Source organism: Oryx dammah, unplaced genomic scaffold, assembly GCF_014754425.2.
Source record: "Oryx dammah isolate SB20612 unplaced genomic scaffold, SCBI_Odam_1.1 HiC_scaffold_2, whole genome shotgun sequence".
NCBI classification, from domain to species: domain Eukaryota; kingdom Metazoa; phylum Chordata; class Mammalia; order Artiodactyla; family Bovidae; genus Oryx; species Oryx dammah.
Genome location: NW_024070186.1, coordinates 139,304,665 through 139,376,753, shown reverse-complemented (window position 1 = coordinate 139,376,753; position 72,089 = coordinate 139,304,665).

The window sequence follows — 72,089 nt, the reverse complement described above, 5'->3', positions numbered from 1 at the left end:
GGAAGTATTCCTGAGTTCCAAGTCTGAGATCTGAGCCTTGTATGTTTAAAATCTCAATTCCTTGGTCTGCCATTTTGTTGTAACAGACCCAGTTAGAAGTAGCTGCAGAAAGGAAAACTGGAATTTTAAGAGACAAAATAAATCTCATTTCTTTTTAGAAGAATAGGTCCAAAACCCAGTCTGAACCTGATACTTTGGGGAGACTTGTAGCCAGGTAGCCAGTTGCCTAGTTTTATAAAAAGTAAGGTTGCAGTTACTAGCTTCCAGCAGACATTGTTTTGCGAATGGTGGCATCTAAGCTTAACACGACTCAGAAAACTCAAGTGTTTAGCAATACAATCTGATATTAAACCCATATATCACCTAGTTATTTTCCAGGATGTCTGAACCATAGCTAATCTATTTTGACTTTTAATTATAAAATTTTTCTTAATAGCCAAAGCAGATGTCACCATTAATGACGTCAGTGTTTCTCTAGGTATGAGAAGATGTAAGAATTGGAACTCATAAAATCTTCTCCTGAAAAGATCTAACTATCTAAAGGCCTGTTCTGCCAGTTTTTTCCAGAGAACAGAATGCCTCATTCCTGATTTTCACCCTGAACTCCTTTCATGGGCATTGAAAGTCAGCAGTTGCAGCGGCCATGATTTAATCTTTGTAGACGCAGATGGCAAGTGTCAGTTTTCAGTTGGCAGAGCCCCTTTTTGTTCATAAACTTGACCATGATTTTGAGGGGGGCATTTCATGACCATTTGATCCCATGGTGCTGAGAATGTCCATTCTCAGGTTTGGCAAAGATTTTGTTGATAGGCCACTCAATGTGCTGTTACTGGACTAAGCCATAAAACAGTATCCAAAATTCTCTGGACCACCTGTCATACTAGCCTCTTGGTCCAGGAAAATACTTCTTCTTGTTGCTTCTTCCCATATCTAGAGTTACACTGTTACCATTATCAATCTGATATGGGACTATATATTATTTTATTAGAGGCCTCAGACACACATTTGGCAGTGTAAGAAACAGCAATTTTGTAAAACAGGTGAAATACAGATAACATAGCCAGCAGTATTAGTAAAGTCACAAGTAAGACAAGAACTTTCATTATATGTAGCCCAGTTTATCGCAGGTCATCTGACTTAGTCTACTCTGTAGAATCTTTATCTTTCAGGGAAATTATATATTGGCACCACCATCTATAAGGCACATAGCCCAGTTTTTTAGTATTACTAGACCCATTATCCTTAGTATGATTTAATTGTTTCCAACACAGAGGAGACTTTACACCTAAATTACCACAGCTTTGCTTCAGTTCAGTTCAGTCGCTCAGTCGTGTCTGACTCTTTAGGACCCCATGAATCGCAGCACACCAGGCCTCCCTGTCCATCACCAACTCCCAGAGTTCACTCAGATTCAAATCCATCAAGTCGGTGATGCCATCTAGCCATCTCATCCTCTGTCATCACCTTCTCTTCCTGCCCCCAAGCCCTCCCAGCATCAGAGTCTTTTCCAATGAGTCAACTCTTCACATGAGGTGGCCAAAGTACTGGAGCTTCAGCTTTAGCATCATTCCTTTCAAAGAAATCCCAGGGTTGATCTCCTTCAGAATGGACTGGTTGGATCTCCTTGCAGTACAAGGGACTCTCAAGAGTCTTCTCCAACACCACAGTTCAAAAATATCAATTCTTTGGTGCTCAGCCTTCTTCACAGCCCAACTCTCACATCCATACATGACTACTGGAAAAACTATAGCCTTGACTAGACGGACCTTTGGTACTATCTATATAAATCCATCTCATAATTGTTGGAGATTTTTCCTCCTTTGTTAAAACTTTTCTTGTTGCTGTGATTGAGCTTGAGTAATAGAAAAAAAGCTCAATTGTATGGCCACAGTAAAAGCAGGTATTATTAATTGTCCTGGTGAGGGGATCTCATCTAGTAATACCACAGTGATCTGAATATGACAATAATTTTTTTAAAGTAAATTTTTTCAGGGTCAATCAGAGTCTTGTAGTAGAGAAATTTACCAAAGTAACCCAGAACTAGACACAGGTAATTAGCCACAAATCCAACAATTGTATTGATTTCTAAAACTAGCATAGGATCAGGCCTATGATAGAAAAGCATTTGTTTTATATGCAAAGGTCTAAGAAGTCAAGAAAACATTATAAATGATCATACGAATCAGGTCCAGCATCTTGGGCAAGCTGTCTACCTCTGATGTCGTCACCTTCTCATCCTGGTGTAGTGTAGTTTCTTCTGCTTGAGCATCATTTTAAGGTGACATCAGGTCAGCTGTCTTCTTTATAGACCAGTCCAGTGTAGGGGCCTTTGGAAGTGGGAACTAATCTATGAGTTAATTTCCCTTCAGTTTCATTGTACATGAGCTAGTTAAGAGTACCCAATAAAAAACTCCTTCCATCCAGGTTGGAGACAGTCCCTTATATTATGTCTTTTTCCAGTCCTGGTTGCAGGTCATGAGGCATCTGATCTTCATCCAAAGATAGATTACTGAGATGTTTCAGAAACAAACTTAGGGTGTTCTTTAAGAATTCAATTAAATTTTATATTAATATCACATAACAGCAAAGAGCTATCCAATAAATAATCTTACTACCTCCATTGGTAGACCTCCATTAACAAACTGGGATTTAACATTTATTGAAACATCTTTTTCTCCCTAAAATTACCCACATTTTTATAAAATATAACCAAATTAAGGCTAGCTAGTTTGCAAAATAGATCTGTTCTCAGTAATTTTGGTCTGATGATTTATATAACCCTAATTGATCATAGACTTTTTATTTTGCTGAAACATTTATAGAATCTCAGACTGAACTTTTAAAATAAAACAGGGCTGGGAAACTCACACCAAAGGCTTATCAAAGATTTTGCCTAACAACTCTAGGTGAATCTTTCCCTTTTTAAGGTCTCAAAAATTCCTTGAGATTTTTGTACCTGTTAATGAGATAACCTTCCTAATTCATTTGATAAACTTACTGGAAAACTAAGGTTTCCAATTTCTGGAGAAGTCAAAGAGAAAATGTAATTGTTTTGTTTATAATGTATAATTTTACAGAAGTATTTTCATAATTAGTTTGAGGGGAAGGTTTTCCCGGAAAACATAAGTTTCAAACCTGTAATTTTTCAGACAGAAACCATAAAAGTAATAAGCATATTCTCTGGTTCATTTAGTCCTCTTGTTAACTTTTGTGAAGTCATCAGGTTTTCCATTAAAATACCAGGACATATCAAAATGTTAAGAACTCCATATAATTTCCAAGATATCTGTATTAGTAATTTTACCATAAATTATAACATGAGCAGATTTATTACTCATTTGATACTCTTTTTCAAGTAATTTCACTAACCAAAGAAACACAGTTCAATATCTCTCTTTGGGATGTTTCAGGGGCCCTCTGAAGCACCCCAAAGTTAGCTAGAGGTCAAAAGAACTTCAAAAGAATTTGATTTAGGAAGTTTTATTGAAAAGATCAATTAAAAGGGTTTAGAACATTCGGTCAGATTTAGTTGATGGGTGTTATCATTCAGGTTGTTGATATGTCACAATGGGCCTAAATACCAAGGCTCAAGGTCTAGTGAAAGTCAGTTCCGCCATCTTGGACCCAATTGGCTCTAACCAGTTTTCTTATGGCTGTGTCATTCCTAACAAAATCCATTTATTTAACTAATTGTAATCAAATTTTAGAAAATCTTGATCATGCATAACTCTTTTTAGTATGTTTCATACTTTTTTTTTAAACTGAAAACATACTTCCTACTTCCCTTTAGCAACCAAGAACTAACTTTTATATTAGCATTTTATAGATTTGTGAGCATAAATACCAGTGATAATTTCTAAAACCCTTGCTTTCTTAGAACATTTTAGGATGGCGCCAAACATTATTCACTTATAGTCCCAAATCTCTTTGTTCCTCTGTAAAAGGAAATTAGTGTTTAGTAGTAAATGTTTCAAAACCTTATTTTATTTGGAAATAACCTAACTATTCAATAGACTTCTAACACTTAGCACAACCCTTAGAAATTCAAGTTATGCCAATATGGAGAGACTATTTTAGACAGATATTCCTAAAGAATAATTATTCTTAATAGAGCTTATCTAAAAGCTCATATCTCATTTACATTTTTTTTGAAAGTTTCTTCACTGGAGGTAATGTCTTTGTTGACAAACTTGTAACTGATACAATAATATTTAACATATTAAACCTAGGTACAATGAACATATTCTACTTAATGTTAATTACTCTAAGACATGTCTATATTAGATAGATCAACAAACAAACATTAGTATCAGGTATTTAATACTTTATATTTCCCAGTTCACATGAACCTGGAATTTATTGTTTAATTCAGAATTATTTGATTTGTAAGTGCTTACTTTTCTTTAAGCCAATTAAATAGAGCTCATTTACAAATTAACATCAAAAATATTACCTAGAGACAAAGACATACCAAGACATATTTAGATAGACACAGTCCAAGATCTAGCTTCATTTTTTAAGTTTAGTCATGAATTAGATATTACAATATAAAATTTACTAGTTCATTAAAAAAGAAAAAACAGTTGAAATAAATAAAAATTTTAAAGGACTTTTCCCCTTTTCCCTCAGTCTCAGGAGTTAGAGATGGTATAGATAAGTGTTTCTGAGAGCCCTGGTCTCAAGGTACAGGGAAAAAAAAAAAAAAAAATCAAGTTCTAACAAAATGGCGGCAGGTCTAAACCAAATGGTGGCAAGACAAAGCAAAATGGCCAACAAAAATCACAACACAGAACACAGAGTTAAAACACACACATATAGACCTGGATGTCCTCATCAGACACTCCCTTAAATACAAGAATATAGTCTCAAAGGGAGGAAACAAAGCCAGGTTGAAAGAAGAAGGGGGAGAAGGGGGTGAAAGGGGTGGCCTTACAGATGTCTCCTGCCACCTGCAGAAACCCAGGCATTATGGGACTTTACCCTGGCCTCCAGAGAAGGGAGGACTGGAACTCAGCCCTACCAGAACAGAACCAAAATTCGAGTTTTCTGCCAAGAGGAGATGATCAGTCTCCAATCCTCAGCTCAGGCTGAGGCCCTTTAACCAGATTCCTGCATCCAGGACTTGGGGGCTAGAAAAATGGGGAAGGATAGGAAGGATTAAGGAGAAGAAAGACAGAGATAAGGGGAGAGGTCAATAAAGTCTCTTATTCCTTATCAGTCAGGGCACTCTGGCCAGTTGTCCACATCAGAAAGAGACCAGGGACAAAGGGTCCCAGCTGTGGCTGCTGGGTCTGGTCTATCGGCAGGCAAGCTGGCCCCTGAGTACCCTGAGTGGTCAGGATGTCAGTCTCAGTGAAGAAAAGTCTCCACCAGAGTCGCCATTTGTTGCAGGAAGGGGACCCTTCTAGGGCCCAAAACTGGGCTCTTGTCTAACACTCAGAAATGAATTGTCCCAGCAGATGCATGTGCTAACAAAGCAAGAGATTTTATTGGGAAAGGGCACCTGGGTGGAGAGCAGTAAGGTAAGAGAACACAGGTGAACAGCTCTTTCATATGGCTTGCATTCTTGAGTTTTATGGTGATGGGATTAGCTTTCGGGTTATCTTTAGTCAATCATTCTGACTCAGAGTCCTTCCTGGTGGTGCAGGCCTTGTTCAGCCAAGATGGATGCCAGAGAGAAGGATTCTGGGATGTGGTCAGACAGGTGGTGTCTCCTTTTGACTTTTCCCGAACTCTTCTGGTTGGTGGAGGTTTATTAGTTCCCTGTTCCCTACCAGGACCTCCTGTCACAAAACAACTCATGAAAATGGTTACTATGGTGCCTGGCCAGGGTGGGCGGTTTCAATCAGTGTGCTTCCCCTAACATTTCTTGTTGTGTGAATCTTCTTTAATTTCTTTCAACAACATTTTCTACTTTTCAGTGTACAAGTCTTCTGCCTCCTGCCGTTTATTAATATATTCTATTTAGTCTATGCTGTAATCTTGTGTTAAAAATGAGCTATTGTAATAATCCATAAAAAGCTCACTTAGAATTATATACCTTAAATACCATAACCATACTTTAACTGAACATATAAAATTGTTTCTTAAGATTAAATTCCACTTACATTCTTTACTAATATAAAAATAATTTTGTAATATAGATTTCCAAATTCAGTTCAATTCAGTTCAGTCGTGTCTGACTCTTTGCGACCCCAGGAATCACAGCACACCAGGTCTCCCTGTCCATCACCAACTCCCAGGGTTCACTCAAACTCATGTCTATTGAGTTGGTGATGCCATCCAGCCATCTCATCCTCTGTCCTCCCCTTCTCCTCCTGCCCCCAATCCCTCCCAGCATCAATGTCTTTTCCAACGAGTCAACTCTTCACATGAGGTGGCCAAAGTATTGGAGTTTCAGCTTTAGCATCATTCCTTCCAATGAACACCCAGGACTGACCTCCTTTAGGATGGACTGGTTGGATCTCCTTGCAGTCCAAGGGACTCTCAAGAGTCTTCTTCAACACCACAGTTCAAAAGCATCAATTCTTTGGCGCTCAGCTTTCTTCACAGTCCAAACTCACACATCCATACATGACCACTGGAAAAACCATACCCTTGATTAGATGGACCTTTGTTGGCAAAGTAATATCTCTGCTTTTGAAAATGCTATCTAGGTTGATCATAACTTTCCTTCCAAGAAGTAAACGTCTTTTAATTTCATGGCTGCAATCACCATCTGCAGTGAGTTTGGAGCCCCCCAAAAATAAAGTCTGACATAGTCTCAACTCTTTCCTCATCTATTTGCCATGAAGTGATGGGACCAGATGCCATGATCTTGGTTTTCTGAATGTTGAGCCTGAAGCCAACTTTTTCACTCTCCTCTTTCACTTTCATCAAGAGGCTTTTAGTTCCTTTTCACTTTCTGCCATAAGGGTGGTGTCATCTGCGTAGCTGAAGTTATTGATATTTCTCCCGGCAGTCTTGATTGCAGCTTGTGCTTCTTCCAGCCCAGCATTTCTCATGATGTAGTCTGCATATAAGTTAAATAAGCAGGGTGACAATATACACCCTTGACGTACTCCTTTTTCTATTTGGAACCAATCTGTTGTTCCATGTCCAGTTCTAACTGTTGCTTCCTGACCTGCATATAGGTTTCTCAAGAGGCAGGTCAGGTGGTCTGATATTCCCGTCTCTTTCAGAATTTTCCACAGTTTATTGTGATCCACAGAGTCAAAGGCTTTGACATAGTCAATAAAGCAGAAATAGATGTTTTTCTGGAACTTTCTTGCTTTTTTGATGATCCTGCAGATGTTGGCAATTTAATCTCTGGTTCCTCTGCCTTTTGCAATTCAGCTTGTATATATAGTAGTTCTTGGTCCACAATGCTAAAGCCTAGCTTGGAGGATTTTGAGCATTACCTTGCTAATATGTAAAATGTGTGCAATTGTATGGTAATTTGAACATTCTTTGGCATTTCCCTTCTTTGAGATTAAAATGAAAACTGACCTTTTCAAGTCCTTTGGTCATTGTTGCATTTTCCAAATTTTTGACATTGAGTGCAATACTTGACCAGCCTCAAGTTTTAAAATTTTAAATAGCTCAGCTGGAATTCCATCATCTCCACTACTTTTGTTTGTAGTAATGCTTCCTAAGGCCCAGGTGACTTCACACTTCAGGGTGTCTGACTCTAGGTAAGTGACCATAACATCGAGGTTATCTGGGTCATTAAGATCTTTTTTTTATATAGTTCCTCTGTGTAATCTTGCCACCTCTTAATCTTTTCTGCTACTGGTATGTCCTTGCCACTTCTGTCCTTTATTGTGCCCATCTTTGCATAAAATATTCCCTTGGTTTTTCCAACTTTCCTAAAGAGATCTCTAGTCTTTCTCCTTCTACTTTTACTCTATTTCTTTGCATTGTTCACTTAAGAAGGCTTACTTTATCTCTCCTTGCTATTCTCTGGAGCTCTGCATTCAGTTGGATATATCTATCTTTCCCTTTTTCTTTTGCCTTTCATTTCTCTTCTTTTCCCTGCTATTAGTAAGGCCTCCTCAGATAATCACTTGCCTTCTCACATTTCTTTTTCTTGGAATTGATTTTTGTCACTGACTCCTGTTCAATGTTAGGAACTTCTGTCCATTATTCTCCAGGCATTGTAAAAACTACCAGATCTAATCCCTTGAATCTGTTTTTCACCTCAACTGCATAATCATAAGACATTTGATTTAGGTCATAACCTGAATGGTCTAGTGGTTTTCTCTACTTTCTTCAATATGAACCTGAATTTTGCAATAAGGAGCTCACAATCTAAGCTACAGTCAGCCCCCACTCTTGTTTTTGCTGATTGCACTGAGCTTCTCCATCTTCAGCTGCAAATAATATAATCAGTCTGGTTTTGTTATTGACTATTCGGTGACACCCATCTATAGAGTCATCTCTTGTGTTCTTGGAAGAGGATTTTTGCTATGAACAATGTGTTTTCTTGGAAAAACGCTGTTAGCCTTACCCCTGCTTCATATTGCACTCCAAGGACAAACTTGCCTGTTACTCTAGTATCTCTTGACTTCCTAGATTTTATTCCACTCCCCCCTATAATGAAAAGGAACTCTTACTTTGGTGTTAGTTCTAGAAGGTCTTGGAGGTCTTCATAGGACCGTTCAACTTCAGGTTCTTCAGCATTAGTGGTTGGAGCATAGACTTGGGTTTACTGTGATGGTGAAAAATTTGCCTTGGAAATGAACTGAGATCATTCTGTCATCTTTAAGACTGCACACAAGTACTACATTTTGTACTCTTCTGTTGATTGTGAGGGTTACTCCATTTATTCTAAGGGATCCTGCCCACGCGATAAAGATAAAACAGTCCTTTGAATTAAATTTGCCCATTCCCATTCACTGATTCTTAAAATGTTGATGTTCACTCTTGCCATCTCCTGTTTGACCATATCTAATTTACTTTGATTCATGGACCTAACATTCCAGGTTCCAATGCAATATTATTCTTAACAGGATTGGACTTTACTTTCACCACCAGATACATCTAAAATTGAGCATCATTTCTGCTTTGGTTCAATTTTTTGATTCTTTTTGCAGCTATTTCTCTGCTTTTCTCCAGTAGCATATTGGACACCTACTGAAGTGGGGGCTCATCTTCTGGTGTCGTATATTCTTGCTTTTTCATACTGTTCATGGTGTTCTCTAGGCAAGAATAATTAAGTTGTTTGTCATTCTCATCTCTAGCGGATCACGTTTTATCAGCACTCTCCACCATGACCCATCCGTTTTGCATGGCCCTGCATAGCATGGATCATAGCTTCATTGAGTTACACAAAGCTTTGATCCATGTGCTTATTTTGGTTAGCTTTCTGTGATTGTGGTTTCCATTCTGGAGGCTCTAAGATTGTAATTCTTGCTTCTTCTTTTTCCCTCTGATGATGAGGGTAAGAGGCTTGTGCAAGCTTCCTGGTAGGAAGTGGACTTGCTGTGGGGAAAATAGATCTTGCTCTGGTGGGCAGAGCCACTCTCTGTAAATCTTTAATTGAATTGTCTGCTGATGGGTGAGCCTGTGCTCCCTCTCTGTTAGTTTTTTTTTTTTTTTTTTTCTCCAAGGTGACCCAGTCCTGGAGTCTACAGGCTCAGTGGTAGGGTTAATGGCAACCTCCAAGAGGACTAAAGCCAACATGTGCATTCCAGCACTGGTGCCAACATGTCCCCATCCCCACAGCAGGCCACTGCCAACCCAGACCTCTGGAGGAGACTGTCAAACACTCACAGGCAGGTCTGGTTCAGTCTCCTTTGAGGTCACTGCTCCTTTTCCCCTGGGTCCTGATATGCACAAGGGTTTTTTGTGCCCTCCAAAAGTCTCTGTTTCCCCCAGTCCTTTGAAAGTTCTTCAGAGTCATTTCCTGGGGATTCCCAGTCCCTTTGCTGGATCCCCAGGTAGGGAAATCTGATGTGGTGCCTAGAACCTTCATATCAACGCAGAAACATTTGGTACTATTGTTCTCCCACTTGTGGGTTGCCCATCTGGCAGGTATGGGATTTGATTTTAACATGATTGCACCCCTCCTACTGCCTTGTGGTTTCTCCTTTGTCCTTGGATGGAGTATCTTTTTTTGGTGGGTTCTAATGTTCTCCTGTCAATGGCTGTGATTTTAGTGTTCTCCCAGGAAACAATGAGCCACGTTTTTCTACCCTGCCATCTTGGTAACTATGTAGCAGTTACCAGAGTGAATAACCTAGTTATGATCTAGATCCCAGTAAATTCGCTTCAACTGTTACCACACAAAATTGAACTCATTTCTCCCTGAACTCTCTTAATATACTTCTCCTGATGTCCATACCATTCTTTAACAAACGTACCCATCACTTCAAAATACTTTTAGCCACACAGTAATGTGGGACTAGTTTCAACTATGTCTGATAGATTTGGGTCTTAAGTGATCTGGGTTTCTAGTCTAGTTTTAACGTTCAGAATTTAGAAAGAAATAAATGAGATCATCATACAAAATTTTTATTGCTATATAACTAATTATCACAAACAAATAAGCTTAAACTAACTTCCACTTATTGTCTCAGAATACTTACAGTCAGGAGTCTAGGCATTTGTGTTAACTTGACTCTGGCTCAAGGGCTAATCAAGTTTGAAATCAAGGTTTTGGTTGGGATGCTTTCTTTATGGAACTTGGTGTCTTTTTTAGAGCTAATATGGATTTTGACCGAGTTCTGCCTTAGTGCTTCTAGTACTTAGGCGCTTGTTCTGTTCCTAGCTGTTGAAGATCCTGGAGGCTACCTTAAGCTCCTTACCATGTAGTCCTTCTCCATCTTCTTCACTAGCAATGAAGTTGAATTTCTCTTATACTTTAAATATCTCCTTTTTGAGGTCCTTACATGATCAATTCAGGCCCTCCCAGAAGATTCCCTTTCTATTAACTCACAGTCAACTGATTTGGTACCTTAATTACATCAGGAAAATCCTTTCATGTTTGTGATATAATGTAACCTAATTAAAGTTGTGAAATCTGTCAAATGCACAAACAGGAGTAAGGATTTATACAATTCATGTGTACCATAGTGTGGAAATTTGGGGCCTATCTTAGAATTCTGCATACAATAGTCAGGTATTAGATAATAAAACGGATACATCCTGGGAAAAGGTCAAAATATTTTGCAATATTCCAGTGTGTATGAAGGTAATGACTGCTGATTACAGAAGTGAATGCTTGTTAACATAGACATAGCCTGATAGTAATATTTCTATTGTTATGAAAAATAAGGTCATGGTGTTTTTCTAATACTGCTAATTAGATGACATTAATTTATCACAGTTTTATGCCAGATTTCATGTAAGTGAGTGTAATAATCAGAAAACAATTATAAACAATTATAATTACAAAGTCGAATTTGAAGACTATCTTTTCCTATGAAGTGAAATAAATTAAGTTTCTGATTTGTCAAATTCCAATAATTAGGAAATGACTATATGGTGTTAGGAAAAATAAATAATAACTATTCAAAGAAATTTCTGAGGGAGCCAGAAAGCGCATAACCTGACATTTACATAGCAAATAAATTACATTAGGCATTTCATCAAATGCTTTTTCTAAGAGAAACTTGCATCTTTTTTGCTTTTAATTTTTCTATCTAAGCCTTTTTGTTACCTGTCATGAAAAAAATATGAAATGTATATGAGTTAGCAGTGACCTAAATAAAATACTTACCTCATGAGTATTCATATTTAAACAGAAATGAATGGACTTTCAATATAATTTAAAATGCTTGAATGATACACTGTGAACATAGGAGTTCTGAGAATCTGGAATCATGACAGGTAGGTTTCTAACTGTGCCTGCTTTCCATTCAAAAGAATTTATCTTCGTGTATTACCTCTGCCCATCCCCACCAGTGTCACGATTTATTGTTGTGCTACTACTCATATATATTCTCTGAATGCTTTGTTTCCTTTCCATACATTCCAGGCCAATCTTAGTCTGTCATTCTGTTTCTTAATTTCTCTCAAGCACCACTGGTTTTGGACTGTCAGTTCTTAAAAATTCTACTCCTCACTTTGCATATATTATCTTTTCAAAATTTCCTCTGTCACTGTTTACTCTCTTCTTTTTAGTTCATAGCATGAGGAATACATTTAGTCATATAAGAGAAAATGTTAATCTCTCAGTTGTATCAGACTCTTTGCTGTCCCATGGGCTGTAGGCCACCAGGCCCCCCTGTTCATAGGATTCTCCAGGCAAGATTACTGGAGTGGGTAATCATTCCCTTCTCCAGGGGATCTTCTCGACCCTGAGATTGAACCCACGTCTCTTGCATTGCAGGCAGATTCTTTGTGATCCAAGTAACCAGGGAAGTCTGATGGGAAATATAGAATTATTGAACACAGTATTTACATGTCAGCCACATTTCTTTTCATTGATTTTGTTGTTCTCTACTCATCATCATAAGACAAATTTATAGAAATATTTGTGAGTTATGGATTTATGCTTATGTTTAGAGATTAGTTAGGGAATATATTGCTCATTAATATGAGTGTACTGCAAAATATACTCTGCATAATATACTCACAAAACACTTTCATGACTACATAAGTTTAAATGAAACACAGAAAGTGAGTAATAGATTTATCAAAAGTAATTTTCTGCATTCTCAACTTTGTTTTACTTTCAGTAGAATTAGGAAATTCTTCTTAGTTTATATAATGTTTTGAATTATTTCATACAATATTCTTGAAGAGTTCCTCCTTTTGATTTTTTTATTTCTTTTAATATCATCTGCTCTCTTCTTTCTTTTTTATCTAGTCTTCCCTGCCCTCTTTAATAATATTCTTATAGTACAGGAAGTTAACTTTAGTAAAATAAAATGTCAAGGTGCTAAATATTTGTCACTTTTATGTTTTAACAAAGATGTGCAGGACAAACTAATTCACATAGTTTGCCAAGTCACATCTCCAGAACATTCTGCAAATAGATCTACCTACTTCATCATTTTTGATTCCTCTTCTAATCTAAGCAAATATCATCTGTCTTTTTACACTTGCAGTCAACTTCCACATGATCTTCCAGATCTTTTTACCTCTATCCATTCTGCAAACGGAGAAGGCACTGGCAACTCATTGCAGTACTGTTGCCTGGAGAATCCCATGGCAGGAGGAGCCTGCTAGTCTACAGTCCATGGGGTCGCTAAGAGTCGGACACGACAGAGCGACTTCACTTTCACTTTTCACTTTTCACTTTCATGCATTGGAGAAGGAAATGGCAACCCACCCCAGTGTTCTTGCTTGGAGAATCCCAGGGATGGGGGAGCCTGGTGGGCTGCCATCTATGGGGTCGCACAGAGTCGAACACGACTGAAGCAAGTAGCAGCAGCAGCATTCTGCCAAAGCTTTCTTTAAAAATAAAATATATAGTTATCCCTTCTTAGCTTAATTTTTTTTTTCAATTCCTTACCATTATCCTTGCAATGATATCTACAATGTGCAATGTCCCTAAGAAATCTATCATTGTTTATCTCTCTAGTCTCCTTCCCCTTCAATGGGTAAAGTGCAGGGATACTGGCCTTCTTTTATCTCTCAAATCTTCTGAGTTACTCAATCTTTCTTAAAGTTTGAGTCCATCAGAGTTCTTCTCCCTAAAATTTTCTTCACACTTCTGATTGTTTTTTTCCTTCTAAAAAATGAAAAACATAACTTTTTATAGACGACTTCTCCATTAAGTTATATTCCATATTATTTTCAAAACTGTATGCTCTATCTTATTTTACATCCTAATATTCCATTGTAATTATTTCCATATTTATAGTTGGCTTATTTCCTGATGTTCTCATTCAACGCTAAGCATTGTATGGGTAGGCAAGTACCACATGTGCTTTCAGCAAGATATCTGAAAACTGGCAAATGTTTATTGAGTGAATGTAAGAATAAAGTTTTATTGACTGGTACCACTGTACTGAAGTATTTTAAATTGTAATAGTCCTAAATGTTCTTTTCCCAAATAAGGTAACATATCTTAAAACCATGGCCCTACACTCCCACCTAATATCCCATGTTTATGATGTACTTGTTTTCAAAGAGAGGGACCTGTGAGAAACTAACTTTGTTCCTAAGAACACAAGGTAGTGGAGGGATACTAGGATAGCTCAGTTCAAATCAGCAATTAAAACTGTTGCTGTGTACAGTAAGTACCATTTCTTCTTACCCATTCATCTGAGAATAGACATTTAGATAACTTTCATACCTTTGTAATTGTAAAACATGCTGCCATGAACATTGGAGTACATATATCTTTTTGAATTAATGTTTTGTTTCTCTCAGATATATACCCAGGAATGGAATTGCTAGAACATGTGGTAGTTCTATTTTTAGTTTTTTGAGAAACTTCCATACTGTTTTCCATACTGGTTGCACCAATCTACATTCCAACTAACAGTGTAGGAGGGTTCCCTTTACTTCACATCCTCACCAGCATTTGTTACTTGTGTTCTCTTTGATTATTGCCAGTCTTGCAGGTGTGATGTGGTATCTCACTGTGGTTTTGATTAAAAAGAATGCCATTTTGTCATTTTGCCATTTGTACAACATGGATGGACTTGAAAGTCTAAATGTGAAAGTCAGAGAAAAACAAATAAGTGTTATGCCACTTATATATGGAATGCAAAAAATATGCCAAACTAGTGAATAAAACAGGAAAAGAACAGATTCACAGATATACCAAATGGAGTAGTGCTTACTAGTGGGGAGAGAGAAGAGAGGGGGACTATATGGGTGAGGAGGGGAAAAAGTTATCATGGTTATCTGAAAGTGTGTGTATTAAACTTTTGAAAATTATAAAGTACTATAGAATTGAAAGAATATTTCATTCAATAAAAAGGGATTTAAAAAAGAAAGAAAACATCTGCCAAATTAAAAAAAAAATCTTGCTGCAGACAATTGCAAGTTCAAGCAATAAATTTGAGAACTAATTTTATTTTTTGTTTTTATTAACTCACCAAAGAATTAAAAACTAAGAAAAAAGAGTCCAGAAACAGGCAAATATTCGTCAAAAATATATCATTATGTAATACTTGCAAACACATTCTTCATGACTGAGAATATCTAGTAAGTTTCTGTCCTAAGATAAGAGGTGGAAAATTAAGAGAATGGGTAATTAATTCTTCTTTACCAGCTTTTCTGCCTCACCACTACCTCCAGCAAATACCTTTTGTATTTTATATACTAGCTCTTGCCTTCCTCTGCCTCTAGAAACTGGTATTTAAGCTATTTGTTTTCCCTGGACCAAGTATGTGGGATAAACTTTAAGTACTCCAGATGCCTGAGGATTCTTTCTGCAATGATAGTGATTGGAAAGTGGTATCAGTTCTAAATAGATTGTATTTTTTAACCTTAGTTTACAGAGGATAGAAGTTGAAAACTGAAAATTGTGAAAGCTCCATGATGTAGCAGAAAATAAATTATGAATTTTAACATTTTGATGACCTGGAAATTTCACATATTAATCATATAAAATGTCTTTTGGTTGTATTGAAATCATTTTAATCAGTTACAAATCATATCTTGAATGTAATGTTTTATAATTGATTTTAAACTTTCACATAGTAATAGAAATAATCAATGAGTAAATGAAAAAAATAACATATCTTTCTAGGTCTTCTTCATATATAGAATATTATTTTTTCTATGGTAATATGCAACACTGCACTGTTATTAGTATCATAACAATAGAGATATATCAGGTTGTTTAAGTAAAAGAATATTACCCACAATATTTAAAGCATTTGAGGTAAACATTTTTTGAGGATATGAAAGTACTTTATAGGCAAATTATAGGCATTTCATCAACTCTACTATAGAGCTTCTTGATGAGGGTAAAAGAGTAGTGTGGAAATGCTAGCTTGAAATTCAACATTTAAAAAGCTAAGACCATGGCATCTGATCCCATCAACTCATGGCAAATAGAAGAAAGGTTAAAAAGTGGAAACTGTGACAGATTTTATTTTCTTGGGCTCCAAAATCACTGTGGATAGTGACTGCAACCATGAAATTAAAGATGCTTGCTTCTTGGAAGGAAAACTATAACAAACCTAGGTGGTGGCGGTGGTTTAGCCCCTAAGTCGTTTCTGACTCTTGCAACTCCATGGACTGTAGCCTTCCAGGCTCCTCTGTCCATGGGATTCTCAAGGCAAGAATACTGGAGTGGGTTGTCATCTCCTTCTCCAAGGGATCTTCCTCACCCAGGAATCAAACCCGGGTCTCCTGCATTGCAAGCAAGTTATTTACTAACTGAGCTACAGTGACAAACCTAGACAGTGTGTTAAAAAGAAGAGACACTACTTTGTCCTTAAAGGTCCGTATTTTCAAAGCTATGATTTTTCCAGTAGTCATATATGGATGTGAGAATTAGACAGCAAAGAAGGCTGAACACTGAAGAATTGATGCTTTTGAACTGTGGTATTGGAGAAGACTCTTGAGAGTCTCTTGAACTGGAAGGAGATCAAACCAGTCAATCCTAAAGGAAATCAACCCTGTATATTGTTTGGAAGGACTCATGCTGCAGCTGAAGCTCTGATACTTTGGCCAGCAGATGTGAAGAACCAACTCATTGGGAAAAAACCCTTAATGCTAGAAAGATTTAGGGCATGGGGAGAAGAGGTCAATGGAGGATGAAATGGCTGGATGGCATCACCAGTTTAATGGACATGAGTTTGAGCAAACTCCAGGAGGTAGTAGACAACAGAGGAACCTGGCATACTGCAGTCCATAGGGTTGCAAAGAGTTATACACGGTTTAGTGACTAAAGAAGAACAACTTAATTTAAAGGTGTTAGTTGATCAAAATAAATGACTCTCATCTTTTTACAAATTTTATTACAACTTTTTTTGTGATTACCAAATAGAAAATGCCTTCTCCTACTCCCATGGAAATATGTTTTTTAAATAAATTCATAATTTTGAATATGTCAGTCAGTTCAGTCACTTATTCGTGTCATTGTGACCCTATGGACTGCAGCATGCCAGGCTACCGTGTCCATCACCAACTCTCAGACCCTAGTCAAACTCATGTCCATTTTATGGGTGATGCCATCCAACCATCTCATCCTCTGTTGTCCCATTCTCTTCTCGCCTTCAATTTTTCCTAGTATCAGGATCTTTTTAAATGAGTCAGTTCTTCACATCAAGTGGCCAAAATATTGGAGCTTCCACTTCAGCATCAGTCTTTCCATGAACATTCAGGACTGATTTCCTTTAGGATGGACTGGTTGGATCTCCTTGCAGTCCAAGGGACTCTCAAAAGTCTTCAACACCACAGTTCAAAAGCACCAATTCTCTGGTCCTCAGCTTTCTTTATAGTCCAACTCTCACATCCATACATGACTACTGGAAAAAATAAAGTTTTGACTAGACGAGCCTTTGTTGGTAAAGTAGTGTCTCTGCTTTTTAATATGCTGTCTAGGTTGGTCATAGCTTTTCTTCCAAGGAGCAGGCCTCTTTTTTCATGGCTGCAGTCACATACCTTTTACAATTAAGCTAATAAACATGAAATTCTACTTCTTAACAATTATGTCATTTACATTTTTCCCCTTCAGGGTTTTCCTGGATTGTTGTAAGTTCTCTTTGATTTAGTTTGTTAGAAAACATTACTATAATAAATCTCTGATAATATGAACATATAAATCACTTGATATACTTATTTCAGCACACATTTATTGGTTGCATAAAACAGAATTTATCATGTGTATAAGACATCACACCAGGATATTTGTGTATTGCAAACATGCTTTTAATACAAATCATCTCTACTAAAACCTTACACTCAGGTGACGGCAAAATGTTTCCTCTGTGGTAGAGTCTTACATTATGCTGTACTCCATAACTCATAAATTTGAATCATAGACTGTGAATTTTAAATAAATGCTCCTAGAGTAGATTGGCTTACTGTTGGTTTTGCAAAGCAGAGCTCAAGGCAAAGACTTCTCTGTGAGTAGTGTATTTGTGAATGTGATGTCAGAAAGCAGAAGTGAAAAACAGAAGTGAAACAGGGAATGAACTAGAACCCTGCAAAAATTATCACCTACAAACCACAGAATTCTCACATCCATGAGTGATCATCTAATGAGATAGTGCCAGAGTTACAGGGCAGTGTATTAACAAAATAATTGTTATTACTTTAAAATATGCTTCTTTAAGACAATGGCAAAATATTTTTTAGCAAAAGAAGCAAAATAATACCCTCACCAAGTCATATCCATAAATGTAGAGATTTAAAAGTAAATTTAAATATAGATGAAGATACAAATATAAAATCCATATGCATAAGAATTTCTATGCCAAAACCAATACAGAATTGTAAAGTAAAAATTAAAAATAAATAAATAAATTAAAAAAAAAATAAAAAAATAAAAAAAAAAATAATAAAAATAAAAAAAAATAAAAAAATAAACAATATCCAACAGTAAAAAAAAAAAAAAAAAAAAAGAAATTGAAAAATACAGTCCTTAGTTCATTGATAACTAATTTAAAATATCTATTGAACATTTGCTATGTATTTAAGCAATCTTAGAATTCTAAAAGGCTGGTTAACTTGCCCTTTAGCTCATATATTTATATTTAATATTACATAGTCATTGCAAATTTTTTTATTTGTAACTATCAATTGTTATTAGAGTAGTAGAGTCAGCATTGTACTTTTATATTCAAACATACTTGAATTTAACCTTGCAATTGACAGATCTCTCTGGGCCATATTTGGAAATAAATATTTTCTTTTCACAAGTATTTACCTTTTCAGTGATAACTGTTATGCTATGATTCATTCCTGACAAGCAAAGCTCTTGTGCGAAACATCTTGCTTTGCGTGTCACCCTGATGATATCTCACAAAGGAAGGTTTGACAGATTATGTACCGTGCTCTTGGTGGTTTATTTTGAATTTTTATGTGGTTTTTACATTATGACAATCCTTATTTTGAAAAGAGACTTTCCTTAAAGATGTGATACCTTTTTAACACTAAAGGTTGGAAGCTACATACATTTAAGTTTTATAAGACCATACAAGTGTTGAAGTTCTGTAATTAGAAGAATGAATTATAACTTCCCAAGTTATGTTGCTTACATCAGTATAAATATAGAACTTGTATATTTAAAAGAGGATAAATAGTCAAGGAAAAACTCCCCAAGTTCTTTCAAATAAAGAAAATGATTAATTTAAATTGTTTTGATAATCTTACAAAAGCATTTGCTGCATATTTAATTAGAAAAAACTTTGATCATAGTTTTGTTAAAATTTATGATTTTAATATTTGGGGATTTATGGTCAATATAATAGATAATAAGAACCACTTAATCACTTTCAATAGATGCTTACTCCTTGGAAGGAAAGTTATGACCAACCTAGATAGCATATTTTAAAGCAGAGACATTACTTTGACAACAAAGGTCCATATAGTCAAGGCTATGGTTTTTCCAATAGTCATGTATGGATGTGAGAGTTGGACTGAGAAGAAAGCTGAGTGCCAAAGAATTGATACTTTTGAACTGTGGTTTTGGAGAAGACTCTTGAGAGTCCCTTGGACTGCAAGGAGATCCAACCAGTCCATTCTGAAGATCAGCCCTGGGTGTCCTTTGGAAGAAATGATGCTAAAGCTGAAACTGCAATACTTTGGACACCTCATGCAAAGAGTTGACTCATTGGAAAAGACTCTGATGCTGGGAGGGATTGGGGGCAGGAGGAGAAGGGGAGGACAGAGGATGAGATGCATGGATGGCATCACCGACACAATGGACGTGAGTTTGAGTGAACTCTGGGAGTTGGTGATGGACAGGGAGGCCTGGCATGCTGTGATTCATGGGGTTGCAAAGAGTCAGACACGACTGAGAGACTGAACTACTAATCACTTTCAATATGCAGTTTTTAGCTATTTTGCAACTTGTGAACTGTGTGACTTTTTGTAAAGTGCTCAAACTCTAAGTATATATTTTATTAAAACATGGTGATAATAATTGTTTTATGTCAGAATTATAAGAAATTATGTATATTATTTGTCACACTACCTCTAAGAAGTTCGCAGTAAATTAGCAAAACTATGTTTGTATGTCAGAGGTAGCACTTTGCCTCATACTTGACCTCCATTAGCAGTTCTCCTTAAAACTCATATACTTTTTACTTTGGACTCTCAAAAAAGGCAATAATTTTTCTCTTTCTGATTTTTATTCCACTTTCAGTTTCTTTTAAAATTACAACCTCCTTGAAAAAGTAGTGTCTCATTTTAAATGTCTTTTAATGATAAAACTCCCTGTCATACTAAGTCAGTGGTACTAAAATAAAAGTAAGCTTTTTGGGTTATTGTTGTCAACATGGTGAAAAGGTTTTGACCTATCTGTCTCTTTCAGACTTAATGCTAAAAACCCTGTGGATGTACTAATCATTCAGCTGTATTTTTGACTTTGTGTCTAAGTTCTAGACATCTCTGATTCTTGTTTGAATGAAATATATCCCTTGCCTCTTACCTATGATCATGTCATCCAAATAGATTGGTATTTCTGAATCTTTACAATTTGTACCCCTTGATCTTCTATCTTGTATAAACAATCATCCTATCTATGGAATTTTGAGATAATATATTTCTTATCTCAGGATACATGATGACAAGTATATTTTAAAATAGAAATAAAATTAAGGGGAAAATGTGTATATATTAGCTAGGAAGAGGGGAAGGATAAAGGAGAGATGAAGAAAATGAAGGAGATATCATAGCTAGCTAATCACCAAATTATCTCATAAAAATTAGCAACAAATTTGATCACTTGTAACATGCTAGAATGTTAGATTACTACCTTAAATTTATAAAAAAAAAAAACTCTTTAAATTATAGCTAAACTACAAAAAAAAAAAAAAGAGGATTAAAAATAGTATTTGCTTCTGAGAAAGCACATTATTATTTCCAGAGTAAATAGAGTTGTCTTAAGACTCTATGCTTAATATAAGAGAAGTTCTTTATGATATTGACAGCATAGAGGCCCATATTGTAATTATTTATGTAAATTTCAAATTGAAAAGATCATTTTTCAACTAAGTTGGACACCCAACAAATTGCCTTATGCAATTCCTCAAGGAAGCTCAGAGTGGAAAGACATTCCTAGGTAGAAATAACCAAATTGCAATGCTACTTGATTACTCCAAGTGAAAGTGTCTTTATTTAACATTTATAGTTTCTGTCAAGAAATGAAATTATTTTCATTTTTATTACTATACTTAAACATAGAATCTTCAGTAATAAAACCTTCCAAATATTTATAAGGACACTCTGTGGCCCAGTGTCACTTCCTTGATTTTTCTATAACTCTTCCTGAGATTTTCAAAGACCTTGTTAAAGAAAAGTTGGTTTCTCCTCTAATATTTCCAAGTATTTGACACTGAAGACTGTTGAATTTACTCTATTGGAAAAGTTTTTTGTATACTCTTTACGAGCCGAGCCACCAGAGAAGCCCTAAATCTGTACTGTGGGTCTACATTTTAAATTAGTGTTAACTAGAATAAATATTCATTCTTTAACTCTCAAACTTACAAGTTCTCTTAAATTATTGAAGATGACTAATCAATAAATACATGAAATAATGATATTACTCATGGTCATATTTTAAGAAAGTATTATTTTTCATTTGACATCAAGTAAGAAGTATTTCATTTGACATCAATGGCACCCCACTCCAGTACTCTTGCCTGGAAAATCTCATGGATGGAGGAGCCTGGTAGGCTGCAGTCCTTGGGATTGCTAAGAGTCGGACACGACTTAGCAACTTCACTTTCACTTTTCACTTTCATGCATTGGACAAGGAAATGGCAACCCACTCCAATGTTCTTGTCTGGAGAATCCCAGGGACGGGGGAGCTTGGTGGGCTGCCATCTATGGGGTCGCACAGAGTTGGACACAACTGAAGCAACTTAGCAGCAGCAGCAAGAACTTCAAAATTACAACTTGCTGCTGAACAATCATCCAGGAGAATGTTTGATCCCACCAAAAAAAGATAACCCAATCCAAAGGCAAAGGAGAAGCCCTCAAAAGATGGTAGGAGGGGCAAAATCACATTTAGAATCAAACCTCATACCTGCCAGAGCCATTTGGAGGGCTCAAATGAAAACTTGTGTGCAGCAGGAGACCCCACACAGATGAGCCAGACATGACTTTGAGTGCTTGAGATTCTCCTGTGGAGGTGCAGGTCAAAAGTGGCCTGCCCCACAGGCAGGGGTTCTGGGTGCTGCAGACCTGGAGCACTCTTGGAGAAGGTCACCACTAACCCCACAATAGAGCCACCAGAACTTACACAGGACTGGGGAAACAGACTCTTGGAGGGCACAAACAAAACCTTGTGTGCACCAAGACCCAGGAGAAAAGAGCAATGACCCCAAAAGAGACTGATCCAGAATTTCCTATGAGTGTCCAGGAGTCTCCAGCAGAGACGTAGATTGGCAGTGACCTGCTGCAATGTCAAGGGTACTGAATGTGGCAGGGCATGCACAGGATCTTTTGAAGGAGGCTGCCATTATCTTCATTATCTCTACCATAGTTTGGTCTCAGGTCAAACAATAGGGAAGGAACACAGCCCCATCTATAAACAGAAAATTGAATAATTTGATCAAAGATTTACTGAGCATGGCCCTTCCCATCAGAACAAGACCCTGTTTTTCCCACAGTTGCCATCAGGAAGGTTCAAAAAACCTCTTATCATTATCCCTCAGAGAGCAGACAGAATGAAAAACCACAGTCACAGGAAAACAAACTGATCAGATGGACAACAGCCTTGCCTAATTCAATGAAACTATAAGCCATGCCATGTAAGGCCACGCAAGACAGACGGAGAGTGGAGAGTTCTGATAAAATGTGGTCCACTGGAAAGGAAATGACAGACTACTTCAGCTTTATTGTCTTGAGAACCCCATGAACAGTAAGAAAACTCAAAAAGATATGACACCTAAATATGAACTCCCCAGGTCGGTAGGTACCCAAAATGCTACTGGAGAAGAATGGAGAAATAACTCTAGAAAGAATGAAGAGATGGAGCCAAAGCAAAAACAATGACCAGTTGTGGATGTGACTGGTAATGGAAGTAAAGTCCATGCTGCAAAGAACAATATTGTATAGGAACCTGGAATGTTAGGTCCATGAACCAAGGTAAAGTAGAAGTGGTCAAACAGGAGATGGCAAGAGTGACCATTGACATTTTAAGAATCAATGAATGAAAATGGACTGGAATGGGTAAACTTAATTCAGATGACAATTATATCTACTACTGTGGGCAAGAATCCCTTAGAAGAAATGGAGTAGCCATCATAGTCAACAAAAATGTTCAAAGTGCAGTACTTGGGTATATTGTCAAAAATGACAGAATGATTCCTGTTTGTTTCCAAGGCAAACCATTCAATATCACAGTAATCCAAGTCTATGCCCCAACCAGTAATGCTGAAGAAGCTGAAGTTGAATGGTTCTGTGAAGATCTAGAGGACCTTCTAGAACTAACACACCCAAAAGATGCCCTTTTTATTATAGGGGGCTGGAATGCAAAACTAGGATGTCAAGAGATACCTGGAGCAACAGGCAAATCTGGCTTTGGAGTACAAAATGAAGCAGAGCAAAGACTTATAGAGTTTTGCCAAGAAAATGCACTGGTCATAACAAACACCCTCTTCCAACAACACAAGAGACGATTCTACACATGGACATCACTAGATAATCAATACCAAAATCAGATTGATTGTATCCTTTGCAGCCAAAGATGGAGAAGCTCTATACAGAAGTAAAAACAAGACTGGGATCTGATTGTGGTGCACATCATGAACTCCTTATTGCCAAATTCAGACTTAATTTGAAGAAAGTAGGGAAAACCACTAAACCATTCAGGTATGACTTAAATCAAATTCCTTATAATTATACAGTAGGAGTGACAATTAGATTCAAGGCATTATATCTAATAGATAGAGTGCCTGAAAAACTATGGACAGAGGTTCATAACATTGTACAGGAGGCAGTGATAAAGACCATGTCAAGAAAACTAAAGCACCTCTTCATGCAAAGATGGGCTCGATAAAGGACAGAAATGGTCTGGACCTAACAGAAGCAGAAGATATTAAGAAGAGGTGGCAAGAATACACAGAAGAACTGTACCAAAAGGATCTTCATGACCAAGATAATCATGAGGATGTGATCACTCATCTATAGCCAGGTATCTTGGAATGTGAAGTCAAGTGGGCTTTAGCAAGCATCACTACGAACAAAGCTAGTGGAGGTGATGGAATTCCAGTTGAGCTATTTCAAATCCTGAAAGATGATGCTGTGAAAGTGCTGCACTCAATATGCCAGCAAATTTGGAAACCTCAGCAGTGGCCACAGGACTGGAAAAGGTCAGTTTTCATTCCAATCCCAAAGAAAGGCAATGCAAAAGAGTGCTCAAACTACCACACAATTGCACTCATCTCACATGCTAGTAAAGTAATGCTCAAAATTCTCCAAGCCAGGCTTCAGCAATATGTGAACTGTGAACTCCCTGATGTTCAAGCTGGTTTTAGAAAAGGCAGAGGAACCAGAGATCAAATTTCCAACATCCACTGGATCATGGAAAAAGCAAGAGAGTTCCAGAAAAACATCTACTTCTGCTTTATTGACTATGCCAAATCCTTTGACTGTGTGGATCACAATAAACTGTGGAAGATTCTGAAAGAGATGGGAATACCAGACCACCTGACCTGCTTCTTGAGAAATCTGTATGCAGGTCAGGAAGCAACAGTTAGAACTGGACATGGAACAACAGACTGGTTCCAAATAGGAAAAGGAGTATGTCAAGGCTATGTATTGTCACCCTGCTTATTTAACTTATATGTAGAGTACATCATGAGAAACGCTGGGTTGGAAGAAACACAAGCTGGAATCAAGACTGCCAGAAGAAATATCAATAACCTCAGATATGCAGATGACACCACCCTTATGGCAGAAAGTGAAGAGGAGCTAAAAAGCCTCTTGATGAAAGTGAAAGAGGAGAGTGAAACGTTGGCTTAAAGCTCAACATTCAGAAAATGAAGATCATGGCATCTGGTCCCATCACTTCATGGGAAATAGATGGGGAAACAGTGGAAATAGTGTCAGACTTTATTTTTTGGGGCTCCAGAATCACTGCAGATGGTAACTGCAGCCATGACATTAAAAGACGCTTACTCCTTGGAAGAAAAGTTATGACCAATCTAGATAGTATATTCAAAAGCAGAGACATTAGTTTGCCGACTAAGGTCCATCTAGTCAAGGCTATGGTTTTTCCAGTAGTCATGTATGGATGTGAGAGTTGGACTGTGAAGAAATTGAGCACCAAAGAATTTATGCTTTTGAACTGTGGTGTTGGAGAAGACTCTTGAGAGTCCCTTGGACTGCAAGGAGATCCAACCAGTCCATTCTGAAGGAGATCAGCCCTGGATTTTCTTTGGAAGGAATGATGCTAAAGCTGAAGCTCCAGTACTTTGGCCACCTCATGCGAAGAGTTGACTCATTGGAAAAGACTCTGATGCTGGGTGGGATTGGGGGCAGGACGAGAAGGGGATGACCGAGGATGAGATGGCTGGATGGCATCACAGACTCAATGGACGTGAGTCTGAGTGAACTCCAGGAGATGGTGATGGACAGGGTGGCCTGGCGTGCTGCTCTTTGTGGGGTCGCAAAAAGTTGGACACGACTGAGAGACTGAACTGAACTGATGAAATTGAAAGTAGAAAGTTAAAAAGCTGCCTTAAAACTCAGCATTCAGAAAATTAAGATCATGGCATCCGGTCCCATCACTTAATGGCAAGTAGATGGGGAAACAATGGCAACAGTGAGATTTCAATTTTGGAGACTCCAAAATCACTACAGATGGTGACTGCAGCCATGAAGTTAAAAGAGGCTTGCTCCTTGGAAAAAAAAAAAGCTATGATCAACCTATACAGCATATTGAAAAGCAGAGACATTACTTTGCTGACAAAAGTCCATCTAGTCAAAGCTTTGGTTTTTGGTAGTCATATATGGATGTGATATTTGGACCATAAAGAAAGCTGAGCACTGAAGAATTGATACATTTGAACTGTGGTGTTGGAGAAGACTCTTCAGAGTCCCTTAGACTGTAAGGAGATCAAAGTTGGGAGGAGAAGGGGACAACAGAGGGTGAGATGGTTGGATGACATAACCTACTCAATGGACATGAATTTCACCAAACTCCGGTAGTTGCTGACGGACAGGGAAGCCTGGCATCCTGTGGTCCATGGGCTCACAAAGACTCAGACAGGACTGACCGACTGAACTGAACTCACTGAAGAAGTATTTGTAATACAAGCAAAATTAAATAACAGCATGTGTCATTGATAATGACTCTATTGTGTAAGTTTAAATGATAAATTTTAACTTAAAAGTATCAAATATGATAATTTTAACGTACATTGGTTTTAACACAAGCCCTTGTGTTAGTTTGTATTGCTGCTGTAATAAGAGTCGGACACGACTGAACGACTTCACTTTGACTTTTCACTTTCATGCATTGGAGAAGGAAATGGCAATCCACTCCAGTGTTCTTGCCTGGAGAATCTCAGGGATGGCGGAGCCTGGTGGGCTGCCATCTATGGGGTCGCACAGAGTCGGACACGACTGAAGCGACTTAGCAGTAGCAGCAGTTAAATCTTACAGAAAAATCCAGATGAACTTTTTGACTAATCCAATCCTCTCCCACAAACATAGTGCCTTAAAATAATAAAAGTTTATTATCTTACAATTCTGCAAGCAGAAGTACACAACACATCTTACTAGATTAAAAATGTTGTACGTGATATGCTCCATCTGGGATTCTGAGGGACAATCCATTTCCTTGCCTCTTCCAGATTCTGGATACTGCCTGTGTTTCTTAGTGTGTGGCTACTTCCATCTTCATGGGCAGCAATAGCTGTTTGACACATTGTCATGATGACAACTTTGATTCTGACACTTCAGCCTCATTCATCCCCATTTTAGTGTGTCCATCTGAATACTTAAGAACAATCTCCTTATATTAAGTTTAGTTGGTTAATAATTGTAATTCCCTCTGAAATTTAATTCTCCCTTGTCACATAACCAAAAATAGTCACAGATCCTTGGAATTAGAGCACAGAAACTTTTGGAGAACACTATTCTACCTACTCTAGACCCCAAATTAGTTGAGCCTAAATGTGTATTTTTTGGACTTTTTTCTCAGTGCCTAGTCTGTTCATTACTATTTTTCTATAACATTAACCCATTAATTTACACAGTCTTAGTATCTTTTCTTGCTCCTGTCTTCTTACTCTCCCATCTTCACAAGCCTTCCTTGAGTCACTTTGCAAATAGACTACATGAACTCAGATCTTTATTTCAGGTTCTGCTTTTTTTTTGGAAATCAAAATTTGATAAAGTACATAACAAAATGGAAAACCATAATATCCAATTAACTTATTAAAATATGCTTACTATTATTATTTAAAATAAAGTGCTATAAACTAAATCTGTAAGAGACTACAATATACTGATCAGAATATATTGTAGTACCTATAAACAGACAACAAAATGATTAAATGGGATCACCAACTCAGTGGACATGAATTTGAGCAAGCTTCAGGAGATGGTGAAAAACAGGGAAGCCTGTTGTGCTGCAGCCCATGGCACTGCAAAGAGTCAGACACAACTGAGTGACTGAACAACAATAAGCATAAACAGACTCTCACACTCACATACCATGAGGATATGAATAAATGGAAATCCTCATGGTTGGAAGATATATACAATATTCATTTGGAAAATTTCTGGGTACTATTTTGTCAATATCAGAAATTGCAGTGGTTGTAGAAAATAAATGCTAAGTACTAAGAAGTATCATGTAAGTAATCTACTCTCCAATTATTCAGAAAAAAATACCATATATGTTTTAAAAAATACACAAAGGACTTTATTAAGCATGCAACAATTTCTGTTGTTAACTCACCCATACCCTAGCTTACTCTGGAGGTCATATGAATGCAAATGTGTAGCAAAAACCGATGTTTATAGCAGATTTGTTCACAATCCGCCTAACTGGAAGCAATTGAAATATTCATCAAAAGCTATATGCAAATCATTGTCTATTTATGAATTAAAATATTATATAATAATTAGAATATACAACTTAAAATGAACATTCCAACTAATATTTCTATTTTATCACATTTGTATCTGCTACTGAGTCAAATTTAAAGTTTTTTTCAAGTTATCCTGACCACTTGAACTTTGAAATAACTTAAGCATTCTCCCTAGTTCCCATTAAATAGCTGCAGTAAAGCTTAATTGCAGCACTTTTTCCAAAATCTCTTCTCATGGAAGACCTCACCTACCTTTATTCATTCTTCCCCTAAAACTGGCTGGCCAGTCCCAGGAAGTCTTCTCCAACCCCTGAATTCTCATTAACATCCCTCTCCTCAAGATTCATTCAGTACTTATAATCGGAAGAGACTTATTTTGAGACAAACCTCTCCAATGATTGTAGCACTAGTAAAACTCTAAATTCACCTTCACATTCCCCAGAGTGCCAAAATAAAGAAAATAATTAAATACAACTCTGTAGGAGGGGGATATAAAAATATATGCTTTACATTTTTCTATTGAATACTTTGTTTGAATGAACACATGATGAATGTCTGAAATTATTTGTATTGCTGTTTCTAGTTTTTTAAGATGTGCATTCTGCATTCTATGGTATTATCATGCAGCCATTTATAAAGCATTATATTTTCTGGTTTTACATAACACTAAGTAGCTGCATAGTGTTTTAGATTTAGCCTCTAAAGCTTGCCTCAGGTTTTTACTTATGAAACATAAATGATTGCTTTCATATACAAAGGACCTTACTTATTGAAACTTTTCACTAAATGAGCTTCATAGGAAGCATAATCATGAGCTACAGAATACTAATACTTCTGTTAGTTGTGTACTTGAACTAGATTTACTTTAATATATCTGGGTTCTCTCTCTGTCTTTATCTCTTTTTGTTACCTGCTTTAAAATTCATAATTAGTTCTGGCTCTTCAGTGAGTGCTTTTGTCACCATAATGATCAAGTTTTTATGTATTACATATACATATAGCTGTTAGAATTGAGTTTTTTTTTCTGAATATGACAGAATCCTTGAGCAGCTTATCTCACAAATATTAATATATGTAGGTTCTCTTTGAATATCATCTAATTTTATAAGTATCCTTGAGAATTGTTGCCAATGAGTCTGTACCTTAGACATTGCTAAAGAAAGATATATATGTTTAACTTTCAGTTCAGTTCAGTTGCTCAGTTATGTCCAACTCTGTGACCCCTTGGACTGCACCATGCCAGGCCTCCCTGTCCATCACCAACTTCCAGGGTTTACTCAAACTCATGTCCATTGAGTCAGTGATGCCATCCAACCATCTTATCTTCTGTTGTCCCCTTCTCCTCCTGCCTTCAATCTTTTCCAGCATCAGGGTCCTTTCCAAGGAGTCAGTGATTCACATCAGGTGGCCAAAGTATTGGAGTTTCAGCTTCAGCTTCAGTCCTTCCAGTGAATATTCAGGATTGATTTCCTTTAGGATGGGCTGGTTGGATTTCCTTGGAGTCCAAGGCTCCTTAATTAATATTTACCTTTAGATCATGAAATTGTTGCACCTTGTTTTATGTCTCTGGATAATTTCCAGTGTTTCCCAGTTTACAGTCTTTGGGAACTTGAATTTGTATCCTGCTGTTGTGTTAAAATTGTATAAATCTTAATTATGTTGAATTGGTTCACTGTACATTTCAGGCCTACTGTATCCTTCTATTTCTCTGTATATTCATTCTACTAATTTTTGAGAGTTTGATACTAAAACTCCAACTAAAAATCTTAATTTATATACTTAAAAACAATTGTAATAGTGCAACTATATGTAAACTTGTTCTGTATTTTTCAGTCTCCTGTAAATGTGTTATTATACTTTCATAATTTAAAAAAATTTAAAAGAGAAGAAAGTTATATATATTTAAAAGCTATAGGACTTGTGGAGGCCTGATGTTATCTGACAAGAAACCAAATGCTGATATGAAAATATATAAAACACAAGATAGAACTGAAGTTAAAAATATTTATTAGAGGAGTAAGTAGTGTTGTGTTCATGCTCAGTCGCTCCGTCTTGTCTGACTCTTTGCCACTCTGGACTGTAACCCTCCAGGCTCTCTGCCCATGGGAATTTTCAGGCAAGAATAGTGGAGTGGATTGCCATTTCCTATTCCAGGGAATTTCCCAGTCCATGAGAAATGCACCTTCTGCGTTTCCTTCATTGCTGGCTGACTCTTACTGCTGAGCAGTAGGGGAAGTCCATTCTTGTTAGCATTGCTCCTTGAAAGAGCATCCCCTCTCAACTCCTAACTTCCTCTCTCTGCCTCGAGGCATGGATAATTGGCAATTCTGGGTGTTTAGTAGGAAAACTCAATGGATCAAATAAGGGTCAGTTCTGTCCATGGTGTTTGTCACAGTTTAGAGTCCCCATAGAGAGGTTTCCTAAGTCTACCATAGATGCTGCATCTGAGTCAGTTTTTTGAGTGAAGCAATCTCATCCCATTTCAGTTCATCACAGCATGGCTGGGAAATTATCATATTATGATCTCTAAAATATAAATAACATGCCTTTAAAATGAAAATTAGTGAAAAACAATACAGTAAGACAAAATGGCAAGGTGCAGGTCTTTTGGTTATTGTGTTTAGTACACAAGAACAGGGTGTCTGATACATATCAGAGTGTCTGATGTTAAATGTTTAAACTTTATTTTTTACTAACAAAGTATATAGAGGTCAAATTTTGAGTATAAACATAATGAAAGTGAATAGAATATATAACCTTTTCATAAACATTGCTAATATGTTGTATCTTTTTATGGCACTTTTCTTCTATGTATTACACCATAGATAAAGATTTGCAGTATTTTTACATCACTGCATCTTTAACTATATTAAATCTATACATTTTATGTGTAATTTTTAAAAAAATAATGATACTACTCAGAAATTCACTCAACATTCTTCTATAAAATCTACATGAATTGCTTCTATTTGGGAAAATTGGTATAAGTTGCCTATGAAAATTCATCTTACCTTTGTAGTTCAACTGTTCATTGTGATTTGCAAATCGTATTAATGAATACTACCATAAACTGAGTAGTAGCTTGTGGTGAAACCTGAAAGGTGAACTTGACCTTTTCCTCTCCTTTAATGAAGAGAGGACATAGATTTAATTACTTTTCTTGACCCTCAATGACATTAGAGTTTTCAACAATGAGTTCCCTCTGAAATTACTACTACCACTTAATTGCTGTTCCTTCTACTACTCTCCAATTTATGCTTCCCTGCACATATAAGAAATTATTTAAAAACTGATAGTGACTCTTTCCTGTTTAACATCCTCTTTGATTTTAGATAAACCCCAAACTCCTCAAATATGGATTCTATTAATTAATGTCATAGTCCATTTGGGCTACTTTAACAAGATACCATGGATTAGGTAAATTATAAACAGCAGAATTTTAGGCTTCCAATTTTAGAGGCTTGAAATCTGAGATAAGGGTACCAATATAATCAGGTGAGGGCCCTCTTCTGGATCTCAGACTATTTTATTTATCGTCACATGGTGAATTGTAAGAAAAGCTATGACACACCTAGACAGTGTATTAAAAAGCAAAGACATCACTTTGCAGACAAAGGTCTGTATTCAAAGCTATGTTTTTCCAGTAGTTATGTATGGGTGTGACAGCTGGACCATGAAGAAAGCTAAATGCTGAAGAATTTGTTTTCAAACTGTAGTGCTGGAGAATACTATTGAAAGTCCCTTGGGCAGCAAGGAGATCAAACCAGTCAATTCTAAAAGAAATTAAGACTGGATATTCATTGAGAGGACTGATACTCAAACTGAAGCTCCATTGCAAAGCTTTGATGTGAGGAGCCAAGTCCCCGGAAAAGACCCTGATGCTGGGAATTACTGAAGATAGAAGGAGAAGGGGATGACACAGGATGAGATGGTTGTTTGGCATCACCAACTCAATGGACATGAATTTGAGCAAACTCCAGGAAACAGGGAAGTGAAGGACAGGGAAGCCTGGCATGCTGCAGTCCATGGGGTCACAAAGAGTCAGACATGACTTAGTAACAGAACACACACACACACACACACACACACACACAGTGTCTGTGGCAAAGAAACTGTCTCAGGCCTCTTTTTAAGACCTTAATCTCATTTATGAAGGCTCTCTCCTTATGACCTAAGTACCTTCTAAAGGTCTATTTCCTAATATCATCATTGGAGTTCAAATTTCAACATAGGAATTTTGGTGCAACACAAACATTCGTGCCATAGCACTATGATTCTTTTTTGCCTGTTGACCTAAGGCCCTTTATGTCATACAGACACACTAAAATTTCCCAGTTGCCTGTTCTTTACCTGGGAAACTTCTCACTTGTTCTTTTATCAAACTGAAACTTTCGTTTTCAATCTCACATAATTCTACTGGGAATTCTCTTTTGAGTCAGTTAGTTTAGGTTAGGGGATCAGATTGTCAATCAACTGAGGAAAGAGTGCATATGAATTTATCTCAAAGCTTATTAGATGGCCAGGTGTATTGGTACTCAGTATGTTCTTGTGGAATATTTGAATTAATATTTTACTCAATAAATCTCTCATCATTCAAATATCTATTCAAAGGACATTGCTGTTATTTCCATTTTGTAGTTCTTTAAACAATAGTTTTAATAGTACTTTGTGCACACCTGATGAATTATTTTACTATATTCTAGAGGTTAATTTTGGCAAAAAAACAAAAACAAAACTTGATCTTTGACATTTTTAAGATATCAGGCTCAGAGAATGCTTAAATTATCACAGAATTCATACCAAACTATACATGTATGATGATGGCATGGATTCAAATAGAGCACTAGTATAGTATTACAGTTTGTGTTATTAGTGTTTAAAATTAAAGCAACTTTTCCAAAGGAGGATGCATATCTTTGTATTAGAATGGAAGTGGAGAAAGCAATTTAATGTAGAAGAGCAATGGGTCTGGAGTTAAGAGACCCTGCCTTAACATACTTCTAATTTCTACATTAGTAAAGTAACAATTTGAAAGTCACTTAATTTTTCTAAGTCGAGGCCTGGTTTCCACCTTTCATAATTAGGAAGTTGGATTAGATGAACTATAAAGTTTAGTATCTATGATAAAATTTCTCAGACGAGTAGAATAGGTTTGAAATAGTTATTTAAGTATGAAAATTCGTTTATGACCTATTATAGTTCTGAGTGACGTTGATATGAGCAGTTTCTTCACCTCTTTGTAATTGAGGTTATATTTCATAGTTTAATTTCCCTAGTGGTATAGTGGAATTAAATTTACATATATATATATATATATATAAATTTTTTCATATCTTTAGGTATAGCACCATATTATAATTTAACTCGGTATTTTTTATTTCATAAAAATTTTGAATGTATTAATGAATTAAATTATTCATACAAAAGTAAAGATACACTGGATATCCCTTATTAAACATCTGTTTGTTTTATAAATATAAGGACTATTCAACAGGACATGCTATGTAATTAGCAGTAAAAATTATAACAATTTTATATTTTTGTGACACATATGCCATTAGTATGAAGTAACTAGGATAAAATAAGATTCCAGAAATGATTTGTAAAATAATTTGTCTTGTGTCTATTTAACTCTCCATATAAACTATATAAATATATGTATAATATACACACATATACATTATAAATATAGAATTCCAGGTGTTTTCTCTATAATTAAAATATATTTACTCAAGAAAACAGTAAAGTAAGTAAATGTCTTATTTAAATGATATGTCTTTGTTAAAGTACACAAAATAGTAATAATGTAGTATTATATTAAATATTTAAGGACTTAAATTAATACTTTAAAGGCCCTTTATTTTCCTAGACAGAATTTTAAGGTAGTCCCAAGTTTCCTTGACTAAGATAAAATCTAAAGTAATATTATTTGTTGTTTAATGCTGCTAAATTTACAGTAATTTTTCTTCAGAGATATAGAAAATTAATATATAAATGTATATTAAAATATATCTCCCTGAAAGTTACATCTGTTATAATAAACATTTTCAAAAGCAGCAATTAACTTTTATTATTTAATAAATAATTATTGATGTAGGTAGATATACATATTGAAAAGTCAGAAAGTCAAGTCGCTCAGTCATGTCCTACTCTTCGTGATCCCATGGACTGCAGCCTACCAGACTCCTCTGCCCATGGGATTTTCCAGGCAAGAGTACTGGAGTGGGTTGCTATTGCCCTCTCTGATATATAGATATTAATATTACATAAATTTAACTTTAAATTTTAGTGTGCATTCAAAATTTTCTCACTTCTTTCCTTATAACATCACTAGTTTTCATCCATATCATGATTAGAGTAAGAGAGAATTAGCAGAGGAGGTCCTAAGATGGTGGAGGAATAGGACAGGGAGACCACTTTCTCCCCCACAAATTCATCAAAAGAACATTTGAACGCTGAGCAAATTCCACAAAAAAACTTTTGAATGCTGGCAGAGGACATCAGGCACCCAGAAAGGCAGCCCATTGTCTTTGAGAGGAGGTAGGACAAAATATAAAAGACAAAAAGAGAGACAAAAAGGTAGGGACAGAGATCTGTCCTGGGAAGGGAGTCTTAAAAAAGAGAGAAGTTTCCACACACCAGGAAACACTCTCTCCGGTGGGTCTGTGGTGAGCCTTGAAATCTCAGAGTGCAAAATAACCAGGAGGAAAAATAAATAAAGAAATAAAACCCACAGGTTATGTACCTAACAGCAACTCCCAATGGAGCAGCAGCCCAGACATGCACATCCGCCCCTAGCAAGTAGGGGCTGGACAGGGAGGTGCGGGCTGCATTACTAAGGGTAAGGATCCAGACTGTGGAGAGCACATAGGGAAGTGATTACTGGCTAGCTTGCTCTCTCCCCTTTTGATTCCCCCTCTTCTCCTCCTGGTCACCTCTATCTCCCTCCTTCCTATTTTCTTCTCCATGTAACTCTGTGTACCTCTCCAGGTGTCTCTTACTGCAGAGAAACTTTCATCATTAACCTAGATGTTTTATCATCAGTGCTGTATAGATGGAGAAGTCTTGAGGATACTGTAAGAATAGGATAGAAAAACAGAGGCAGGAGGCTTAAACCCAAATCCCGAAAACACCAGAGAACTCCTGAATCCAGGGAACATTAATTAATAGGAGCTCATCAAACACCACCATACCTACACTGAAACCAAACACCACCCAAGGACCAACAAGTTCCTGAGCAAGACATACCACACAAATTTTCCAGCAACACAGGAACATAGCCCTGAGCATCAATATACAGGCTGCCCAAAGTCACACCAAACTCACTGACATCTCAAAATGCATTACTGGACATTTCATTGCACTCCAGAGAGAAGAAATCCAACTTTACCCACTAGAACACCAACACAAGCTTCCCTAAACAGGAAACATTGACAAGCCACCTGTCCAACCCCACCCACAGCAAGGAACCTCCACAATAAAGAGGAACCACAAACAGCTAGAATACAGAAAGGCCACCCCAAACACAGCAACATAAACAAGATGAAAAGGCAGAGAAATACCCAGCAGGTAAAAGAACAGGATAAATGCCCCCAAAATCAAACAAAGAGGAAGAGATAAGGAATCTACCTGATAAAGAATTCTGAATAATGATAATGAAAATGATCCAAAATCTTGAAAACAAAATGAAGTTACAGATAAATAGCCTGGAGACAAGGATTGAGAAGATGAAGAAAGGTTTAACAAGGACCTAGAAGAAATTTTAAAAAGTCAGTATATAATGACTAATGCAATAAATGAGATCAAAAACACTCTGGAGGGAACCAACAGTAGAATAACGGAGGCAGAAGATAGGATAAGTGAGGTAGAAAATAGAATGGTAGAAATAAATGAAACAGAGAGGAAAAAAGAATTAAAAGAAATGAGGACAACCTCAGAGACCTCTGGGACCATGTTAAATGCCCCAACATTTGAATCATAGGAGTCCCAGAAAAAGAAAACAAAAAGAAAGACCATGAGAAAATACTTGAGGAGATAATAGTTGAAAACTTCCCTAAAATGGGGAAGGAAATAATCACCCAAGTCCAAGAAACCCAGAGAGTCCCAAACAGGATAAAACCAAGGTGAAACACCCCAAGACACATATTAATCAAATTAACAAAGATCAAACACAAAGAACAAATATTAAAAGCAGCAAGGGAAAAACAACAAATAACACACAAGGGGATTCCCATAAGGATAACAGCTGATCTTTCAATAGAAACTTTTCAGGCCAGAAGGGAATGACAGGACATACTTAAAGTGATGGAAGAAAATAACCTACAGCCCAGATTACGGTACCCAGCAAGGATCTCATTCAAATATAAAAGAGAAATCAAAAGCTTTACAGACAAGCAAAAGCTGGGAGAATTCAGCACCACCAAACCAGCTCTCCAACACATGCTAAAGGATATTCTCTAGACAGGAAACACAGAAAGGGTGTATAAACTCAAACCCAAAACAATAAAGTAAATGGCAACGGGATCATACATATCAATAATTATCTTAAATGTAAATGGGTTGAATGGCCCAACCAAAAGACAAAGACTGACTGAATGGATACAAAACAAGACCCTTATGCTGCTGCTGCTGCTGCTAAGTCACTTCAGTCATGTCCAACTCTGTGCGACCCCATAGACAGCAGCCCACCAGGCTCCCCAGTCCCCAGGATTTTCCAGGCAAGAACACTGGAGTGGGTTGCCATTTCCTTCTCCAATGCATGAAAGTGAAAAGTGAAAGTGAAGTCGCTCAGTTGTGCCTGACTCTTAGCAATCCCATGGACTGCAGCCTACCAGGCTCCTCCATCCGTGGGATTTTCCAGGCAAGAGTACTGGAGTGGATTGCCATTGCCTTCTCCATTCAAGACCCTTATATATGTTGTCTAAAAGAAACCTACCTTGAAACAAGGGACACATACAGACTGAAAGTGAAGGGCTGGAAAAAGATATTCCATGCAAATAGAGACCGAAAGGAAGCAGGAGTAGCAATACTCAGATAAAACAGACTTTTAAAAAAGGCTGTGAAAAGAGACAAAGATGGACACTACATAATGATCAAAGGATCAATCCAAGAAGATATAACAATCATAAATATATATGCACCCAACACAGGAGCACCACAAAATGTAATAAAAATGTTAACAAGTATGAAAGGGGAAATTAACAATAACACAATAATAGTGGGAGACTTTAATACCCCACTCACACATATGGATAGATGAACTAAATAGAAAATTAATAAGGAAACACAAACTGTAAATGATACAATAGACCAGTTAGACTTAATTGATATCTATAAGACATTTCACCCCAAAACAATGAACTTCACGTTTTTCTCATGTGCACACAGAACCTTCTCCAGGATAGATTACATCCTGGGCCATAAATTTAGCCTTGGTAAATTTAAAAAAAATTGAAATCATTTCAAGAATTTTTTCTGACCACAATGTGTTAAGATCAGATGTAAATTACAGGAGAAAACTATTAAAAATTCCAGCATATGAAAGCTGAACAACATGCTGCTGAATAACCAACAAATCACAGAAGAAATCAAAAAATAAATCAAAATATGCATAGAAATGAATGAAGATGAAAACAAAACAACCCCAAACCTATGGGACACTGTAAAAGCAGTGCTAAGGGGAATGTTCTTAGCAATAGAGGCTTACCTCAAGAAACAATAAAAAAGTCAAATAAATAACCTACCTCTACACCTAAAGCAACTAGAAAAGGAAGAAATAAAGAACCTCAGGGTTAGTAGAAGGAAAGAAATCTTAAAAATTAGGGCAGAAATAAATGCAAAAGAAACAAAAGAGAGCATAGCAAAAATCAACAAAACCAAAAGCTGGTTCTTTGAGAAGATAAATAAAATTGGCAAACCTTTAGCCAGACTCATCAAGAAACAAAGGGAAAAAAATAAAATCAACAAAATTAGAAATGAAAATGGAGACATCAGAACAGACAACACAGAAATACAAAGGATCATAAGACACTATTATGAGCAACTATATGCAAATAAAATGGACAACTTGGAAGAAATGGACAAATTCTTACAAAAGTACAACTTTCCAAACTCAACCAGGAAGAAACAGAAAATCTTAACAGAACCATCACAAGCATGGAAATTGAAACTGTAATCAGAAATCTTCCAACAAACAAAAGCCTAGGACCAGAGGACTTCACAGATGAATTCTACCAAAAATTTAGAGAAGAGCTAACACCTATCCTACTCAAACTCCTCCAGAAAATTGCAGAGGAAGGTAAATTTCTATTCTATGAGACCACCATCACCCTAATACCAAAATCTGACAGTTCAGTTCAGTTCAGTCGCTCAGTCGTGTCCGACTATTTGCAACCCCATGAATCACAGCATACCAGGCCTCCCTGTCTATCATGATGTCTCGGAGTTCACTCAACTTCAGGTCCATCGAGTCGGTGATGCCATCCAGCCATCTCATCCTCTATCATCCCCTTTTCCTCCTGCCCTCAATCCCTCCCAGCACCAGAGTCTTTTCCAATGAGTCAACTCTTCGCATGAGGTGGCCAAAGTACTGGAGTTTCAGCTTTAGCATCAGTTCTTCCAAAGAACACCCAGGGCTGATCTCCTTCAGAATGGACTGGTTGGATCTCCTTGCAGTCCAAGGGACTCTCAAGAGTCTTCTCCAACACCACAGTTCAAAAGCATCAACTCTTCGACACTCAGCCTTCTTCACAGTCCAACTCTAGCATCCATACATGACCACAGGAAAAACCATAGCCTTGACTAGACGGACCTTTGTTGGCAAAGTAATGTCTCTGCTTTTGAATATGCTATCTAGGTTGTTCATAACTTTTCTTTCAAGGAGTAAGCGTCATTTAATTTCATGGCTGCAATCACCAGCTGCAGTGATTTTGGAGCCCCAAAAACTAAAGTCTGACACTGTTTCCACTGTTTCCCCATATATTTCCCATGAAGTGACAAAGATGCCACAAAACAATGAAAACTGCAGGCCAATATCACTGATGCACATAGATGCAAAAATCCTTAACAAAACTCTAGCAAACAGAATCCAAAAACATATTGAAAAGATCATACATCATGACCAATTGGGCTTTATCCCAGGGATGCAAGGATTCTTCTAATCCACAAATCAATCAATATAATACACCACATTAACAAACTGAAATATAAAAACCATACGATTATCTCAATAGATGCAGAGAAAACCTTTGACAAAATTCAATATCCAATTATGAAAAAACTCTCCAAAAAGCAGGACTAGAAGGAACATACCTCAACATAATAAAAGCTATATATGACAAACCCATAGCAAACATTATTCTGAATGGTGAAAAATTGAAAGCATTTCCCCTAAAGTGAGGAACAAGAAAAGGGTACCCACTCTTAGCACTACTATTCAACATAGTTTTGGAAGTTTTGGCCACACCAATCAGAGCAGAAAAAAGAAATAAAAGGAATCCAGATTGGAAAAGAAGAAGTAAAACTCTCACTATTTCAGATGACATGATCCTCTGCATAGAAAACCCTAAAGACTCCACCAAAAATTACTAGAGCTAATCAATGAATATAATAAAGTTGCAGGACATAAATCAACACACAGAAATCCCTTGCATTCCTATACACTAACAGTGGGAAAACAGAAAGAGCAATTAAGGAAACAATTCCATTCACCATTGCAACGAAAAGAATAAAAAAACTTAGGAATCAGTTCAGTTCAGTTCAGTCACTCAGTCGTGTCCGACTCTTTGTAACTCTGTGAACTGCAGCATATCAGGCCTCCCAGTCCAACAACAACTCCCAGAGTTCACTCAGACTCACATCCATTGAGTAAGTGATGCCATCCAGCCATCTCATCCTCTGTCGTCCCCTTCTCCTCCTGCCCCCAATCCCTTCAGGCATCAGTCTTTTCCAGTGAGTCAACTCTTGGCATGAGGTGGCCAAAGTATTGGTTTCAGCTTTAGCATCATTCCTTCCAAAGAACACCCACTGATCTCCTTCAGAATGGACTGATTGGATCTCCTTGTAGTCCAAGGGTCTCTCAAGAGTCTTGTCCAGCAATACAGTTTCAAAGCATCAATTCTTTGGCGCTCAGCCTTCTTCACAGTCCAACTCTCACATCCATACATGACCACTGGAAAAACCATAGCCTTGATTAGATGGACCTTAGTCGGAAAAGTAATATCGCTGCTTTTGAATATGCTATCTAGGTTGGTCATAACTTTCCTTCCAAGGAGTAAGCGTTTTTTAAATTTCATGGCTGCAATCACCATCTGAAGTGATTTTGGAGCCCCCCAAAATAAAGTCTGACACTCTTTCCACTGTTTCTCCATCTATTTGCCATGAAATGATGGGACCAGATGCTATGATCTTTGTTTTCTGAATGTTGTGCTTGAAGCCAACTTTTTCACTCTCTTCTTTCACTTTCTGCAAGAGGCTTTTGAGTTCCTCTTCACTTTCTTCCATAAGGGTGGTGTCATCTGCATATCTGAGGTTATTAATATTTCTCCCGGCAATCTTGATTCCAGCTTGTGCTTCTTCCAGCCCAGCGTTTCTCATGATGTACTCTGCATATAAGTTAAATAAGCAGGGTGATCCTATACTTAGGAATATATCTACCTAAGGAAACAAAAGATGTATATATAGAAAACTATAAAACACTGGTGAAAGAAATCAAGAGGACACAAATAGATGGAGAAATATACCGTGTTCATGAATTGGAAGAATCAATATAGTGAAAATGAGTATACTACCCAAAGCAATCTGTAGATTCAATGCAATCATTATCAAGCTACCAATGGTATTTTTCAGAGAACCAGAACAAATAATTTCTCCGTTTGTATGGAATTACAAAAAAAAAAAAAAAAAACTTGAATATACAAAGCAATCTTGAGAAAGAAGAATGGAACTGGAGGAATCAACCTGCCTGACTTAAGTCTCTACTACAAAGCTACAGTCATGAATACAGCATAGTACTGGCTCAGAGACAGAAACATAGATCAATGAAACAAAATTGAAAGCCCAGAGAGAAGTCCATGCACTTACAGACACTTTACCTTTGACAAAGGGGGCAAGAATACATGATGGAGAAAACACAATCTCTTTAACAAGTGGTGCTGGGAAAACTGGTCAACCACATGTAAAAGAATGAAACTAGAACACTTTCTAACAAAATACACAAAAATAAACTCAAAATGAATTAAAGATCTAAACATAATACCAGAAACTATAAAACTCTCAGAGGAAAAGATAGGCAAAACACTCTCTGACATAAACCACATCAGGATCCTCTATGACCCACCTCTCAGAATATTGGAAATAAAAGCAAAAATAAACAAATGGGACCTAATTAAAATTAAAAGCTTCTGCACAACAAAGGAAACTATAAGCAAGGTGAAAAGATAGCCTTCAGAATGGGAGAAAATAACAAACGAAGCAATGGACAAAGAATTAATCTCAAAAATATACAAGCAACTCCTGTAGCTCAATTCAAGGAAAATAAATGACCCAATCAAAAAGTCAACCAAAGAACTAAACAGACATGTCTCCAAAGAAGACATACAGATGGCTAACAAAACACATGAAAAGATGCTTAACATCACTCATTATCAGAGAAATGCAAATAAAAACCACAGTGAGGTACCATTTCATGCCAGTCAGAATGGCTGCTATCCAAAAGTCTACAAGCAATAAATGCTGGAGAGGGTGTGGAGAAAGGGAACTCTCTTAAACTGTTGGTGGGAATGCAAACTAGTACAGCCATTATGGAGAACAGTGTGGAGATTCCTTAAAAAACTGGAAATAGAACTGCCATCAGTTCAGTTCAGTTCAGTTCAGTCGCTCAGTCATGTCTCACTCTTTGTGACCCCATGAATTGCAGCATGCCAGGCTTCCCTGTTCATCACCATCTCCCGGAGTTCAATCAGACTCACGTCCATCAAGTCCGTGATGCCATCCAGCCATCTCATCCTTGGTCATCCCCTTCTCCTCCTGCCCCCAATCCCTCCCAGCATCAGAGTCTTTTCCAATGAGTCAACTCTTCTCATGAGGTGGCCAAAGTACTGGAGTTTCAGCTTTAGCATCATTCCTTCCAAAGAAATCCCAGGGTTGATCTCCTTCAGAATGGACTGTTTGGATATCCTTGCAGTCCAAGGGACTCTCAAGAGTCTTCTCCAACACCACAGTTCAAAAGCATCAATTCTTTGGTGCTCAGCCTTCTTCACAGTCCAACTCACATCCATACATGACCGCAGGAAAAACCATAGCCTTGACTAGATGGACCTTAGTCGGCAATGTAATGTCTCTGCTTTTGAATATGCTGTCTAGGTTGGTCATAACTTTTCTTCCAAGGAGTGAGCATCTTTTAATTTCATGGCTGCAATCACCATCTGCAATGATTTTGGAGCCCAAAAAAGTAAAGTCTGACACTGTTTCCCCATTTATTTCCCATGAAGTGATGAGACCAAATGCCATGATCTTAGTTTTCTGAATGTTGAGCTTTTGGCCAACTTTTTCGCTCTCCTCTTTCACTTTCATCAAAAGGCTTTTTAGCTCCTCTTCACTTTCTGCCATAAGGGTGGTGTCATCTGCATATCTGAGGTTATTGTTATTTCTCTGAACTGCCATACAACCCAGCAATCCCACTGCTGGGCATACACACCAAGGAAACCAGAATTGAAAGAGACATGTGTACCCCAATCTTCACCACAGCACTGTTTATAATAGCCAGGACATGGAAGCAACCTAGATGTCCATCAGCAGATGAATGGGTAAGAAAGCTGTGGTACATGTACACAATGGAGTATTACTCAGTGATTAAAAAGAATACATTTGAGTCAGTTCTAATGAGGTGGATGAAACTGGAGCAAATTATACGGCTGAAGTAAGCCAGAAAGAAAAACACCAATACAGTATACTAACACATATATATGGAATTTAGAAAGATGGCAATGATAATACTGTATGTGAGACAGCAAAAGAGACACAGATGTATAGAACAGTCTTTTGGACTCTGTGGGAGAGGGGGAGGGTGGGATGATTTGAGAGAATGGCATTTAAACATGTATAATATCTTTTGTGAAATGAATCGCTAGTCCAGGTTTGATACAGGGTACTTGGGGCTGGTGCACATGGATGACCCAGAAGGATGGGATGGGGAGGGAGGTTGGGGGGGGGGTGTGCAGGATGGGGAACACATGTACACCCATGGCTGATTCATGTCAGTGTATGGCGAAACCAATACAATATTGTAAAGTAAAAAAAATAATAATAAATACAATAATTTTAGAAAAAGAAAATCATTTAGGTAGGAAAACCAAATATTGTTTTCAAGTACATTATCTGCTGATGTGACAAATTTTATTAAGGGTAAGCAAAAAGGAAATAATCTTTAAATAAAATAAAAATAGCTAGATCCAACAAAAAAAAAAAGAGAGAGAGAGAGAATTAGCTATAAAAACACTGAGGAAGAGGAAAATATGAAGCTTAAGCTTTGGCATATATGTAGGTTATGAATTTATATATATATATACATATATATATACACATATATATATATTTATTTCCTCCTCTATGTTAAAAGTGGGAGATCATAAAGCTGTAAATTTAATAGTAAGTTTAGTTCAAAATCTATGTAGATAGGACACATTTGTATTGAATGCCATTTGGGAGAATATGCAGAAAATGTTAATAGTGGTCATCTTTTGTTCATAAATTTAAAGTTGATTTTTTTTTGTTTCTCTTTGTATGTTATAATTTTTCTGACATTCGATGTTACCTGATTGTTAGCTAAAATAATAGAACATAACTGTCTACAAACGGAAATTTTAATTCCTCAAATATTGTATCCTATTTTGTTGAGAGGTTGCTGAGGAGAGCTCTCTATCGGTCTTTTAATTATACCACTTCATATAATCCTAACAGTATTTGCATAATTATTATTTCAGTAATGCAGTCAAGATATTACATGCCCTGAGATATAAAATAAATATAAAATCCAAAACAATTGTAAAGTGAAAGTCAAGTGATTTAAAGTACCTGCACTATTCATTATCATTATCATTTTTATCCTTCCAACAAAAATTTAAATTCATGAGACTTTCCCAGCAATTTGTAGAGGGAAGTATTTGTTTCTGGTTTAAATCAAAGTATGTTACTCAGATATCTAGATTATATTTTATTGTGATTTCTGATTGTAACATATTTGCTGATTTTATGAATATTTTTGAATTATGCAGTTTTCCTGATTTTTTTTTTTTGGCTACATCATGTACTTATTATCATTATTAGCTTCTATGTTAATAAACCTATTTTCCTTCTTCAATTAGATTCTCATCTGAGTGAACTGCATTTTCAAAATTCTATCAATGAGTCTTCTTTTTGAAAGTAGAAGCCAACCCATTTAATGTGTATTATAATAAAGAATCTTTCTAGCTTAGTGAGGCCTTAGCTTTATTTGAAAGCTATACTGTGCTATATTTTATAGATTTTTTTGTATTAGAGAGTTAATTTGTGCTTCTGACATCAGAAGAAATTGTCTTCAACATCATGGTGCTAAGCTAATATTTTGTCACAGACATTTAAAAAATGTGATACAGTGAGTTTTAGAATTGGAAGTGAATAGCTACAAATAATTAAGGAGCAAAAAAAGATGGAAAATATAAATATATTCTAACTCCATAATTTAGATTAGAGAGTGAATCCTACATGCTTATTACTGATTAATTATCATTTGATTTCTGTAAGTATTTTGTCTAAAAATAATTTTTTTTTTTAAAAGTGTTTCAGGGAGTGACAGAAAGCAAGACATTAAGAAAATGTATCAAGAAAAATATGAAGTACTTAAAACGTCAATTTTTAAAATCAAGTTACTTCTACATGAAGTTTGGAAAATTGTATGGAGAGTGTAGACATTGAGAAAGTCACTTTCTCATTTGTAATTTCTATGGTAGGCATCTTCTGAAATGGGTCCCAATGGTCCCCACCCACTGATATTTATACCATTCTGTAATACCCTCCATTTGAATATAAGCATGGACTAGTGACTGGCTTCTAATAAATATATAGTGGGAAAAGTTATGAGATGTTATTTCCAATATTAAGTTGCAAAAGATTGTTATTTCCATCTTGCTCTCTTTAGTCTTCTCATTTGCTCAGTCTCATGAATCTACTGGCCCTGTGGGAGTCTTCTAGGAAGATGCCCACATAGTGAGGAGTAAAGGGAGAATTCTGGCCAATAGTGTGCAAAGAACTGAATCCTCCAGACATGAGTGAGCTTGGGAGTACTCTTTTACTAGGAGTCTTCAAACAACTGCTTGTTAACTGGCACCTGGAAGGCAGCCTAGTGAGTGACTAGACTCAAAAGACCCAGCTTAGCAGTGACTTAGACTCCTGACCCACCAAAACTGAGATAATAAATATTGTTGTTGTGAGCCACAGTGTTTGGGTATAATTTGTTATATAGTGGTTGATAATTAACACAATTTTATACATTGTTCTGAACTCTGTGTTAATAGATTCAACAGTTATGAGCTCCCAGCAACTACACATATAATGAAATTAATTTAGGCAAATATATATATACATATATATGTATGTATGTATGTATGTTGGAGAAGGAAATGGAAACCCACTCCAGTGTTCTTGCCTGGAGAATTCCAGGGACGGGGGAGCCTGGTGGGCTACCATCTATGGTGTCGCACAGAGTCGGACACGACTGAAGCGACTTAGCAGCATGTATGTATGTATCTGCTTATACCATGTGGGCTTCCCTTGTGGCTCAGCTGGTAAAGAATGCACCAGCAATTAGGGAGACCTGGGCTCAATCACTGAGTTGGGAAGATCCCCCAGAGAAGGAAAGGCAACCTACTCAAGTATTCTGGCCTGGAGAATTCCATATACTGTATAGTCCATGGGATCACAAAGAGTTGGACGCAACTTACACTTTCACTTTTTTCATACGTTGTAATCAATAAGGAATTAAGAAAAAGGTGAGGTAGATATGCATTCCCTACCAAGTTAATAGAATAAGAAATCTTTTAATAATTTATAGACACTCCCTGCAGAAGGGCATGGCAACCCACTCCAGTATTCTTGCCTGGAGGATCCCAAGGACAGAGGAGCCTGTCAAGCTATAATAGTGTATAGGATTGCAAACAGTCAGAAATGACTGAAACAACTTAGCATGCACATATGCACATTCATCAGAATTATATGTGTACTGTGCTGATATTTTGGAGAAGGAAATGGCAACTCCCTCCTGGAAATTTCCAAGGACAGGGGGGCCTGGAAGGCTACAGTCCAAGAAGTCACAAATGTTGGACACAACTGAGACCATTAACATACATGCTGATATTTATAAGGAAATCTGTGAAAGATTAAAACTACTATATACTGTGGGGCAATTTGTCATTCTAGATTTATTGTTATAATGTCACTAGTCTGCTCATAACTAGCTGGGGTTTTATACGGTGAATCTCTTGTCTCACTGATGAAGGTGCTGGATGAGATAGTCTTTAAGCTAAAAATTCTAGATTATAAATATTGAGATAGAAATGATCATTGGAGATATATACCAAATACAGATTAAAGCCAAATTAAAACAAAATACATCAAATATAATCAAAACACAAAAATTGAACTTTCAAATACACCTTAAGAACTTTTTATGTAAAATATTTTATAATTTAAAATCAGGTTAATTACAAAATGCTGTTTCGATTGATTATATTATTCCAGGTCCTGCTAACTTATATATGCACTTTATTATTTGCAGATCAAAAATGATATTAAGTGGCAAGCCTTTGGATACACATTTACTAAGGGATGGAGATAAGATTTAAATATCCATTCCCAAAAGTTGCAATCATGATGGTATTGAAATATATATATATATATGTATATAATGTTAAAGTTTTTATTTTGATTTAATTTATTTTAAAAGTTAGTTTTCCCTGGTTGCTCAGCTAGCAAATAATCCTCCTCCAATGTGGGAGACCTGAATTCGATCCCTGGATTGAGAAGATACTCTGGAGAAGGGACCAGCTACCCACTCCAGTATTCTGGCCTGGAGAATTCCATGGACTGTATAGTCCATGTGTTCCCAAAGAGTCAGATATGACTGAGTGACTTTTATTTTCACTTTGTTAGGTAATGAAATGTGTTTTTAAATATTAATTATATTAAAATTTATTTAGGAACAAACATAAATATCTTTACCAAATAAAGATGTTTCATAATTACAAAAAATAGAAGTTAGTATTTATTTTAAAAATAACACAGATATTTGACAAAGATAAACTTGTGAGGCAGTTGCTAGAATATTTACATATTTATTACTAATATGTAAAAATGAAATTGGATCATCTCTGTAATAGTGGGAACAACTGAGCTCCTTCCATCTAATAATAGTGAAGCATCATTGTCTTTCCTCTAAACATACAAATTCAATTAAAGTTGTGTTTAATTTAAATATCAGTTGTGGTTTGTTTTTTTTTTTTAAGTCAAATAAATCCAATTCATTTTAAAGAGAAATTTATGTGCTAGGTAATAAGAATGACACGTTGGCTCCTCAGGTAAGGCACAAAAATAAAGACAGCTTTATTTAATTTTTAAGTGATGTGACATGTAATAACTGACCTTAAATAGAAAACCTCTGTGATTATATAAATCAGAGAGCTTCCCAGATATGACATAAAACCTCTGGGTAACAAATATTCTAAGAGTTATATTACTGAAGTGGAAAAAAGCAAAGCTGACAGGCAAGGAGATTAAGTAAAGGACACTTTGTGTACATCCTAATGCTTAATTTCAAGAGGCAGTGCAATGTAACAAAGGCACCATCCTTTCTATGAACCAAAGGGTTTTTCACTGTTTTACCATTTCCAAGTATTATTTCATAAATGGAAATAAATTTTCATAATATGTATTCTATCATACTGAAATACTTGAAATTTATCAAGGAAAACTCAAATCCCTAAATCATATATTCATCACGCTCTTTCAAGAAATAGTAAAATAGGTATCCCATAAGTACTTTTGTGTGTTTTGCTCTGTACCATTTATTAGCAATAAAAATGACTTCCAGTATTTCATTCAAGGCTAAATGGGGAGCACATGTACAATTATTTGAACCAGTATAAAAATCAATTGGTTGCATCATTTTAATGTTATCTTTTGGTAGAGGGATGGAGAAACAGTTGTAGCATAAACTAAGGACCCAAAGGTTATTTCACTGAACTAAAAAACAAAAAGAACACTGAGACAGGTCATACATTTGAAGAAATTAAAAGCAAGAGTAACAAAATAAAGACAAGTAGGACTAAATCAAACAAAAACTTCTGTGTAGCAAAAGAAGTAACAGAATCAAAAGGTAACCTGTGGAATGAGAGAAAATCAAACTATATATCGGATAAGGGTTTAACTTTCGAAGTATATAAGGAACTTCATTAGCATAATAGCAACCAAAAATAACCTGATTTAAAAAGTGGGCAAATAATTTGAATAGACATTTTTCCAAAGAAAATACACATATGGCTGAGAAGTACATGAAAATAAACTCAACATTACTAATCATGCTGCTGCTGCTGCTGCTAAGTCGCTTCAGTCATGTCCAACTCTGTGCGACCCCAGAGACGGCAGCCCACCAGGCTCCCCTGTCCCTGGGATTCTCCAGGCAAGAACACTGGAATGGGTTGCCATTTCCTTCTCCAATGCATGAAAGTGAAAAGTGAAAGTGAAGTCGCTCAGTCGTGTCCGACTCAGCGACCCCATGGACTGCAGCCTACCAGGCTCCTCTGTCCATGGGATTTTCCAGGCAAGAGTACTGGAGTGGGGTGCCATTGCCTTCTCCGACTAATCATGAGGAAAATGCAAATCAAAACCACAATGAGACATTATCTCACACCTGTTAAGAGAGGTATTTTATCAAAAATAATAAATGTTTACAGGGATCTGAAGAATTGGGATCCTTGTATGCTGTTGATGGGAATGTAAAATTGTATATCCACTCTGGAAAATCCAAAGGTCCGTCTAGTCAAGGCTATTGTTTTTCCAGTGATCATGTATGGATGTGAAAGCTGGGCTGTGAAGAAAGCTGAGCACCAAAGAATTGATGCTTTTGAACTGTGGTGTTGGAGAAGACTCTTGAGAGTCGCTTGGACTGCAAGGAGATCCCACCAGTCCATTCTGAAGATCAGCCCTGGGATTTCTTTGGAAGGAATGATGCTAAAGCTGAAACTCCAGTACTTTGGCCACCTCAAGCAAAGAGTTGACTCATTGGAAAAGACTCTGATGCTGGGAGGGATTGGGGACAGGAAGAGAAGGGGATGACAGAGGATGAGATGGCTGGATGGCATCACCGACTCAATAGCTGTGAGTTTGCGTGAACCCCGGGAGTTGGTGATGGACAAGGGAGGCCTGGTGTGCTGCGATTCATGGAGTCGCAAAGAGTTGGACACAACTGAGTGACTGAACTGAACTGAACTGATGGAGTTTCCTCAAAAAGTTAAAAATTAAACTATCATATAATCCAACAATCTCACACCTGGGGATAGTATAGTAAATTTGAAATTAAGATATCAAAGAAATGTCTGCATGCCTATATTCACTGCAGCATTATTCACAATAGGCAAGGTATGGAAACAACCTAAATATCCATCTATTGATGAATGGATTAAGAAAATGTGGTGAAAGTGAGAGTTGCTCAGCCTTGTTTGACTCTGCAACCTCATGGATTATACATTCCATGGTATTCTCCTGGCCAGACTACTGGAGTGGGTAGCCGTTTCCTTCTCCGGGGTATCTTCCTGACCAGGAATCAAACTGGGGTCTCCTGCATTGCAGGCAGATTCCTCACCAGCTAAGCTAAGAAAATATGGTACATGCACACAATGGAATATTATTTAGCTTTAAAAAAGAAGGAAATCCTGAGATATGCAACAGCATGGATGAACTTGGACAACATTATGTTAAGTGAAAAAATCCAGTCACACAGGGACAAACCCTATATCAATCCACTTATATGGAGTATCTTGAAGAGTCAAACACATAGAAGCAGAGAGTAGAATGTTGGCTACCAGGGAAATTGGGAAGTTGTTCAAAGATACAGTTTCAGTTATACAAGATGAATGTGTTCTAGATTGCACCAGTAGTTAATAATACTGTATTGTGCCCTTCAATAAATTGTTAAAATAGGAGCTTTCATGTTGTTTACTTACCATAATTTGATAAAATGACCTTTGTAATCTTTGCCTCCCATGTGACTGCTCTGTTTATTTTATATTAAATGGGTGAAGGGGGTTTTTACATATGGAGTTAAGATTACTGGAATGGGTTAATTTAACTCAGATGACCATTATATCTACTACTGTGGGAAAAAATCCCTTAAAAAAATAGGGTAGCCATCATAGTTAACAGAGGAGTCTGAAATGCAGTACTTTGATGCAATCTCAAAGCTAGAGAATGATCTCTGTTTGTTTCCAAGGCAAACCATTCAATATCATGGTAATCCAAGTCTATGTCCAGACCAGTAATCCTGAAGAAGCTGAAGTTGAATGGTTCTATGAAGACCTACAAGACCTTCTAGAACTAACTCCCCAAAAAGATGTCCTTTTCATTATAAGAGACTGGAATGCAAAAGTGGGAAGTCAAGAAACACCTGGAGTAACAGGCAAATTTGGCCTTGGAGTACAGAATGAAGCAGGGCAGAAGCTAATAGAGTTCTGCCAAGAGAACACACTGGTCATAGCAAACACCCTTTTCCAACAACACAAGAGCAACCTCTACACATGGACCTCACCAGGTGGTCACCACCAAAATCAGATTGATTATACTCTTTGCAGCCAAAGATGGAGAAGCTCTATACAGTCAGCAAAAATAAAACAAGGAGTTGACTGTGGCTCAGATCATGACCTCCTTATTGCCAAATTCAGACTGAAATTGAAGACAGTGGAGAAAACTACAAGACCATTTAGATATGACCTAAATCAAATCCTTTATGACTATACAGTGCAAGTGAGAAATAGATTTAAAGTGCTAGATCTGATAGAGTGCCTGATGAACTATGGACAGAAATTTGTGACACTGTACAGGAGACAGGAATCAAGACCATCCCCAAGAAAAAGAAATGCATAAAAGCAAAATGGCTGTCTGAGAAGACCTTGCTAAGAGCTGTGAAAATAAGACAAGCCAAAAGCAAAGGAGAAAAGGAAAGATATACCCATTTGAATGCAGAATTCCAAAGAAGAGTAAGGAGAGATAAGAAAGCCTACCTCAGCACACAATGCAAAGAAATAGAGGAAAACAATAGGATGAGAAAGACCAGAGATCTCTTCAAGAAAATTAAAGATACCAAGGGAATATCTTATACAAAGATGAGCTCAATAAATGACAGAAATTGTATGGACCTAACAGAAGCAGAAGACATTAAGAAGAGGTGGCAAGAATACACAGAACTGTACAAAAAAGATCTTAATGACCCAGATAATCACGATGGTGTGATCACTCACCTAGAGCCAGACATCCTGGAATGTGAACTCAAGTGGCCTTAGGAAGCATCACTATGAACAAAGCCAGGGGAGGTGGTAGAATTCCAGTTGAGCTATTTCAAATCCTGAAAGATGATGCTGTGAAAGTGCTACACGCAATATGCCAGCAAACTTGGAAAACTCAGCAGTGGCCACAGGACTGGAAAAAGTCAATTTTCATTCTAATCTCAAAGAAAAGCAATGCCAAGGAATGCTGAAACTACTGCACAATTGCATTCACATCACACACTAGTAAAGTAATGCTTAAAATTCTCCAAACCACGCTTCAGCAATACATGAACCATGAACTTCCAGATGTTCAACCTGGTTTTAGAAAAAGCAGAACCAGAGATCAAATTGCCAACATCTGCTGGATCATGAAAAAGCTAGAGAGTTCCAGAAAAACATCTATTTTTGCTTTACTGACTGTGCCAAATCCTTTGACTGTGAGAACCACAATAAACTCTGGAAAATTCTGAAAGAGATGGGAATATCAGACCACCTGACCTGCCTCTTGAGAAACCTGTATGCAGGTCAGGAAGCAACAGTTAGAACTGGACATGGAAGAACAGATTGATTCCAAATAGGAAAAGGAGTTCATCAAGGTTTTATATTGTCACTCTGACTATTTAACTTATATGCAAAGTACATCATGAGAAACGCTGGACAGGAAGAAGCACAAGCTGGAATCAAGATTGCCAGGAGAAATATCAATAACCTTAGATATGCAGATGACACCACCCTTATGGCAGAAAGTGAAGAGGAACTAAAGAGCCTCTTGATGACAGTGAAAGAGGAGAGTGAAAATGTTGGCTTAAAGCTCAACATTCAGAAAACAAAGATCATGGCATCCAGTCCCATCACTTCATGGCAAATAAATGGGAAAATAGTGGAAACAGTGTCAGACTTTATTTTAGGGGGCTCCAAAATCACTGCAGATGGTGATTGCAGCCATGAAATAAAAAGATGTTTACTGCTTGGAAGGAAAATTATGACCAACCTAGACAGCATATTAAAAAGCAGAGACATTATTTTGTCAACAGAGGTCTGTCTAGTCAAGGCTATGGTTTTCCAGTAGTCTGCTGCTGCTGCTAAGTCACTTTGTTTGTGTCTGACTCTGCAACCCGATAGATGGCAGCCCACCAGGCTCTCCCATCCCTGGAATTCTCCAGGCAAGAACATCGGAGTGGGTTGCCATTTCCTTCTCCAATGCATTAAAGTGAAAAGTGAAAGTGGTCACTCAGTTGTGTCTGACTCTTATACACAACTTAGTCCACCCCATGGATTGCAGCCTACCAGGCTCCTCCATCCATGGGATTGTCCACACAAGAGTACTGTACTGGTTTGCTGCCTTCTCCAGTATGGATATGAGAGTTGGACTATAAAGAAAGCTGAGCACCAAAGAATTGATGCTTTGGGGCTGTGGTGTTGGAGAAAACTCTTGAGAGTCCCTTGGACTGCACAGAGATCCAACCAGTCCATCCCAAAGGAGATCCTGGGTTTTCATTGGAAGGACTGATGTTCAAGCTGAAACTCCAATACTTTGGCCACCTCATGCAAAGAGCTGACTCATTTGAAAAGACCCTGATGCTGGGAAATATTGAGGACAGGAGGAGAAGGGGATGAGATGGTTGGATGTCATCACCGACTCAATGGATGTGGGTTTGGGTGGACTTCGGGAGTTGGTGATGGACAGGGAGACCGGGCGTGCTGTGGTTCCTGGGGTTGCAAAGAGTTGGACACGACTGAGCGACTGAACTGAACTGAGTTAAGATGAGTAATCTTCGGATAGTTAGAAAGAGACATTGACTGAGTGGACATAATCTAATCTCATGCTTTAAATGGCAGAGAGTTTTCTCAACTGGTGGCAGAAGTCAGATTTGAAGCATGGGAAGGATTCAGTCCATCATTACTGGCTGTTAGATGAAAGTGGCCATGTGATCAGGAATATAGTTGACCTTTAAAGTCTGAGGGCCGTCTTTAGCTGACAATCTGAAAGGAAACCAGGACATCAATCTTACAGCCACAAAGATTTGAATTCTGCCAACAATCTGAATGAGCTTGGATGTAGATGCCTTTAGATACAAGCTCTATCAATAAACCTCTTGTTTAGACTTTATAAGGCCCTTAGCTGAGAGTCCAGCTGAATTTGACTAGTCTCATCTACAGACTTTTCAAAGAGTTATAGGCAGATCTATAAGCTTTGTTTGGAGAAGGCGATGGCACCCCACTCCAGTACTCTTGCCTGGAAAATCCCATGGATGGAGGAGCCTGGTGGGCTGCAGTCCATGGGGTCTCGAAGAGTCAGACACGACTGAGCGACTTCACTTTCGCTTTTCACTTTCATGCATTGGACAAGGAAATGGCAACCCAGTCCAGTGTTCTTGCCTGGAGAATCCCAGGGATGAGGGAGCCTGGTGGGCTGCTGTCTATGGGGTCGCACAGAGTCTGACACAACTGAAGCAACTTAGCAGCAGCAGCAGCATAAGCTTTGTTGACTACATGCTTACTTTGTTATTGTACTAGAGAGATTCAAAGAAAAAAAAGAAAAATACAACTTTAACTTAGACTGAACTAGCAGGGAAATTATAACAACACAGTATATCTAAGCTATTCTCGCTTAAGCCTACATATTACCTTTCTCAAAACTTGCATGCATGCACCATTCTCCACTCTCCAGCAAGGCTGTGAAATTGATTATCCTAAAATCTTGCTTTGATTATGTCATTATTCTGTATATCTGACTGTCATTAACTACCCTGAAGTTACATTGTTTTATACAAAATGAAGGTTTATTCTTTGGTTTGAAAATTAAGCAGTCACATTTATATCAAACTTTTAATTAAGTTGTTTCTTTCTTTGCCTGCCAATAATCTAGAAAGTGGATGATCTTTCTATTCTATTTGGTCTGTTATTTCTTTGTCCACCACACATACTAAGGTAATATGGCTCTTGTCATAAAAAATAATTTTTTGTGTATTATTTCTTCATTCAAATTTTATGAGTCAATTAACTAAACCTATTATACTAAGATGGAAATAACCAATAAAAAGTAGATTAAAGAAAGAAAAAGAAAACATATACACCTTCACTGAACAAGAAGATTGAGACATGTTGCATTTGTTTTTCATAGCATGACCAGTTAGTTTCTCATTTATTCCACAAATGTTGATTGACCACTTTCTATATTCTAGTAGACACCTGGCCTGGCAACTCCCAGAATTTAAGTGTAAGACATTTCCTATTTACATTATTATACAGGGACATGTTCAAATAGTGATTTATTATTATTACTGACATTAAATATGCTAAACACCTCACATCTGTGCCCAAAATTTTGCCTACATTTATAACTTGTCCAACTTTAAAGTCTATTTAGTTGCATGTTAAAGAAACTAAAACACAGCAGGAAGGTGATTTTTTTCTGTGTTATATATTTGAAAAATCAGGCAAGGATAAATTTGTATGCTAAAATGATGTGGTCTGTTCTCTGCTTCTTTTCTTTAGCTCTGGATTTCTTTTCCCTTGATCTTAGTTCCTTTTTCATGCAGCGGTTTGGATTCAAACACATTTAGATGCAAACATTAAAGTTAAGATGCCAAAGTAAGGTCAGATCACATGGTAAATTGATCTTTCTAGGACCATATCTCTCTCCAGAAAACCAAGCAGTTCTCTCTTTCTCAGCATCAGAAATCATACTGATAGTCAAACTGACATACTTGTATTCATTTCTCTCTCTCTGAATAAGGTACTTTGTCCAGGGAAACTAGTACCCCCTGACTCAATCTAGCTTGCTTACTCTTTCTTATCTCAGATGAAGACCATACATTAACCCTCATCAAGGAAGAGGTTTGATTACTATTAAAGGGAAAAATGGAAAACACATATGGTTACAAATCTACTACTTTTTACAAGAACTTAAGAGCCAATATAGTGTATCTACTTTGGTTTGATGGTATTGGAGTTTGCAAATTTTCATTCATGTTATTTTATTCACGTATCCAACTCTTTTCCCTTTTCCACGACTGAGCAACTTCACTTTCACTTTTCACTTTCATGCATTGGAGAAGGAAATGGCAACCCACTCCAGTGTTCTTGCCTGGAGAATCCCAGGGACAGGGGAGCCTGGTGGGCTGCCATCTATGGAGTCGCACAGAGTCTGACACGACTGAAGCGACTTAGCAGCAGCAGCAGCATGCTCTTGTCTACAATGCCATGTATCTTCTTTATTTTCCCCAAACCTACCATTTTATGAAAGTGTAGTTCAGTTTATATATCCTATATGAAACATTTCCTACTCTTTCTAGGTTAAAACGGCCTCTAATTCCCTTGACACTTTGTGGTACTGAATGTTTCTTTACTTATTCTACCATATTACATTGACTTAATGCCTTAATGCCAATAAAGCCTTAAACAATGATATTGTATCTCCTGGAATGTGCATATTACAAATTTGCATATTATGAAGTATTGATTTTCTTTCAGTTCTCAAAAAAAATTTAGTTACAAATGACTTTCTAAATAGAAACCTTCTCAAGTATAGATATATGCAGATACATGCAAAGCTATGTCTTGCCCTAAGACAGAGTATTAAATGTGACTATTCAAAGACCCTAGGTTATTTACTTTTAATTATGCAGAATAAAGTTAACTTATTCTGCTACAACACTTAGAGCTGCTTGTGTCTATCTGTCTCATCACAACAAACATCTGAGTGCATCTTCTAATAGATTCTCATTTTATCATAGTGGAATGTAAAATTTATGTAAAATAAATTTAGCACATTTGTTGATTTAGAGCACAAATGTCCAGGGAATACCAAGTATGATTTATATGGAAGGAGCCAATTAAATGTTAAAGATATATTCAACAAAATTTTTGCTCTTCTTAAAAAGTTAGACCTGTCTTAAAAATAAGGTTTCTTTATCCATGGATCAAAAAATTTAATCATACTATTTCTACAAAGAAAGAAAATAATTTTTGATACTCTCTAAATATCCTGTCAGATAGAATTGCCTATATCTGGTTGGAAAAGTACAGAAGAGGTTTGCTAATCCTAGTTCATATCCAAGATTTCCTGATGTATCATGAATGATGAAATATCTGAGGGATACTACTCTCATGTTTTCTGATATTTGAAGCTTATTTTATTAGATGGAAGGATATGCTGGTTATTCAGTTAGCTTCTGTTTTGTCCAATGTGACTGAAAGGGATAGAAGCAAATATTGCACTTTCAAGTAAACTCATATTCATATTTGCTATAGATATCTTAACTATCAATACTTGGTAAATAGAATGAAAGCTAAGCTTAAACTACATTACCTGGGCAAGCATAAATAAATGCATAAAGGCATAAATAAAAATATGAAAGCATAGGTTAAAAGTTGCTCTATACTCATAAAAGAAATTCTAAAGGAATGATATTTCAAGTGTCACGAAAATACCTCTGAAAGAGACCAGATTTTTTGCAGAGGTTGTAAATAAAAATCATAGTTTGCTTATCAAATTATTTGTCTCCCTAAGTCCCCACATTCTTTTCAATAAAAAAAGACCATGTAGACTTTTAAATGTCCATGTTTGGGAACGCATGTACACCCATGGTGGATTCATGTCAATATATGGCAAAACCAATACAAAATTGTAAAGTAAAATTAAAAATAAATAAATTTTAAAAAATATGAAAGAAAATGACTGTTTTGTAATGTATAACCATGTGAGAAAAATACAACATTGCTAAAAAATTTTTGATCAAAATGCTTAAAGACTTACTGGATAAATAAAAGCTATATATGACAAACCCACAGCAAACATTATCCTCAATGGTGAAAAATTGAAAGCATTTCCCCTTAAGTCAGGAACAAGACAAGGGTGCCCACTTTCACCACTACTATTCAACATAGTTCTGGAAGTTTTAGCCACAGCAATCAGAGCAGAAAAAGAAATAAAAGGAATCCAAATTGGAAAAGAAGAAGTAAAACTCTCACTGTTTGCAGATGACATGATCCTCTACATAGAAAACACTAAAGACTCTACCAGAAAATTACTAGAGCTAATTAATGAATATAGTAAAGTTGCAGGATATAAAATCAACACACAGAAATCCCTTGCATTCCTATACACTAATAATGAGAAAGTAGAAGAAGAAATTAAGGAAACAATTCCATTCACCATTGCAACCAAAAGAATAAAATACTTAGGAATATATCTACCTAAAGAAACTAAAGACCTATATACAGAAAACTATAAAACACTGATGAAAGAAATCAAAGAGGACACTAATAGATAGAGAAATATACCATGCTCATGGATCAGAAGAATCAATATAGTGAAAATGAGTATATTACCCAAAGCAATTTACAAATTCAATGCAATCCCAATCAAGATACCGGCGATATTTTTCACAGAACTAGAACAAATAATTTCAAGATTTGTATGGAAATACAAAAAACCACGAATAGCCAAAGCAATCTTGAGAAAGAAGAATGGAACTGGAGGAATCAATTTGCCTGACTTCAGGCTCTACTACAAAGCCACAGTCATCAAGACAGTATGGTATTGGCACAAAGACAGAAATATAGATCAATGGAACAAAATAGAAAGCCCAGAGATAAATCCACATACATATGGACACCTTATCTTTGACAAAGGAGGCAAGAATATACAATGGAGTAAAGACAATCTCTTTAACAAGTGGTGCTGGGAAAACTGGTCAACCACTTGTAAAAGAATGAAACTAGATCACTTTCTAACACCGCACACAAAGATAAACTCAAAATGGATTAAAGATCTAAATGTAAGACCAGAAACTATAAAACTCTTAGAGGAGAACATAGGCAAAACACTCTCCGACATAAACCACAGCAGGATCCTCTATGATCCACCACCCAGAATTCTGGAAATAAAAGCAAAAATAAACAAATGGGATCTAATTAAAATTAAAAGCTTCTGCACAACAAAGGAAAACATAAGCAAAGTGAAAAGACAGCCTTCCGCATGGGAGAAAATAATAGCAAATGAAGCAACTGACAAACAACTAATCTCAAAAATATACAAGCAAATCCTGCAGCTCAATTCCAGAAAAATAAACGACCCAATCAAAAAATGGGCCAAAGAACTAAATAGACATTTCTCCAAAGAAGACATACGGATGGCTAACAAACCCATGAAAAGATGCTCAACATCACTCATTATTAGAGAAATGCAAATCAAAACCACAATGAGGTACCACTTCACACCAGTCAGAGTGTCTGCGATCCAAAAATCTGCAAGCAATAAATGCTGGAGAGGGTATGGAGAGAAGGGAACCCTCCTACACTGTTGGTGGGAATGCAAACTAGTACAGCCACTATGGAGAACAGTGTGGAGATTCCTTAAAAAATTACAAATATAAATGCCTTATGACCCAGCAATCCCACTGTTGGGCATACACACAGAGGAAACCAGAATTGAAAGAGACACATGTACCCCAATGTTCATTGCAGCACTGTTTATAATAGCCAGGACATGGAAACAACCTAGATGTCCATCAGTAGATGAATGGATAAGAAAGCTGTGGTACATATACACAATGGAGTATTACTCAGCCATTAAAAAGAATACATTTGAGTCAGTTCTGATGAGATGGATGAAACTGGAGCCGATTATACAGAGTGAAGTGAGCCAGAAAGAAAAACACCAATACGGTATACTAACACATATATATGGAATTTAGGAAGATGGTAATGATGACCCTGTATGCAGGACAGCAAAAAAGACACAGATGTGTATAGCGGACTTTTGGACTCAGAGGGAGAGGGAGAGGGTGTGATGATTTGGGAGAATGGCATTGAAACATGTATAATATCATGTAAGAATCGAAATGCCAGTCTATGTCTGATGCAGGATATGACACGCTTGGGGCTGATGCGCAGGGATGACCCAGAGAGATGTTGTGGGGAGGGGGGTTGGAGGGGGGTTCATGTTTGGGAACGCTTGTACACCTGTGGTCGATTCATGTCAATCTATGCCAAAACCAATACAGAATTGTAAAGTTAAAATTAAAAATAAATTAATTAATTAATTAAAAAAAAAAGACTTACTGGATAATATCTGTGTGTGTGTGTGTGTGTGTGTGTATATATATATATATATATATATATAAAGTATTTTGACAGGTATATCTCCTTTGGAAATTTTTCTGTACAATTTAAATGAATCTATATCCCTTCTCATCCTTATGCATATATATAGGAACTAGTGTTTCAAAATATGTTTATACACATTTTCCACAAGAAAATATTTCTTCTTAATCTAATTTTAATAAAAATTTAACATCAACCACATAACACTTTAAAATTTCCTTTCACATCTCTAGAAAAATTTTGTTGCTTCATTATCATATATTATGGCTTAATATACTATAAAAAATTACAAGCTCTTCTCATTCATTCTTATGTGTTTTGTCTTTTGGTTCAGTTCATTTGCTCGGTCGTATCCAACTCTGCAACTCCATGGACTGCAGCAAGCCAGGCCTCCCTTTCCATCACCAACTCTCGGAGCTTGCTCAAACTCAAGTCCACCGAGTCAGTGGTGCCATCCAACCATCTCATCCTCTGTCATTTCCTTCTCCCCTCACCTTCAGTCTTTCCCAGCATCAGGGTCTTTTCCAATGAGTCAGCTCTTCGCATCAGGTGGCCAAAGTATTGGAGTTTCAGCCTCAGCATCAGTCCTTCCAATGACCATTCAGGATGATTTCCTTTAGGATGGACTGGGTGCATCTCCTTGCAGTCTAAGGGACTCTCAAGAGACTTCTCCAACATCACAGTTCAAAAGCATCAATTCTTCAGTGCTCAGCTTTCCTTCTAGTACAACTCTCACATCCATACATGACTATTGGAAAAACCATAGCTTTGACTAGATGGACCTTTATCGGCAAAGTAATGCCTCTGGTTTTTAATATGCTGTCTAGGTTGGTCATAGCTTTTATTCCAAGGAGCAAACGTCTTTTAATTTCATGGCTGAAGTCACCATCTGCAGTGATTTTGGAACCCCCCAAAATAAATTCTCTCATGGTTTTCATTGTTTCCCCATCTATTTGGCATGAAGTGATGGGACCAGATGCCATGATTTTAGTTTTCTGAATGTTGAGTTTTAAGCCAACTTTCCACTCTCCTCTTTCACTTTCATCAAGAAGCTCTTTAGTTCTTCTTCACTTTCTGCCATAAGGGTGGTATCATCTGCATATCTGAGGTTATTGATATTTCTCCCAGTAATATTGATTCCAGTTTGTGCTTCATCCAGCCCATTATTTTACATGATGTTTTGTCTTTCATGATCTAGAAAAGGCTAATATTTTCCTATGTGTATGTACTCAAATGGATTTCCCCTTGGTTCAGCAGTAAAGAATTCACCCACCAATGCAGCAGACATAAGTTTGATCCCTGGGTCAGGAAGATCCCCTGGAGTAGAAATGACAACCCATTCCAGTATTCTTCCCTGGGAAATCCCTTGGACAGAAGAGCCTGGCAGGCTATAGTCCATGGTGTCTCAAAGAGTAAGACATAACTTAGCAACTCAATAACAATAACAATATGTACTCAAACATAAAATATTTCCAATTAATGCCACAGTCTTAATAATTATGTTAAAATGTTTTTAGTTTTTTTTGTGTGTGTTTAAGAGCAGCATAGTATGATCTATTCCCAATCTTAGAAAAGTTTCAGGGGAGGACTAGATATCAAATAGTTAGGACATATTTTGCTGGGTTTTTACTTTTCTTTAAATATACGTACATTTTTTTTTCCCTTAGAGCCAGAACTGAGCAGCCATTCCTTCCACTTAGCCTTTAGTGTACTTTGTTTCCCATTAGACATATAAAAAATTTTAACTTAAGAACTGTACTCTAAAATATATTTTTCTTAAGTAGACATAATAATATATTTTCAAAGCTTTCTCTGTACCACATTCATCTGTAAAGCTGATGAAATAGTTGCACTGTGAAATTGATTACCTGGGCAATGAAGCAGAGCCTAATCTTTGATATTCAAAGATAATTCTCATCCTGGCACAAAGAAGCTCTATTATATGAAGGTACTTTCTATTTTCCATAATCCTGGATGCTCCAAATAGGGAAAATAATTTGTAGTTTGAATCCAAATATATGCATCATTAGTAAAATAATTTTGTATATCATCATTATGTATTAGGGTGGTTAGAAGAAGGCATCTATTTTATCAATTTTAAAGGACTTTAAAAATATATTTTTGTACATAAAAGATCTGTAGTATATTGACTGACATAATGAAAATGTCTAAAAATCAGACAAACACTTCTATGTCTATAGATGCATATCCATCTGTGAAAAGATGGAATTTTAAAAACTTATTAGCCATACTTTATATGCCTATTTAAAAATGAAAGCTAAAGGTCAGTGCATTGCTCATGTCTTAGATTTTTCTATACACATTTGTTGTTGCTTATTCTTTAAGTCATGTTCAACTCTTTGTGACCCCATTGATTACCGCCCACCAGGCTCCTCTATCCATGGGATTACCTAGGCAAGAATACTGGAGTGGGCTGCCATTTTCCTTCTCCAGGGGACTTTCCTGACCCAGGGATCGAACCTGAGTCTCCTGAACTGGCAGGGAGATTCTTTCCTGCTGAACCACGAGGAAAGCCATTTATAAATATATCAGTTCAGTTCAGTTCATAATGCTATAATTAAATCCAGTTATTTTGGGTAAGTATGGAATTTCAAATCAGGTTTCCTTAAATCAGAGACATTACCCAGTGTCAAGTTTTACTAATTATTTCAAGTATCAGTTCAGTTCAGTACAGTTCAATCGCTCAGTTGTGTCCGACTCTGTGACCCCATTAACCACAGCACACCAGGCCTACCTGTCAATCACTAACTCCCGGGGTCTACTCAAACCCATGTCCATCGAGTCGGTGATGCCATCCAACCATCTCATCCACTGTCGTCCCCTTCTCCTCCTGCCCTCAATCTTTCCCAGATTCAGGGTCTTTTCAAATGAGTCAGCTCTTCACATCAATGACCAAAGTATTGGAGTTTCAGCCTCAGCATCAGTCCTTCCAATGAACACCCAGAACTGATCTACTTTAGGATGGACTGGTTGGATCTCTTTGCAGTCCAAGGAACTCTAAAGAGTCTTCCCCAACACCACAGTTCAAAAGCATCAATTCTTACACACTCAAATTTCTTTATTGTCAACTCTCACATCCATACATGACCATTGGAAAAACGATAGCCTTAACTAGACGGACCTTTGTTAGCAAAGTAACGTCTCTGCCTTTTAATATGCTATCTAGGTTGATCATAACTTTTCTTCTAAGGAGTAAGCGTCTTTTAATTTCATGGCTGCAGTCACCATCTGCAGTGATTTTGGAACCCCCAAAAATAAAGTCAGCCATTGTTTCCACTGTTTCCCCATCTATTTCCCATGAAGTGATGGGACCGGAGGCCATGATCTTTGTTTTCTGAATGTTGAGCTTTAAGCCAACGTTTTCACTTTCATCAAGAGGCTCTTTAGTTCTTCTTCACTTTGTGCCATAAGGGTGGTGTCATCTGCATATCTGAGGTTATTGATATTTCTCCCTGAAATCTTGATTCCATCTTGTGCTTCATCCAGCCTAGCATTTCTCATGATTTACTCTGCATATAAGTTAAATAAGCAGGGTGACAATATACAGCCTTGACATACTCCTTTCCCTGTTTGGAACCATCTGTTGTTCCATGTCCAATTCTAACTGTTGCCCTCGACCTGCATATAGGTTTCTCAAGAGGCAGGTCAAGTGGTCTGGTATTCACATCTCTTTCAGAATGTTCCACAGTTTATTGTGATCCACACAGTCAAAGGATTTGGCATAGCCATTAAGCAAAAATAGATGTTTTTCTGGAACTCTCTTCCTTTTTCCATGATCCAGCAGATGTTGGCAATTTTTTCTCTGCTTCCTCTGCCTTTTCTAAAACCAGGTTGAACATCTGGAAGTTCACAGTTCACATATTGCTGAAGCCTGGCTTGGAGAATTTTAAGCATTACTTTACTAGCATGTGAGATGAGTGCAATTGTGCAGTAGTTTGAGTACTCTTTGGCATTGCCTTTCTTTGGGATTGGAATGAAAATTGACCTTTTCTAGTCCTATGGCCACTGCTGCGTTTTCCAAATTTTCTGGCTTGTTGAGTGCAGCAGTTTGACAGCATCATTTTTCAGGATTTGAAATAGCTCAACTGGAATTCCATCACCTCCACTACCTTTGTTCATAGTGATGCTTCCTAAGGCCCACTTGACTTCACATTCCAGAATGTCTGGCTCTAGGTGAGTGATCTCACCATCATGATTATCTCAGTCATGAAGAGCTTTTTTGTACAGTTCTTCTGTGTATTCTTGCCACCTCTTCTTAACGTCCTCTGCTTCTGTTAGGTCCATACAATTTCTGTCCTTTATTGAGCTCATCTTTGTATGAAATGTTCCCTTGGTATCTCTAATTTTCTTGAAGAGATCTCTATTCTTTCCCATTCTATTGTTTTCCTCTATTTCTTTGTGTTGTTCGCTTAAGAAGGCTTTCTTATCTCTGCTTGCTATTCTTTGGAACTCTGCATTCAGATGGATATATCTTTCCTTTTCTCCTTTGAAGATAAGAGAAACCCAAGTAAGATGGTAGGCACTGAGAGAGAGGATCAGAGGGCATACAAACTGAAACTACAGTCACGGACAACTAGCTAATCTGATCACATGGACCACAGCCTTGTCTAACTCAATGAAACTAAGGCATACCATGTGGAGCCACCCAAGATGGCCGGGTCATGTTGGAGAGAATGTGTTCTACTGGAGAAGGGAATGGCAAACCATTTCAGTATTCTTGCCTTGAGAACCCAATGAACAGTATGAAAAGGCAAAATGATAGGACACTTAAAGATGAACTCCTCAGATTTGTAGGAGATGCTACTGGAGATCAGTGGAGAAATAACTCCAGAAAGAATGAAGGGATGGAGCCAAAACAAAAACAACACCCAGTTGTGAATGGGACTGCTTTGGAAGCAGGATTGGATGCTGTAAAGAGCAATATTGCATAGGAACCTGGAACGTCAGGTCCATGAATCAAGGCAAATTGGAAGTGATCAAACAGGAGATGACATAGTGAACATCAACATTCTAGGAATCAGTGAACTAAGATGGACTGGAATGGGTGAATTTAACTCAGACGACCATTATATCTACTACTGTGGGCAAGAAGAAATGGAGTAGCCATCACAGTCAACAAAAGAGTCCTAATCTCTTTCAGAATTTTCCATAGTTTATTGTGATCCACACAGTCAAAGGCTTTGGCATAGTCAATAAAGCAGAAGTAGATGTTTTTCTGGAACTCTCTTGCTTTTTTCCATGATCAGCAGATGTTGGCAATTTGATCTCTGGTTCCTCTGCCTTTTCTAAAACCAGGTTGAACATCTGGAAGTTCACAGTTCACATATTGCTGAAGCCTGGCTTGGAGAATTTTGAGCATTACTTTACTAGTATATAAGATGAGTGCGATTGTGTGGTAATTTGAGCATCCTTTGGGACTGCCTTTCTTTGGGATTGGAAACAGGTATGACCTAAATCAAATCCCTTATGATTATACAGTGGAAGTGAGAAATAGATTTAAGGAATTAGATTTGATAGACAGAGTGTCTGACGAACTATGGATGGAGGTACATGACATTGTACAGGAAACAGGAATCAAGACCATCCCCAAGATAAAGAAATGTGAAAAAGCAGAATGGCTATCTGAGGAGGCCTTACAAATAGCTGTGAAAAGAAGAGAAGCAAAAAGCAAAGGAGAAAAGGAAAGATATATCCACTTGAATTTCAAGTATATTATTGTCAGATATTAGGAGAGAAGAAGCTGCATAGGTGAAGCATGGTGTTTGGGCTGTCTTGTTTCATCTCTCAGATATTTTCTTCTCAGACTGCCCCAGCCCAGGATAATAGATAAGCTTTGTACATCATGTATGCATGTGCAGCAGTTTAGTTTATAAGATATTTCCATATTATAGTCAGATTGTTGTGTAGCTAACATGACAGTTTCCAGGGAAACATGCAGGTAAATTTAGAAATTTTAGGTTTCCCAGCTTTAAGTAAGCCTAGCCAATCAGATGTATTCTACTAAAAGCATTCTGAAGACAAGTCATGTGTTTCTGCAAAGGCCCATATATTTGTCTTTAATATTCTTAACAGATGAGATTTGTTTCTGTCTTTGTAATGCCCTTCCCTCTATAATAGGATTAAAAGTTTTATAGTCCAGCAGCATAATCTTTTCCTTCCCAGGAATATATGAGGATTTTAAACTTTCCCTTTTACTCTAGCAAACTGTAAAAGGCTTCTGTTCCATCTTCAAAGATGATATCTAATAACCAAGAACATGATTTATTCACTGTCACTGATTTATTCACTGTTGTATATTTTTCAGTCATGTAAAATTTATGGATAGTTTGCTAATGATATAATTGTTTACTGTGATTGTCTTGAAGCCAAAACAGATATATATATATATTTTTCCCATTAAGTAATTATGACAGTCCATCAACTTCAATTAAGAAAAAAAGTGTATGTTTTAAATGTGAATGATGTAGTAAAAAAATTATGAAACATTCTGTGATAGCTAATAATTATGTTAAAGATTCCACTTGTGTTTTACATCAATGAGAGGAAGCTAAATTGAAGGGGATTAATACCAAAATGGAAAATAAAAAGGAAATTTCAGATGTTGAGGTATTACTGCTCATTTATTATGTCAGGTTCAAACTTGTTAGTAAAAACAGTATTATTTATAATGTTGCAATAATAATAATACCCTCTTAAATCCCCAAGATAGTATATCATATACTCTTCATGAATTTTATCTGGCCTAAGACTGGACTGATTAAATTTTTGTTGAGATAATGCTGCATTAGTTTCCCCAGGGGGTTCAGTGGTAAAGAATCTGCCTGCCAATGCAGGAGACACAAATTGGATCCCTGGGTCAGGAAGATCCTCTGGAGAAGGAAATGGCAACCAACTCCAGTATTCTTGCCTGGGAAATCCCATGGTCAGAGGAGATTGGTGGGCTACAGTCAAGGGGGTTGGACTATAGTCCAAAAGAGTCAGACACGACTTAGCAACTAAGACTAAACAGCAATAACAAATGTTGCATTATAAAAACTTCTCAAAATATCAGTAACTAGAAAACAATCACTTACTTCATACTCAGAGTTATGCATGTTGGTTGAGATTAAGCTGATTTCACCTAGGGTCAGCTGGATACATCTGTGCTGGGCAGGGCGCCCAACTTTGTATCAAGACCAAGTCATCTCCATGTAATCTTCATTGTGGGACCTTGGCGGAAAGTGGAATGCAGCTGGAAAATGTCACATTAACTTCACAGCAGGTAGTAGAAGCTCCAAAAGGACTAAGTGAAACTGGCTGTGTCTCTTACAGCTTTATTTCACAAGCTGGCCCACTTTTACTTCTTTCTTCTTTCCATTTGGCAAAGTTTCATGCTTAGTCAATGAGGTGTGTGAAAGTATGATGAACCACAATGAAGCCATGGTGAAGTTAGATAGAATAGAAATAAGCTGGGGCAATTAATATAGTCTATCACATACATCAAATAAAATGCAAGTTCTTCAGTGAAGAGGTTTAGTCTACTAGTGCATTTCAAACTTTTACAAGTTTTGTTCCCCCAATAAGGTGATAAAATATTCCTTAAGAATATTCCTTTAAGAATAAAATTGCCATTGGTGCACTGAGTTCTTGGTGAAGGAGAAAAAATTAATATATCACTAGAGTAATAAAATTCTAATAGAAATAGAAACCAGCCATGCACTAAGGTCGTGTTTGTGATCCACTATGACTTCCCTGATGGCTTAAAGGGTAAAGCATCCGCCTGCAATGTAGGAGACCCGGGTTCGATCCCTGGGTCAGGAAGATCCCCTGGAGAAGGAAATAGCAACCCACTCGAGTATTCTCGCCTGGAAAATCCCATGGACAGAGGAGCCTGGTAGGCTACAGTCCATGGGGCCGCAAAGAGTCAAACACGACTGAGTGACTTCATTCACTTCATGGCATAGTTATGAGAGGTAATTGCTTTTGTTTTAAATTGGGAAAACTGAAGATGATTGCCTTTTGTGGTGGTTTTGAGGACTGTTTAGTTTTCTATTCATGGGTAACAAATTACCATAAACTTAGTGGCTTGAAACAAAATTTTTTGTTAACTCACAATTTCTGTAGTTGAGAAATACAGAAGGACTCAACTGGGTCTCTGCTTAGTTCTCATAGGGTCAAAGACAAGAGGTGAAGACAAAAGTTTCTCATAGGGTCAAAGACAAGATGCTTAGCATCATCTTACCTGGGGGCTCTGGGAAAGAATTTTATTCCAATCTTGCTCAGGTTGTTGGCAGAATTCAGTTCCTTATCACTGTAGGACTGAAGTCCCTGTTCCCTTTCTGACTGTTAGCCAGGAACTGCTTTCTGATTCTATATGTCACCTGAATTCCTTGACATGTGCCCCCTCCATTTTCAAGCCCACAGTGGCATTGGCAGTCTATCTTCTGCTTTGAATCTCTCTGACCTCATCTGCCAACAGTGAGAAATCTCTCTTCCTTTAAAGAGCTATGTAATTAGATTAGCACCACCTGAATAATTTCTCTTTTTTTATGGTCAACTGCTCTGTAATCTTCCGTACACCTGCAACACCTCTTTTTCCATATAATAAAACATAATCATGGGACTATCACCTGGAGATAAAGGTCACGGGGAAGGTCTTAAAATTCTGCTCAACATGAGGAAAATCTTTTTCAGATACATTTGATATTCAAATTAGTAGCAGAATTACAGATTAGCCTTTCAAATATTTTTCCTTATATCAGGAAAATCAGATTTACTTTTCTCTAGGGGATTTTCTCCAGTTTGCTGTTCAATGACACCAGTTAAGTTTTCTTCATGATTATTAAGAATTGCATATATATTAAAGAGATTGTCATTCATTACTTTTTCACCTTTTTGAGAAAACATAGGCTGACTTGGTAGGTAAAAACTGACATCTGTAAAGGCACAAAAGTATTACAAATTTTTCCCTTAATATTGTAGACACTCGAAGTACTATTAGTGGGCATATCTTGTCACTCCTTAAAAATAAAAGCTGAGCTAGATAAAATTAATGTAAAAAATCCCTAATATGATACAATCAGTATAGAAGTGTTGAATATATCCAGGGCCCTATTTAGATAATCTGTGTGCTTACTTGGACTATAAAGTTTAACAGAAGAATTCAAGCCAGGGGATGTCCATTACAGACTTTACCACACACACACACACACACACACACACACACACACACAAAGTCATTTAATAATTTAAAACTTTTTAAACAGGATACTGAAAATGCTCCAATTAAAGAACACATTGTTATACAGATGTCTGTCTAGAGCAGAATGCTAACACAGAGTTTAATATCAAGAACACAGTAGCAATATATGCTTCAAAAATCACCAAACCTAAATCAGTTAACTTGTGAGACATCTTTTCTCTTTTCTTTTGAAACATGAATGAAGTAATTGAAGATCCAAGGCAACTTAAGAATTATTCAATTTTCCCATGAAAATTTAGTCTTTCATTTAGAAAGTATGAAGAAAAATAGCACGTACAGGGGACTGTAGCCTGCCAGGATCCTCTGTTCAGGGTCTTTTCCAGGAAAGGAACCCTGGAATGGGTTGCCATTTCCTTCTCCTGGGGATCTTTCTGACACAATAATTGAACCTACCTCTCTTGCATTGGCAGACAGAATCTTTACCACTGAGCCACCTGGGAGGCCCATGATAGGATCTGAGGAATTTTTAAAATAATCACTAATATGGCTGTTGCAAATGTAAGTAGCCAAGCTGACTAGCTCCACAATATCTAGAGGCTACCTACATCCCACTTTATGTGGCTGCCTCCATTTTTAAGCCAGGGATGGGATGATGAATTCTTCTGGTGCTACAGTTATCACTGCCCAGATCCTATTGATATCAGTTTAGCTTGCTGCAGCCATTCTTTAAGACACTCTGAGTTGGAGTAAATACCAGGTCTCCTGTAGTTAAAGAACCACAGACTCTCTCAGCCTCATACTGGTCATCCAATGTCAAGTGCAAGTGTTGAGACTATTGCCAGCCGTATGTACTGCCTCTGCCCCATGTGAATGATGAAATGGTACCTCACCTGTACTCAATGCCTGTAGTTGCCACCAGGATACAGGCACCACCACTAAGGAGGCTCTGGGCACAACTGACCTGTACACTTTATTTAAAGAGCTGTAAAGTTTAGTGTGCAAGTAGATTGTGACACAAATTGGTCAGATTAGCACCCACACACAAGTCTGATGCATAACTTCATTTACCCTTCATTCGTGCTAAGTATCCATTTCCTATCGTTGATTTTAAGTCATCATTTTTACTCATGATAACTACATCAAAATTTTGACCTACTCATGCTACATGCTTCTTTATTCAAACAAACAACTCCTCTTACCACTTACCTTTTATCTGTCAAGGATTATCCTCCTTCTGGAATAGATAAAGTGTAGATGTCATGAGACTTAAAAAAAAAATGCAATATATCTCTCCTTCCTCCCAATACTTACTCTTCTCTTTCCTTGCCTGTGTATAGTTTTCCAATCTATCCAATGGAAATTATCCAAATCATGGTTTGTAATCAGGTCATCACTTCATCACCTTTTATCACTCATTGCATTTAAACATCAATTTTTACCATTCTGCTGAATGACTCATAAATATGGCCCCCATAAACCAACTGATCAAATGGATGGCTTAATTTGATTAATGGCTTAATCAAAAGGATGCAAGTCAGTGTTTGTTTAATTTTATTCTTAAGCATTCTATACAATTGGCATGTCTTTTCTATTGTGATTTTCTCTTCTTTCATTTTATTAAAGACAGGGTTTTCATGTAGTTTTTCTGAACATTCTTTCTCAAGTGTCTTAATTCAATCTCCTCTCATTATTGGCTCTTCCTAGGATTCTGTTAGCAAACTGTATCTCTGCAACTTCTTATGAACACATTCCCTCATGCATTAATGATTGTAAAATCTAAAATGTATTTCAAACCACTTTTGTCAGTTCGAGACATGTATTTCTTTGTTAGCCATATTCTTACCGGTTTACCACCAAATTCTTCAGATTCACATCCAAAATAATCCAAAACAAAGAAAGAACAAAAAAGCATATAACATTCCAATACTTAAGTCTTTCTCTTCCAGAGGGGAAAATTAAAAAAAAAATTAAGTTAGATTTTTTAAATAAGTGAATAACTAAAGAACTGAAATTTAAAAGCATTTCAGGTAAAAAGCAACATTGAGTAAGTTGAGGGAAAAAATTACACTTTCATTTCTTTTTGTTGTTGTTGTTATTTTATTTTTTTAATTACCAGTTCAGTTCAGATTAGTTCAGTCACTCAGTCGTGTCCGACTCTTTGCGACCCCATGAATCGCAGCACGCCAGGCCTCCCTGTACATCACCAACTCCCAGAGTTCACTCAGACTCACATCCATCGAGACAGTGATGCCATCCAGCCATCTCATCCCTGTCGTCCCCTTCTCCTCCTGCCCACAATCCCTCCCAGCATCAGAGTCTTTTCCAATGAGTCAACTTTTCGCATGAGGTGGCCAAAGTACTGGAGTTTCAGCATCAGCATCATTCTTTCCCAGTGCTGAAATCCTGGGAAAGAAATCCCAGAGCTGATTTCCTTCAGAATAGACTGGCTGGATCTCCTTGCAGTCCAAGGAACTCTGAAGAGTCTTCTCCAACACCACAGTTCAAAAGCATCAATTCTTCGGTGCTCAGCCTTCTTCACAGTCCAACTCTCACATCCATACATGACCACAGGAAAAACCATAGCCTTGACTAGACGGACCTTAGTCAGCAAAGTAATGTCTCTGCTTTTGAATATGCTATCTAGGTTGGTCATAACTTTTGTTACCAAGGAGTAAGCGTCTTTTAATTTCATGGCTGCAATCACCATCTGCAGTGATTTTGGAGCCCCCCGAAATAAAGTCTGACACTCTTTCCACTGCTTCCCCATCTATTTCCCATGAAGTTATGGGACCAGATGCTATGATCTTGGTTTTCTGAATGTTGAGCTTTGAGCCAACGTTTTCATTCTCCTCTTTCACTTTCATCAAGAGGCTTTTTAGTTCCTCTTCACTTTGTGCCATAAGGGTGGTGTCATCTGCATATCTGAGGTTATTGATATTTCTGCCGGCAATCTTGATTCCAGCTTGTGCTTCTTCCAGTCCAGTGTTTCTCATGATGTACACTGCATATAAGTTAAGTAAGCAGGGTGACAATATACAGCCTTGACGTACTCCTTTTCCTATTTGGCACCAGTCTGTTGTTCCATGTCCAGTTCTA